We start from the raw sequence: 72,089 nt of genomic DNA, 5'->3' as shown, positions 1-72,089 counted from the left end.
GTTAACAGAAAATGAAACCTTTCGTCAATTCGTGGCTGTGAAATGAATCGAACCGGAAGTTCAGTTTTATCAACAGAACAGATTCGCAGAAACGATTAAATAAATATATTTATTTTATTTAATATTTTAATTTTAATTAGGTAAATTTATTTTAATAACATAAAAACATACCTCGACTCTAAAAATGGGTTGTCTGAAAATTTCAAATAAATTGGTAACGTATAAACATGGTTTTATTTGTTTAGAACGAACCAACTTTACATTTTTATATATATAGATATATGTATATATATATATATATATATACATATACATATATATATACATATATATATATATATACATATATATATACATGTATATATATATGTATATATATATATGTATATATATATATATACATATATATATATATATAAATATTCTTTATAAAGCCGGAGATTACATCAACCGAAACATTGCGAAATAATACTCAAGATGAAAACTAGTCTTAAGAATCCAAATGATTCGAATAATTGTCATCTAAAAATTCACAAACACAAAAGCGATTTCATTTAAATTTTATTTTGTTTTGTCGGAAGAAGTTTTTCCAAATAAAGAAAGTCCTGAGATTGAACAAAGATATATTTATAGGGGTCAATTAGTTTCTAAGAGTCCCAGAAAAGAAACAAATTGATAAGAAACGTTAGTTAGTACAATCAGTCAAGCAGGAAAATGCAAAGAATTACAAAATCTTGTAGTTCACGAGAAGAAACTATTAGAGTAGAAGGCTTTCTGATATCTAGAAACCTCAACAGTGAAGAGGTGGGATTTTGCTGCCCGTTGGGTTAGTCGGAAGTATGTACGTCGATAGCGTCACAAGTGCTATGAGTTCATCAGAGCACATACCAGTTACTTGTAAAACAGGAATAGGTTTGTGACTATCGTGGCGATGAGACAGAGGTTGAAGCATGAGCGATAGTGCAGGACCTACTCGGTTTGAGACTCTTTTTGCTCCTGCGAGTGAAGGACTAGTAGAAAATACACAAGCACGGATGTGGCAACAATACCCCAGCATAAGCGAATATTTTACAGTAAAAGAAAACACTTCTTACCTTACAGCTTTTACTTTGGTATTGTTCATTGCAACGGCATCTATATTCCCCCGATGAAACGGTAATACATTCGACAGTGTTTTCTGTGCTACATATACTGCAATCGTCTACTGTCGAGAGACACGCACCTGGTATTTAAAGAGAAACAAAAAACAATGTCTGTATTCCGCTCAAACATTATTATAGACAACGAGTAATAGCATCAAAGTTCATGAAATGAAAGCTGCTACCGGGACAGTATCAGAAACTCGTTATGAAACAAGCGGACAACAGAAGATATTGTGTTTTGAAAGAAACAGCTTACCTTGTAGGCTTATATATAATCATCTTTACGGGTTGTTTTTACACTTGAAGTATTCGTATATCATTGCAGCTTCCAGAAAATGTCGGGTCATCAGAAGAGAATACATACGATTTGTAGGCCTTCTTCTCTCTCTTGTTCACACATGTTCGGCATTTATCAAATTTCCAATAATACTTTACTATCTACTATTTTGCTTTGAATTGTAATTGTTTCCAATTCAAAACAGTTCAAAATTGCCCCATAGACTTTTTTTTTACACAGTGATCACCACTTATCAAGGCCCGGAGGCCACTCAGGGATAAGGGTTATTGCAAGTACATTACGTTAGTGTGGAGATTTGATGAAGTGTTTAATTAAGGGGGCGGTTCATTAGGAATTTGTTAACATTGGACTTGAAGACATCCAAGTTGTAGTCCGGAGGGAAGCAGGCAGACGGAACAGAGTTCCACAGGCGTGCAGTTCTAAGAAAGAAGCTTTGTTCATGGAATCCGCGTTTTGATTTAGGCACAGATATAGAGTGGGGGAAATTTTTCACAGTGGATTCAGCTAGACGGGTGTTTTTCGTGAAAGATTGACGAGGGGGGGACCAGAGATTGGAGTTCAGACGAGCACCTGCCATGAAAATAACGATAAAACAAGGATAGGCTTGCAACGTCTCTTCTGTGTGAGAGAGGTTGCAGGGTAGAGAAAAGGGCATCCCCCACTAAGCCACGAAGTCTATTTTGAACTCTGTCAAGGCATGATAGGCTGTTTTTGGCCGCTCCTGCCCAGATATGGCAACAGTATTCCATCCTTGGACGTACTTGGCTTGTACATAATTAGGTTTCTTTGGCTGTTTTCAATTGTGAAGCATTTCATTTCAATTCTCAGATAATGTCGAATTATAATGAGAGAATACACGCAGTTATGTGGCCTTCTTTTCGACAAATTTTCTGTCTATCGCCCCTTTATTTAAATGAACTATTCAATACAATACAACAAAAATATAGACCTTTTACAATTTGGTGTCTCTTATATCGTTCAACATATATTATAAACTACGAGCAATAACATCAAAGTTCATAGCATTTATATTTTTCCACATGTTTTACTGTTTTATTTTGTGTATGATACTGGCAAGAACCAATGATTTATAAATCTGTCTGTCTCTCTCTCTCTCTTTCTCTCTCTCTCTCTCTCTCTCTCTCTCTCTATATATATATATATATATATATATATATATATTGTAAGTAGACTGATCAATAACTCAAGTGATGAAAACGCATTCAACATCTACGACACAGCTTTAAAAAATAGTGGGTACAAAAGTATTGGTATTAAATATAAGCAACAAAACATCAACAACTAAATAAAATTAAAAATAGAAGAAAAAGAAATATCGTCTGGTATACGGTGCCATACAATGAAATGTTAAAAACAAAACTTGGTAAGAAATTTCTAGACCTCATCGAAAAGCACTTTCACTACACAAAATCTTCAGTTATCCTACAGCTGCTGCAAAAATTTAGAGATAATAATTAAAGCACATAATAACAAAATAATGAATAAGAGCAATGAAAACAATAATAACAAAATAAATAATAAAGTGAACATAACAAAAATAAAACGAACACAAAGAACCAAAATGTAACTATTAGAAATAATAATAATAATAATAATAATAATAATAATAATAATAATAATAATAATAATAATAACTAGCGGGAGCTGTGGAAATTCCACAGCAGCATTTTTCATATGTAATATATTGTTGCTGGGCATGCTGTGAGCGTTCAGTTCAGCATGAATGAAGGCACAATCATATTATTCTACTTTTTTATTAAAATTGTATCGCCCCCTTACTAAAATAATAACTTTGATATATTTCTTGGGCTGATTATTTCATTACAAACACACCGGTCAATTAACTCACAGTTTATCATTTTTCATAATTATTGAATATGTTACTATGTTCGAAAATAATTTTTCATAATTTCACCCCACATTATCGCCCCTCCCTTTACTAAAATATATACTTTGATATATTGTATTTGCTGATTATCTTATAAAATAAAACACAACTATCAGTTAACTCACATTTCATCATTTTTAATAATTCTTGGATATGGTACTAATTTTGACAATTTTCCATAATTTAAACTCACCATATCGCACACCTTACTAAAATAACTTTGTATATATTGTCTAGGCTGATTATTTCATTACAAACACACACATCAATCAACTCACATTTCATTCTTGGATATGTTACTAATTTCGACAATATTTTTTTATAATTTAAATCAACGTTGTCGCCCAACTTTACTAAAATAATAACTTTGATACATTTGCTGGGCTGATTATTTCATTACAAACACTAATCAATTAACCTCCATTTCATCATTTTTCATAATTCTTGGGTATGTTACTAATTTCGACAATTATTTTTAATAATTTATACCCACATTATCGCCCCCTCCTTAATAAAATAATAACTTTGAAATATTGTCTGAGCTTATTATTTTATTACAACCACACTAATGCATGAAATCACATTTAATCATTTTTCATAATTCTTGGATATGTTATCTCCGACACTCATTTTTCATAATCTTAACCCACATTTTTGCCCTTTCCCCTTTACTAAATAATAACTTTGATATATTGTCTTGGCTGATTATTTCCTTACAAACACACCAATCAATTATCTAATTTTTCATCATTTTTTCGTTCTTCTTGGATATGTTACTAATTTCGACAATAATTTTTCATAATTTAAGTCCTCCTTATCTCCTTCCCTTTTACTTATATAATAATTTTGATATATTATCTAGGCTGATTATTTTATTATAAACACACCAATCAATTAAATAACATTTTGTCATTTTTCGTAATTCTTGGATAAGTTACTAATTTAGACAATAATTTTTTTGTAATTTAAACCATCCTTGTCGCCCTCTTTTACTAAAAAATTACTATATTGTCTGGGATGATTATTTCATAAAAAACACAATTATCAATTAATTCACACTTAATCATTTTTCTTAATTCTTGGATATGTTACTCATTTTCACAATTATTCTTAATATTTTTAACCCACATTATCAACCCCCTACTACTAAAATAAGTTTGATATATTATCTGAGATGATTATTTCATTTCAAACACACCAATCAATTAACTCACATTTTGTCATTTTTCATAATTCTTGGATATATTACTAATGTCGACAATCATTTTTCATCATTTTAACCCACATCATCGCCCCACTTACTAAAATAATAACTTTGCTGTATTGTCTGGTCTGATTATTTCATTGCAAACACACTAATGCATCAAATAACATATTACATTTTTCATAATTCTTGGATATGTTACTAATTTCGGCAATTATTTTTATAATTTAAACCATCCTTATCGCCCTCTCTTACTAAAATAATTTCTTTGATATATTTCCTGGGCTGATTATGTTACATGATAAGGGCTGTCCCTGTTCATGTAAGTATAAAAATAGAGAGATTAGTTAAAATGAAAATAAGAGAAAGCAGAAATCGAACCCTGGACATAAGTTTTAAAGAACAATAGGTTTAAATGGAATGTCTAGTAAATTGTTAATTCGGATGAAATAAATAATAAATAAACTATTCAATTGTTAAAAGAATGTGGATAATAAAATATGGTTAAATAAATTAGATATGTAGGTTAAATTCCTTTGTGGAAACAACACAAGAAAAATAGGTTATTGGGAAATCAATGTCGGAAACGTGCAAAGTCGCGCATGTTGAAACACGTGAATTTTGCTCACGTGGCCGGGATGCATGGATTTCTCAATATAGGAGGTGGGAGTTAGTTGGTCGTGAAGAGAGTCAGATACAGTCAGAGAGACAGTCAGAGGGACAATCAGGGGAGACGGTCAGTGAGAAAACTCAGAGACAGGCGGACGTCTGAAGCGAGACGTCACTTCAGAAACTAAAATGTGAAACTTTGAGTTCTTAATGAGGAAATCCCGACCGGTCGTAAGAAAATAAATTCATCATGTGTTTTGGATAAAGCTCATCTTTGTGTTTGTGATTTCTACAAAAAGGTAAATTGTATTGTTATTATATGTCTGTGTTATAAAATGTCATTACATACACATCTCTCTCTAAGATACAACATCATATGTAATAAGACAAGAACTCTCACTAAGACTCATATCATTACTAATAAGAACTCACGTAACATACGTGCACAAGTGGTATAGTCTAATACTACTAATAATAACCATATCACCCAGTATATAACAATTATTTTATTATACACACAATCGATTAACTCACATTTAATCGTTGTTCATAATCCTGGATATGTTACTAATTTCGACAATAATTTTTATAATTAAAAACCCACATTATGCCTCTCCCTCCTACTTGTATAATATATTTGATATATTGTCTGGGCTTATTATATCATTACAAACACACCAATCAAGTAACTCACATTTAATCATTTTTCATAATTCTTGGATATGTTACTAACTTTGACAATAATTTTCATAACTTTAACCCATTATGTCACTTCCCCTTACTTAAATAATAACTTTGATATATTGCCTGGGTTGGTTATTTAATTACAAACAAATCAATCAATTCTGGGTATTCTCATAGTATATATGTTTCACCTATCTTATCCAATCCCGGGTGATGCCGCATATTCTGCTATAATATATATCATTCACCTATCTCATTCGATCCCACGCAACACTAGGTATTTTGCTACTATATGTTTTCCACTTACCTCATTCAATACTGGGCGACGCTTTCTGATAGTATATATTTGCATATCTCATTCAATCCCGGGACTGACTTCATATCCGCCACCCCACTGTTGAAAATATACATTAAATAAAGTAATGTTTTAATCGTAAACTGTTTCAGCCATTTCCGGGACTGACTTTATATCCCCAACCCACTGCTAAAAATATACATGAAATAATGTAATGTCTAAATAGTAAACTGTTTCAGCCATTTCTGGAACTGACTTATAATCCCCAACCCACTGTTGAAGATATACATGAAATAAAGTAATGTATAAATCGTAAACTTTTTCAGCCATTTCCGGGACCGACTTCTTATCTCCCATCCTACTGTTAAAAATATACATTAAATAAAGTAATGTTCAAAACGTAAATGGTTACAGCCATTTCCGGAACCGACTTCATATTTCCCACCCCAATGTTAAAAATATACATTAAATAAAGTAATGTGTAATGCGTTAATGGTTTCACACGTTTTTGGGACTGATTTAATATCCCCCCACCCCACTGTTAAAAATATACATGAAATAAAGTAATGTTTGAATTGTAAACGGTTTGACTGACTTCATATCGCGTAACCCACTGCTTAAAATATACCTGAAATAAAGTAATGTTTAAATCTTAAACTGTTTCAGCAGCTTTTCAAAAGTAATACATAAAAACATTAACACGGTTAGAGATTAGGCAACCATTACTTCAACATGAATTTCTGAGTGTAGTATCAGTTTCAGCATTCCAGTGACTTAAATCCCTCCTTTCTTGGTCTTGGTTAATGGAGGAGAAATCCTTCATTACTGACACAATTTTTATTTTTGTTATTGCCCAGAGAGACCCTTTTGGGGAGCTGGTTTCCCATTAAATTTATAACCGACCTCATGTCCAATTCCGCCTTTGTGGGGAGGCAAGTAAACAAAAAAAATAATCGGAATGGACATTTTCGAGGGCATTTTATAATTAATCAGAAGTGACATTTCCAGGGCATTTTGTAATTAAATCAGAAATAACTTTTTCCAGTTGCTTTTTTAATATTAAAACTTTGTTACATTAAACATAGTACCATGCCTCCCCACGGGACAGATTTAGACACCGTGGTCGTTTTTAACGTGGAGAAAGAAATTGTCTTAGTTGTAAAGGATTTCTCTTCCACTGAGAGAAAAGAAATTGAAATGTAGCACCTTAAGAGAAGATACTACACTTTGATCTTAGCCAAAAGGCCAAGAAAGACTAATCATTTTTATTAGCTTTGCCTCAACAGCGACACCAATTTTTTAAAAATATTTTCAAGGGTGACAAGGTTTATTTGGATTCCACTTTTTGGAATATTCCACTTTCCTTTTTAAGGGATGCACAGCACGATAACGGACGGAGCGATAAGCGTAATAATAATAATAATAATAATAATAATAATAATAATAATAATAATAAACCAAATCCACAGAACATCAACCCTAATAGAAAAAAATAGTAATAATGGACAACTGTAGATCCAGCACACTCTGCCCACTTCAAAATAAATGTCTAACAAAAAGCATAGTATACCAGGCCACAATATTTGCCAAAGAAAACCCGAATAGCAAGAAGTATTACGTACATATGACTTCCTTAGATTTTAAAACCAGATATCATGACCATAAAAGTACGTTCAATAACAAAGAAAGACACCGAATGAAAACAGCACTAGCAAACCAATACTGGGAACACAAAGAGAGTGGCCGTCCGTCGATAGTCGAAGGGAAAATAGTAAGACAAGCAAGTACATGTAGGGACCTAAACGATCCATGTAGATTATGCCTAAATGAAAAATTCGCTATCCTATTCTTTAAAGAACCCCAACATTTATTGAACTGTAGGAGAAAAATAGTGAACAACTGTGTACACAGGATAAACTTTACTGTAGGATAGCGATACAACATAATTTTAAATTAACAATAACAAAAATAAATACAGAAAGAAACAAATAAAATAATAAAAATAAAATAAAATAAACACATATAATAAATCTTGACACTTCCAAAGCATGCGGACCTGATCTCATCCCAGCTGTGCTATTAAAAAAGTGCTCAGCCGAAGTAGCTCCAGTTCTCTCCAAACTCTTCAACAAATGCCTTAATGAATCATGCTTTCCGGGCTGTTGGAAAACCGCTTCAGTGGTACCAATATTCAAGAATTCTGGCGAAAGAACTGACCCATCAAATTATCGCCCCATTAGCCTCCTCCCACTTTTTGCTAAAATATTTGAGACCTTAATTAACCATGCTCTAGTCCGGCACCTTACAGACGCTAAACTTCTGACTAACAAACAATATGGATTTAGACAAGCCCGTTCCACAGCTGACATTCTCACTGTAATCTCTGAACGTATATACCATTCACTGGACAAAGCGGGGGAGGGCAGAGCGGTAGCTCTAGATATATCTAAGGCTTTTGACAGGGTATGGCACAAGGGTCTCCTCAGGAAAATTAAATCATACAGTATCACTGGTAGAATACTTAGCATAATTGAATCCTTCTTAGAAAAGAGAAAAATCCAGGTTGTCCTCGACGGTCGAACATCTAAACAGTGTGATATAAATGCGGGAGTGCCTCAGGGGTCTATTCTTGGACCTCTATTGTTGCTGATATTTATTAATGACCTCCCCGACAAAACTGCCTCTGAGATGGGTATATATGCTGATGACAATCTGTAGTGGAATGGGGACATAAATGGATGGTCACATTCAATGCTGCCAAAACCAAACTGGTTTCCTTCAATAACTACAAGAAACCTTCTCTGCCACCAATAGCAATGGCCAGTGACTCCCTGTCTGAGAGTACATCTTTCAAACTGCTTGGCCTAAGGTTCACAGGAAACATGAGCTGGAACAATTATATTGAAAACATTGCCAGGGCCGCTGAAAAAATGGTAGGCTCTCTCTACCGTGCTAGAAAACTACTGACACCTGAAAGTATCCTGTATCTCTATAAGGCCACCATTCGCCCATGTATGGAGTATTGTTATCACATCTGGGCTGGTGCGTCTACTACTAGTCTCTCGCTCCTAGACAAGGTTCAAAAAAGAGTCACCAATCTAATAGGCCCTTAATTGGCATCTAAGCTTCAGCCCCTGTCCCATCGACGAAACGTTGCATCCCACTGCTCGTTCTACAAGTATTTTAATGGTGAATGCTCTGACGAACTGCAGACACTTGTGCCCCCACGACGCAGACACCCTCGACAAACCCGACAGGCAGCTTAATCCCACCCCCACACAGTAGAGATCCCTAGATGTAAAAGATCTTTCTACTCCAGTAGTTTCTTCCCCAGAACCGCTAGACTCTGGAATTCCATTCCAGGATCATGCTTCCCTAACTGTACTGACATGCAGAAGTTCAAGTGCAACGTGAACCGACATCTTGCTGCCCAAATCCCTACATAGTGCCCCTGTAGTTGCTGACCCTGATAGTAGCCCCCTACACTTGAGTGGCAATGTGCCTTGTTTGGGGTGAAAATGTAATTAAAAAAATTTTTTTTAAAAATACATATTCATAAATTGTTTTATATATTCAAAACAACTGACATAAAATCCGAAGTATAAACCAAAACATAAAATAATATATCTAAAACTACACCTAGGTTGAAAGTAGGTCAACTCATCTACCGCCCCCCCCAAAAAAACACACACACAAAGGGAAAACTGTACTAGTACAATTGCTCTTGACATATCAAAGGCCCTTGATAGAGTATGGCATAAAGGTGTACTTCACAAGATCTCCAGATACGGTATAGCTGAAAATGTTTTTTCAATTATTAAATCATTTCTCTCTGATAGGTTCATAAAAGTAGTGGTTGATGGGCAGAAATCAGAAGCTCACAGTATTAATGCTGGAGTCCCTCAGGGGTTCATCCTAGGCCCAACTCTCTTTGTGATCTACATTAATGATCTTTCAAATCACATCTTTACATCATTCATAGACATTTATGCTGATGACACTACTATCTATGGTAGCACATCTAAGACCGTAAACGACCAAGTTCTCTCCGATTCTCTCTCCTCTGATCTTGAGCAAGTGGTACAATGGGGAAAGAGGTGGCTGGTTACTTTTAATGCATCTAAAACCAAGCTTCTATCTTTACATCATCAACGTTCTATTCCTATCTGGCATCAATTGAAATGAATGGCTCTCACCTTAGGGAGGCTCAATGTTTTGACAAGCTTCTGGTCTTGAGCTTTACTCCTGGTCTAAAATGGAATATGTACATCAAATCCGTTTCCAAAGTCGCCGGAAAAATGATGGGATCCAGGTACGTCCAAGGATGGAGTATTGCTGTCATATCTGCGCATGAGCTGCTAGGACAATCTTATCCTGCCTTGACAGAGTTCAAATAGACTTGGTAGTCTAGTGCGAGATGCTCTATTCTCTTCCCTGCAACCTCTTTCTCACAGAAGAGACGTTGCAAGCCTGTCTCGGTTTTATCGTTATTTTCATGGCAAGTGTTCGTCTGAGCTCCAATCTAGGGTTCCCTACTCGCCAAATATTCACAATAAACACTCGTTTGGCTGTAAACGCTATAAATAATTTGCCCCACTCTTTATCTGTGCCTAAACCTAAATGTAGATTCCATGAACAAAGATTCCTTCTAAGAACTGCACACCTGTGGAACTCCCTTCAGTTTATCTGCTTCCAGCTGACTACAATATGGTCGTCTTCAAGTCCAATGTAAACAAGTTCTTGATTAGCCGTTTCCCTTAAGTAATCCAATTTACCAAATTTACACGTCTAACGATTACTATAATATTGTCCTATTGACCACTGTACATTCTTTAACCCTCATCCTCGAGTGGCCTCTGCGCCCTTTTAAGTGGTGATTTTTTTGTAGAAATTTTAAAAAAATGAACCTTTATCCTGTAAGTGGCCGCCCATTGGCTGATTAGGATGGGCGCAATTTCAACTAAGAAGCTAGAAAATTCAATACTATGTGTGTATATATAAATGCACTATAACCACAACATTTTGCATAAGCCTGACGAATCCTCATGAGGATAAAACGTGAAATATTCTGTGTAGCTTAATTGCCATATATATTTTCATATCTTATTATATATATATAATCAGAAAGACACAACGTTGTCCAGAATCGAATGAGGATCAACAAATATTCAGCACTTCTATTGTTATTGAATTCGATGAAATCACCCATCACCCATTTTCTAATCAAATTGATTGATTGTCGGCTCTAGTAAGAGACGCACTGCATTGTACTAAGAGGAAGCTTTATATGTCTCCCCAAAGTGAATAAGTCCACAATACATTGTAGTCTACGTTGCACTGTAGAAAAGCTACCGTTGATTTTATAAAATTATTTTTATAATGCAAAAGTCAAGTATCATGTTTCATTTGTGCTTTAAATAGAAAAATTCATTATGGACACGCCCTTAGCTTATCAAGGTACCTACTGTTGATTTTAGACGGAATACCCTTCTTCTTGTGCAGTGATAAAGCTTTTCAAACACATTGTGATGTTAGTCTGTATAAGGGTGTTAACTTTGATCAAAATTGGACTGTTCCTTCTTTATTCAGATTGTTACGATTATCGATTTTGATATTATTGAAGTCATTTCGATGCAAAACCTATCTAAGAACACTCCTGGTCACATAAAGTGCAATTGTGTAAAATTTAAAGTTCATAGAGAACAAACTCACAGAGAGAGAGAAAGAGAGAGAGAGAGAGAGAGAGAGAGAGAGAGAGAGAGAGACGCAAAGTGCCTTTATCTATATACTAGTAGTTAAGTCTGGCTTTACTCAGGCCTTATGAACTGTTCATAATTTTATGTGCATATGTATATATATATTAAAAACATTGACTCATGTCCAAGTAACCTACATCTAAAATTTCAAGTGTTTAAGGCCCAAAATTGGCGGAGGAGTTTGGTAGAGTCTGCAAAGCTAAACTCTTTCAGCTTTGACCTTTTAGCAGTCAAATTTTAGCTCAAAACTAGTTTGAAAAGCTTGTTGCATCTCTGAGTACCCCAATATTAAATTTCAAATGTTTAAACCTAAAAATAGGCTGAACAGTTTGCTAGAGCCCGCAAAAGTCAAATCTTTTGAACTTTGACACCTTGGCAACGAAATTTTCGGCCAAAAACCGATTAAAAAGCTAGCCCTATGACTGATTATACTTTATATAAAATTTCAAATGTTTATACCAAACATTGGCAGAGTAACTTTGTAGAGACCTCAGAGAGCAAATTTTTTAAAACTTTGACCCCAATTTTGACGTCTTAAAATTTATTATATTGGACTAAAATTTAGTAAAAAGCTTGTTCCATGTACAAGTAACCTACATCTAAAATTTCAAGTGTTTTAACCCAAAATTGGCAGCGGAGTTTGGTGAAGTTCTCAAAAGTCAAATCGTTGAACTTTGACCTCTTGACAGCAAAATTTCTGCGCATAAACCAATAAACAAGATTTTTCTAAATCTCAATACCCCTTATGTAAAATCTGAAGTCTAAACTAAAAATTGATAAAGTAATTTGGCAGGGAATGTACACAGGCTGAGACACAGACAGACAATTTCATTTATATATATATATATATATATATATATATATATATATATATATATATATATTAAAAAGTTTTACTCATGTCCAGAAAACCTGCATCTAAAAATTCAAGTGTTTTAACCCAAAATTGGTAGAGGAGTTTGGTAGAGTCTTCAAAGGTTTACTCTTTCAACTTTGACCTCTTGGCAGCCAAATGTTTCCCTAAACACTGATTAAAAGCTTGATGCATGTCTGAATACCCCATATGTAAAATTTCAAATGTGTAGACCCAGAATTGGCTGAATAATTTGCCAGAGACGCCAAGGTCCAATCTTTCGCACTTTGACCCCTTGGCAGCCAAAGTTTCAGCCAAAAAACGAGTAAAAAGCTTGCCTTATGATTAAATACACTTTATATAAAATTTCAAATGTTTAGACAAAAATTAGCTGAGAGGTCAATTTTTTTAAACTTTGACCCCAATTTTTAACCCCTTAACATTTATTGTTTTGGGCTCAAAATCAAATTGAAACGTTTGATTCATGCCCAAGTAACCTACATCTAAATTTTTAAGTGTTTAGTCCCAAAATTGGTGGAGTTTTTAAATATCAAATCGTTGAACTTTGATCCCTTGTCAGCCAAATTTCTGGCCGAAAACCGATGAAAAAGATTTTCCCAAATTTCAATACCCCTTATGTCAAATCTCGAGTCTGCAGACTAAAATTGACAGAGGAATTTAGGAGGGAAATGTACAAAAACACACAGACACTGGGACCATTTCCCTTATATATATATATATATATATATATATATATATATATATATATATATATATATATATATATATATACTAGCAGTTCAGCTCGGCCTTGCTCTATGTGTGAATACACTTTATGTAAGATTTCAAATGTTTAGACCAAAATGTCTGAGTAATTTCGTAGAGACCGCAGAGGTAATATTTTTTTAATTTTTACCTCAATTTTGACCCCTTAACATTTATTATTTTGGTCTCAAATCAAAATACAAAGTTTTACTCATTTAGACATAAAATTGGCGAAGAAATTTAGTAGAATCTTTAAAGGTCAACTCTTTAAACTTTGACCTTTATGCTGCGAAATTTTTGCCCCAAAACTGATTAAAATGCTTGCCGCATGTCTGAATACCACTTATGTATAAATTTCAAAAGTTTAGACCCCAAATTGGCTGAGTAGTTTGCCAAACACCACAAATGTATATTTTTTTAAACTATGACCCCTTGGCAGTTCAAATTTTTGATCTAAACCGATTAAAAAGCTTGTCCTTTCTCTGAATACCCTTTATGTAAAATTTCAAATGTTTAGACCAGCAATTGCCTGACTAATTTAGTAGAGAATACAGAGGTCAATTTTTTTAACTTCCAGTAAGACTAAAATCTGTACATCCACCCTTACTAGTGTCTTTTTAAGTTTGAGAAAAAAGTAATCGCATCAAAATAACTTTATAGTAAAATATTTAGAAATTTATAAAAATATCCGAATCGGTAATTGTATCGGAATCGGGAAAATATTGGGATCGTCCCATCATTAGTTGTGAAGGAAGAGGATATGACGTGGGGTGAAGGTGGAAGTACGATCTATGCAGTCTAGCTGTTGCAGCGGAAGGTATTGTTTTTAACTTGGTGGTTGTTTATTGGCCTAAGATTCTGCTTTGATCTGAAGTAATACTATACCCAAATCGCTGTTACTTCACTATCTCAAGTCTTTATGGTTGTTGTTTCTTTTCTGATGGTGACTTTATTGCCCCATCTATTTTATTGATGAGCTCTATTCATTTATTTATTTATTTATTTTATTTCTTGTTTTTTCATCCCTCCACTTGTTTCTTGTTTTTAAGTTATTTATTTAAGTTAAAATAAATAAATAAATGTGAACTTCCCTTGATCACTTGGGATGGTACTCCCCCTCTCTTTTTTCACCCTACTCCCTTCCTTCACCACTCCTCCCTCCAAAACGTCTACTGCTCACATTTATGAAGTATACACCCTACTTTCTTTCAAAGCGTAAACCACACCCAAATATATTTTATAAAATACGAATGTAATCTTGACACTCGTTTCAATATAGCCCCCTTTTTAGTGTGTAAAAGTTGTCTGAGACAGGTATGCACATATGTAACCAATAATGTTTGTATAATAAACAGACTATATACAGCTCTGTTCTCCATTGAGCACTCTTTAATAATCATGCAGTGTTGGTTGGTGGAAGTGTGCCCTCTCCCGAAAAAGTTCAAGTACGGTTGTTGTTGTTGTTGTTGTTGTTGTTGTTGTTGTTGTCCAGCCCCTAACCTCCTCATGTTACGAACGGCTTTCAGAATAGACAGCCCCCAACTTGTCATGGTAAGAACGGCTATCGGAATGTCAAAACAAGTAGAGAGATTATTGATTAATCTCCACCCGTAAAAATAAATAAATAGCAGCGAAGAGAAAAAGATAAAAAATTGACGTAGTAGGCCTGCCGGGCGGAGAGAGAGGGGAGAAACATCCATTTAGTAGTTGAAGTTGTGATAATGATTACTGGTTAATTACCAGTCTCTATCTCTGACCCGGAACCACACTGTCTGGAACGGCCACAATGTCTCATTCACTCGCACTTGCAAATAAGCCTTCCGCAAGTCTACTATAGACACATTAGAGCTCTTCTGGCGCCATTCTCTCAGCTTGCGGGCGCACACGTCAGTATCGGCAGTGTACGTTTCAATGTATCTATTGAGTTCACGATAGTCCAGCACCGGACGAACTTTTGATTTGTTATGCTGGACTACAGCCATTAAGGGAATCAGACCCTTGGGTGGTCCCAGCTTGTTGGGGTAGGGGATCAGCCATCCATCCTGGATCCATGCCTCAAGTTCCTTCTCGTATTCATTACGGGCCTTGTCGGGTATCGAGTACTCTGCAATGCTATTCTTGAGTTCGGTTGGTGCTCTTCCTTCTGTCCACTTCCACGATGCAGTCCATGCTTTTTGGTGAGGGTCGTAGTCCACCTCAAAATCAGGCCGAGCAATGTAAACTGCAGCTCACACTAAGGTTTCCAAAAAATCGCACAGTCCCATCTCTTCCGATAACAACTCCCCCCAGTGCCTTAATAGCATCATATCCCAACAGTACATCGAATCCCAGCAAATCCCTTCGCATCACCAGCACATTAATGTCTGCGGCCACACCAGATTCTGTGTGGACTTTGACAGTTCCGGCTCCACAGCAAGCTTGTGTATTGCCACCTATTGTGGTTACTTTGATGTTCTGCTTTGTCCAGTTTCGACACAACTTGGCACTCATGATGGTGTGTGAGCACCCGGAGTTGAGAAGAGCTGAACAAGGCACTTGGTCCACATACACATTTATTGTCGGTTTCGCCTCAATTAAATCTTTCCGGGGAACAGGGCGGCACTGCCATCCTGCCCCCTGATGCATTTCCCGCACAATTTTGGGATAAATGTCCATAACTACCACATTGGAAACAGCGCGGGCGCCCCCGCCCCTTGTTAGTACAACTTCTTGCGAAATGGCCTCCTCATCTCTGATAATGGCTTGAGCGCGTTCTAACAAATGTTCCATGGGCCTTACAGATAGGCTGGTGGAAGCCCTCAATAGTTGCTTAACATGAGTGGGAAGGTCGGCCACAAACGCATACACCAGTGTTTGCTCTGACACTCCATTGCCAAATAGAACTGCAAGTTTCTTCAGCTCCACGAAGAAGACGTCCATGGTTTCTCCTGGCATGAGCTCCCTAGAGGCAAATGTTTCGTAGGCCGTGCAGGGATCCATGGCAAATGTCTTTTCTAAAGCATTTTTTATACAGGTAACATCAGCCTTCTCCATGGCACTAAGTTGTTGATATACACTTAGGGCGCCTCCAGCCAATCTCAGGGGAATCACGGTATGCACCCCCTTTACTTCACAGAGGTTGCAGGTCAGCTCAACCCTTTCGATCCAGTCGACAACAGAAGTGGATCCATTGAATTCGGGTATCAATTTTAAATCAAACTTTGCCCCAGCCATAGTTGTCCAGGAAAAGAGACAAAACGAAATAGCCAAAATAGCTTATGACCTTCACCTTCACCGAGGTGCGCGACTTGACACAAAAAAACCAGCCTCTTAATCACCTGCTAACGCACGTGTCGCTGTAACGTCTAATGACAACAACAGCAACAACCTTCTCACTCGACCTGCCTTTTATACCACTATCTCAATCCCTCCTCTTGCGCATGCGCCCGGAGATTCCTGACAACCTCGAGACTTCCGCTTATAAAAACCCAAGTTTTGTTGTCGCGCATGCCTACACAAGGCACAAACACGTGGGCGTTTGTTTTGTTGGTAAGTACTACAGGTTAATAAGTTTACAGTGGTTAAGGGAAACATGTTAGCCATCGTTAGTAGTGGAAATTTGGTAAATTGAATAACTTAACGGTTTGGCTCATCAAGAATTTGTTCACAAAGACAACCATATTTTAGTCAGTTGAAAAACAGGAATATGGAACAGAGTTCTACAGACGTGCAGTTCTAAGAAAGAAGCTTTGTTTAGGTTTAGGCACAGATAAAGATTGGGGAAATTATTGATAGTGGTTTCAGCTAGACGAGTGTTTTTCGTGAAAGTTAGGCCAGGGTTGACCATAGATTGGAGCTTAAACGAGCACTTGCTATGAAAATAATGATAAAGCAGAGATAAACTTGCGATGTGTCTTCTGTGGGAAAGAGGTTCCAGTGAAGAGAAAAGAGCATCCCCCATTATGCTACGAAGTCTATTTTGAACTCTGAGGACGGAGTTTGACTCCAAAATAGATTTAAACTAACAAGACCCATTTACCGGCGTTTGAAGCATGCCCTCTCCTTACAAAAAATTAAACTACGGTTTTGTTGGTTGCCAATCCCTAACGTCCTAATGTTAAGAACGGTTTTCTGATTAGACACCCTTAACCGCCTAATGTTAAGAACGTCGTATGGAATAGACATAACCAACCTCGACATGTTAAACACGGTTTTCAGATTAGACACCCCATTTTATGACGGGGGACTGTCCAAGTATTTGCCCCAAGTTCAACCTTGATATGTGTTATCAGCATATCCACTCGCAAAGAGTATAAACCAAAAATAAAATTGGGGGTGGGTGGCTGTGTCATGCAGAGAGAAGTACACTTTTTATCGCACGTGCATAGAACAGTGAATTACAGTGCATAATGCATTTTATTATATCTCGAAAATTAGTTGTCTACTAGTTAAAATAGAATGTCTTATTCTGCATAGTCTAAAACCTTTAGAAGTCGCCAGTTTAAAGGAAATAGTGTAGTTGGCGGTAAGGTAAAATAAAAAACGTATCTAAAAAAAGCTAATGTCTGAGCATTGTGGAAAAGAAGTCCTGAAAAAAGAACTAAATAAAAAAACAACTATATTAAGTATAATATATGACAAGTAAGTATATCCATAGGCAATGTAGTAAAGGAGAAGTTGTACTTTAGCGACATAAATTATTTCACAGACAAAGGAAGGGAGAAAAATGGCGTAAATGTAGTCAAATACAAACTGAATGAAAATGAATAAAAATGATAATTTATCTGGACGTAATTCAGGCTTAGAGTGTGAAAATGTATTTTATATAAAAAGAAATAATTTTTATGATTTCGAAAGTGCAAAATAATAATTTTTTTGCTTAATAACTCCAAATTAGGCTCGGTGCCAGTTTTATGTAAGGGGCTACTATAACTCTCTTTTATTAAGAGATTCGGCGGACGTTTATGTAAATACCCCCACCCCCGGAAATCTCACAATTTACATTTTTTTTTTTCGTTTTTCACATTAATCTACTCAATAACAAATTTAACTTTCAGATGAAAAAAATAATTTTTTTATGACTTTTATCATTGGGGATCAGTTTTCATGTTCTACTGAATTGAACACCCACTTTGTGACCATTACCGGGAAAATATTGTCGCAATATTTTTCTTGATGACGATAACAAAGTATGTGTTCAATCTAGTCGAACGTTAATATGTAAATAATGTTAATCAAAGTAATGCGTACTGGCATGTGTAACTTTTAACTAAATTTTATAGTTAATTTTTGTGAACATCAGTCTGTAAAATACAGGAAAAGCGACGATTATAAAGTATAAATAATTTAAAAAGGGATCAGTTCATTGTAGCATTGGTTAATTTAGGACGGCCAAACAGAATATGATGTAAAGATAGCTGCGTTTCACATCCTCTTCACAAGATGCCTTTAATAAGTTTCCAGACATTTTGTACGGGTATTTAAAATTGTCATGGACTCTGAAAATTCAGTATCTTATTTCTATACATATTATCAGCTGACTGACCAATTTTTATTATTTCAAGTTCAAATAAACACCTACAACAGGAATTGGGATGCACCTTACTAAAGACTAATTGTCACAGTTGGTGAATTTCCAAAGTGCAAACTGGACGTGAGGACACTTTAGAAGAACGACATTCACTAAAATTCTGTTTTAACCTTTAAAAAATGCCATAGAAACGTATGGGATTCTTCAGTCTGCTTTTGGACCATCTTGCATGAATCGAGCATTTGTTTTTGAACGGCATAAGAGATTTAAGGAAGGCAGAGAATCTGTTAGGGATGATAAGAGATGTGGGAGGCGTAAAGAAGTTAGAACAGCAGATTTGATTGGCCAAATAAAGAATTTCATGCATAAAGACCGTCGTGTGTCTTTAGAGACAATAAGTGCAAAGGTTGATGTCAGTGTGGGAACTGTACACACAATTATTTGCAAGGAACTGAAGATGTAGAAGATTTGCATAAAGTTTGTCCAAGAGTGCTCACAGAAGATAAGGGAGAAAAACGTTGTCATGACAACAGGGAGATGGTCGAGCTGATTAATTCAGATCCTACAGTTCTTGATGCTCTGGTGACCTGCGATGAAAGTTGTATCTACTGTTATGACCCAGAAACCGAGTTCCCAGTGGGAGTATGTTGGCTCTACCAGATCCAAGAAGCCAAGACAGAGCAAATCACCCAAAACCGTTTTTGACAGCATGGGCATGATCTACATGCACTGAGTTCTCACTGGACAGTCAAGAAAAATTTGAGGTTTTAAGGGAATTCAGGAAAAGATTCTGTCGGGAGAGGCTAGCACTTTTCAAATCAAGTCAGTGGCATTTCCACCGGGACAATGCTCCAGTTGGGTAACATTGTAAAAATTAAAAAAATAAAAACAACAAAAATAAAACAGAAAGGACTTGCCTCTCATCCGCCGTATTCTATTTAATTATCAATAAATAATTGTTTTAGCTTTTTGTTTTTTTCAATGAATATAGTATTCTTATAATCAATGGTTTTAACTTAATTTTTCACACTTAAAATACACTTTTACTTTTGGTTTGAAAAGGATTAATTTAATTTATTGTTACACGTTTAAGAATAAATTGATCAATCATGTAAAACAAGTAAAAACATATTCCAAGTAAATCAGCCTTTCCTTCTTATTACAACAACATGAGATTACCTTAATTAATGGATATTTTTATAATCTTAAAAAATACAGAAATTAACGAATTTAAAAATAAATTTAAAGTTTGGATATTTTCAGCTGCCATAGAAAATCTGCACATCACCTTTTTGTTTGTTTTTATAAAGCAGTGATAGGTTCCTGTTACTAAGCTCGTTTTTTTAGGATAATTAAGCATTAAACAAAAACCTTTTTTGTTTAATTTAATATCTTAAGACATTACTTTACTAATTATCTTTGAAATAGTTCCAGAAAATTAATTACCTTTGAAATAGTTCCAGAAAAATAATTATCTTTGAAATAGTTCCAGAAAAATAATTATCTTTGAAATAGTTCCAGAAAATAATTATCTTCGAAATAGTTCCAGAAAACTAATTATATTTGAAATAGTTCAAGAAAACTAATAATATTTTAAGTAGTTCCAGAAAACTAATTATCTTTGAAATAGTTTCAGAAAACTAATTATATTTGAAATATAATTGAAATTATAATTGAAAAAAAAGAAGGAAAAAAGAAAGAAGAATGAAAAAAAATGGGTTCCTAGTGCCGCTTCTAAGGGAAAACTTGAAAAAAGAAAAAATAAACAAATTAAAAAAAAGAAATAAACGATGAAATTCGGGAGATAGGCATCGAACAAAACCAAACGTAGTGGAAATGATGAATGATATGTTTTTATAACAAAAAAATGAAATAAAAGAGATTGGAAGGACAGCGAACAAAGTGCAAATAAACGGAAGAAGAAGGAACGAATCCATGTAATTTATTTTATTTTGTTTTTTTTAGTGTTAAAAAAATCCGGCTGTATTACAAAGAAAGAAACGATGTTAAACTTGCCGAAGGAAGAGGAAAAACGGAAAGAGAGAAGAAATAAATAAACAAAATGTAAAGTTCGTAGAAACAGAAACAGAGGAAAGTTTATAAAAATAAAAAAATAAATAAATAAAAATGAAAAGAAACGATGGTAAACTTGCCGAAAAAAAGAGGAAACACGGAAAGGGAGAAGAAATAAATTTGAGAAAGGGAAAGATCGGGAAAACGAAAAACAGAGGGAAGATACATGACATTACCCCCAAAGCAAAGAAAACGATGTTGTAATCGGTGAAGAATGCGAAATAAAGCGGAATTGAAGTATCATAAGTTTTAATGCACTGTAAGAAAATGTAAAGTTGTTGGTTTGTGTTTGTTTTTATTTTTAACAAACGTAAAAGTTAGCGTGATGCGTTTCACCTAAATTACTGTTCAGTTTTTATGAAAACCGAAACTGGCGTTCGTCCTTATTTGTCTCCTGTGAATGGTCATAAACGGTGTAAATGAGTGACGGTGGAAGTATGCATTTTTTAGAGAGAGATGACTTTACTACCGGTTTTGGCAGTGAACTCTCACCAGATATAATATAGGAAGCTCCGATCTGCGAGTTAGTGGATAGTTAATATGCCTATAACACACCTCAGATATTGTGATGATATTTGTGCATAGTACATCTTCATAAACTGTCTAGATTTTTAATCCTATTAAGGTCAAAGTCAAACGGGAAAATGAGTTTATTTTATTTATATAGAGAAGAGAAGAAGAGAAGAAGAGAAGAGATCAATGGTTTCTATATTGTATTCAATTCTATACTACGTGATCATAGCCAGACATATGTGCTGTTTCTTTGAGTCGTCTTACACTTCGCTGTTCTTCTGGCTATGCTTTTTATTTTGTCTCATAATGAACTGTTACTTATGAATAATAGAGAAAAGTTAATATATATATGCATTTATATACATATATGATGAAAATAATGGAAATAGTATTCCGACAAAATAGAGAAAATAAAAAGGAACAAACCGTATTATGTGTTCATCAACGTTTCGTCTTTATTTGATTTATCCAGAGGAAGTCTCGAAATAAAGACGAAACGTTGATGAACACATAATACGGTTTGTTCCTTTTTATGTTCTCTATATACATATATACATACATATATATAAATATATACATATATATATATATATATATATATATATATATATATAATCTATAACAAATAGTCATGTATAGTAATAACTAGTAAGATTGTACACCTAAAAACATATATACATACATATATATAAATATATACATATATATATATATATATATATACATATATATAAATATATACATACATACATACATATATATATATATATATAAATATAATCTATAACAAATAGTCATGTATAGTAATAACTAGTAAGGTTGTACACCTAAAAACTAAAATATGTTTAAAACTCCCAAACTTCATACTTGAACTTTCCCCATAACAGATAAAGTATTTGGTAAAATTCTGTTCTGACACTGAACGTTGCTTCTATCCTCAGTATGAGTGATATTCACCGTGAATTGCTTAGGACTTTTACCCGGTCGTAGTTGTAAAGGGTTCTATTCGAGATTCCGAGCATATTCTTGAGTTCAACAGAAAGATTCCTGAGTTTTACAAGATATATCTAAAGAAGATCGGAGGTTATATTGGCCAGAACGTTTTGAAAATGACAGTCAAGCTGAGAACAGTAATCCATTAATCCAAATAATACATATAATGTTTTATATACAAATGGTGTTTAGTCAAGATAGCTAAAAAATCGGATTCATTGTTAGTCCATTCTAGAAATTCATGTCTTCATTATCTAATCTCAATGCTTTTCTCCAAAAAAATTTCTGCTAACTTTTACTTCCTATCTTTTGTTCTGTTTTATGCAAGAGTGACCCACTCCTTTTTGTGAATGTGTGAATTAAAAGGTGACGTCATTTTTATATCAATGTGCTTGGTGTATGTTTTCTATTTCTATTTTAGGTGTTGGTTTAGTTTACCTGTTTATTTCATGATTATTTTTTTTCTTATGAATACATTCTTAAGTTTATTTTGTATATACAATTGTTTGCTATTTTACTTCTGTATTTTAATAGGTTTTGGTGGCCTTAGAATTTCTAATTTATCATTCAGATATAATCGGCATAGCTTGTTTAAATTTCTACATATACTGGCCTATCATACTATTTTCTATTCAAATATTGGTGAGTGTTTGCTTTCTTGAAGCTCCCAGTAATGGGTCACTAATGTTGCTTTTATGCAGCAATTTTTTTATTATTGAATGCACTTTTTATGGTTGTAATGTCTGGTTTAAAAATGTACAGAAATTTCACCTATATAGTACTTCTCGTTGTTTTGGTCTGTGGCAATTATTGTGACTTGCTAAACAATGTTTTTCGTAAGGCATTTATTTTATAGTGGAAAAAATGTACAATTTCTACAGTTACAACTTTTCTATTCATTATTAGCTTTCTTGTTTCTATTTGGATGATTGCTATCAGGATTCCAATTATTGCTGTTTCTAGTGGTTATATTTTGTTCTCCTTAGTGTTATTTTTATTGTTACTATATTGGTCACCTTTTAATGCATTTGGTTATTATTTGTTCTCTACTGGTTTCATTTAGTGCTTTGTTATAGTGTCCTTTAATTATCGTTTCTAAGTTTCTGCAGCAACTGAACTCATCGTGAGCCAGGTAGTCTTTGATATTAGGAAAATGATTACCTTCGCATTTATTCAGAACTGTGAATATGTCACCATTTGGCATTGTTAGATTCCCATCTGTGCAAGTCAGCAAACTAGTACTTTGATTTGTTCCCTCGACATTGCAGCCGGGCTTACAAGCGTAATTAAAAGTACCGCCTTCTGTCACTGTTGATCCTGTATTTTCGGCCTCATTATCCAATGGAACAAAACAAGTTATCGCTGCAAAATAGAATAAAATAAAGAGATAATTCGACATCTATACACTGTGAGTTGTTCTAATTAATAAACAAACACCTTTCTTTAAAAGTCATGCCAATTGTTTAATTTAATTTTAATTCTCTTTAAAAACTGTGTTTTTCTCCAATCGTTTATTCACATTATTTGAATTTATGGTACTTATGCAGTATAAGGGCTGTGGATTTCAGAATCGTCCAGGCGGTTTACGGAAAACGCCAGAAGTTCCCAAACAAAAGTCTTGTGGGTTTTTCTTTTTTTTTCACAAAATGAAATGAAAAATATATTATTTCTGTCAGTATGAAGTTTATTCAATGGAAAATTAATTGAAAAATTAAAATAATTTCGATGAAAAATCAATTGAAAAAGTAAATCAATATTGAATAATTATTTGACAAATTTGACGAAACATTTAGAAAATTATAATTCAAATCAAACAAACATTCATTGTAAAGTAAGTTCCATGGATAAATATTCATTTTTGAATAACGAACAACAGATAGCAAACAAAAACCCAGATTTTGCTATTTCCTAGGAATGACAACATAGTTTCCTGCGCACTGACATCCACATTCAAATCTACATGCATTTCATTCACTGTTATCTGCTGATCAGCATGGATAAGTTAGTCAAAGCACACAGTGTTTTCTGGGATGCTGGCTATGCATGGGCATCCGGAGTGTACATTGTCACCACTCGGAAATCGACGAACCCATCTGCTGACATCTACTGCATCAGTTTCATAAACGTTTAACAAACCCCAGTGAATGTTTATTGGTTCAATTTTTTCTGAACGGATAAAAAGGGGTTGCAAATTGCATTGTTATGATGACTGAACTTATGCATTCATGACCTGAAAATTCCATCTTTCTGGTGTAGATATTAAGGGCGTGATATTTTAAGAAAGTATCTCTTGTCATGGATGTGCATCAGAAGCAGAGATGCATCATTGAATACCTCCACACAGATAAAAATTGAACATATCAACATTTATTAGCGCCTGTTGACCGTTTAGAAAGCCGATTGGGTTGATATTAACACAATTACGAAATGGGTTTGTCGATAACAGAGATGTAGGTGACAACGCACGTTCCGGACTTTTACAATCGAGACATTGTTCAGTGCTGGTAAAAGTGAATTGAGAATACTGACGAATATGTAGAAAGCTAGATTCTGAAGCTCAAAAGGTCGCTCGCTTTAATGGTACCACTCCCGTCTTCATAGCTCTTCAACGTTTCAGATTTTGAATTAAAAAATAGGAGTTCTTACTTTTGGAACTATTCTCATAACTTAGAAAATATAACTTAGAAAATATAACTTGGAAAATATAACTTGGAAAATATAACTTAGAAAATATAACTTAGAAAATATAACTTGGAAAATATAACTTGGAAAATATAACTTGGAAAATATAACTTGGAAAATATAACTTAGAAAATATAACTTAGAAAATATAACTTGGAAAATATAACTTGGAAAATATAACTTAGAAAATATAACTTAGAAAATATAACTTAAAAAATATAGCTTAGAAAATATAACTTAGAAAATATAACTTGGAAAATAAAACTTAGAAAATATAACTTAGAAAATATAACTTAGAAAATATAACTTAGAAAATATAGCTTAGAAAATATAACTTAGAAAATATAACTTAGAAAATATAACTTGGAAAATATAACTTAGAAAATATAACTTAGAAAATATAACTTAGAAAATATAGCTTAGAAAATATAACTTAGAAAATATAACTTGGAAAATATAACTTAGAAAATATAACTTAGAAAATATAGCTTAGAAAATATAACTTAGAAAATATAACTTGGAAAATATAACTTAGAAAATAAAACTTAGAAAATATAACTTAGAAAATATAACTTAGAAAATATAGCTAAGAAAATATAACTTAGAAAATATAACTTAGAAAATATAGCTTAGAAAATATAACTTAGAAAATATAACTTGGAAAATATAACTTAGAAAATACAACTTAGAAAATATAACTTAAAATGCAAAATAAAAATATATATCACTTAGAATATATAACTTGAATAATGTGCAATCAACAATTCCCTCTCTATCCAACTACAATGATGTTCTTTGTACAGCAACTGATACGGTTGAACTACTTGCACAGTGCTTTGGCTTGAACTCCACCTTGGACTCTGCAAGCCACTTCCTCCCAAATTTCCCTGAAGCCACAGTTGACAACCTGATCAACTTTTCTGTGTTCGAGACCTGGTCTTGTCTTTGTTATAGTTATAAATAAATACTCTACTGAGCTAGGCCCTATCCTATCCAAATTATATAACAAATGTTTTGCTGAATCTTTTTTGCATGAAAGCTGGAAAATTGCCTTTGTTCGAAAGAACTGACCCTCAAAATTATTACACCATTAGTCTACTCCTATTCTTCTCAAAATATTTGAATTTTTAATCCGTCTAGCGATAGTCCGCCACATCATTAATGCTAAACTTCTTTTTGACAATCAGTAAGTAAGCACGTTCTACTGTGGATATTCAAATGATCATCAATCAATGCATGTACCACATAAGGGACAAGGCAAGTAAAGTTACACCCGCATCTTTATCTATTCTATTTGTTAAACAAAAATATAATAATTATCAAAGTTTTTTAAAAAGAAATTATTCACTCCAAAGAATAAGATACTGGTAGATGATGTAAAGAAAGTGGGCTCTCTGTACGATGCTAGAAAACTTTTCACACCTGTACTAGCAGTATCAGAATTTTTGTAGGAATTTTTGACACCCCTAACACGAAACTGCGAATACAATATAAAAATCTCGTAATTTCTCTGTTAAAAGTGGGTTATTTATTTTCTTTATGGATTATACTTCCAAAATAAACTATTACAGTTGTTTTAAAAGTAATAAAAATATTTTTTTTTTTTAAAACAGTAATGAATTTTCCGAACTCAATATTTTTCAATTTTTAAACTCAATATTTTTAAATTTTAAAAATCTATCAAAATTTTTCTATTGATTCTATTTTTACGATATTTTCAGGGTCAATGTGAAATTTTATGTTCTTTCCAATAAACCGAATATAATATTTTAGACAAACGTTTTTTTTTAAATTCACGCCCCCCCAAGTGTCACCCATTTTCAACTTTCTCTTAAAAAGTAAATAATTAATTTATGGTTAATAGTTTTATATATCACAAATTGAAGAGAAAAGGTCAATAAATAATATATTCAAATTTAAAACAAAAAAAAAAATCGCTTTTTTAGAAATTTACCTGTAAAGTCCGAAGTTTAAAACCTTATTTTATAAGAACACATTGTTTCTTTTTGTCTTTTTTTTTTTTTTAATGAAACCTTGGTCCTTGCTCCTTTAATTGAAAAAAAAATTAGGGCTTGAATTACATTTTTCGAGGAGTTATAAGCTTAGAAAGATAGGGGGTCGAATAATTTACGCCTCTCATTTTGAAATGTCTATTAAAAAGTAAATAATTAATTTATGGTTAATAGTTTTATATATCACAAATTGAAGAGAAAAGGTCAATAAATAATATATTCAAATTTAAAACAAAAAAAAAATCGCTTTTTTAGAAATTTACCTGTAAAGTCCGAAGTTTAAAACCTTTTAAAAAAAAAAAAAACACATTGTTTTGTTTGTTTGTTTTTTTTAAATAAAACCTTGGTCCTTACTCCTTTAATTGAAAAAAAAAATTAGGGCTTGAATTACATTTTTCGAGGAGTTATAAGCTTGGAAAGATTGGGTGGAATTATTCACTATTTTCACGAAATTTCTGACACTGCTACACCTGTACATATCCCTTATCTCTACAAAAGCACTATTCACCTATGCATGGAGTTTTGTTGTCATATCTGGATTGGTACATCAACTATTGATCTCTCCCTTCTTGAAGGACCTAAGAACGAGCCTCTAATTTAATATGGCTCACACTGTCTACCAAGCTCTATCGCATGACTCATCACCACAATGTGGCCTCTCTGTGTTTGTTTTTCAAGCACTTCAATGAGATGTGCTCTGACAAGTTTGGTGCTCTGGGTGTAAATATACTCAATAATAAACTAAACTCCATGTAACATAGTCGTTAATCTTCTTCAACTGTGTCATTACATTTTAAGACTTCGAACCAACATGTTGACCAAGTGCAATTTCCATGGACAATGTAACATAGTCGTTAATCTTCTTCAACTGTGTCATTACATTTTGAGGGTTAGAACCAACATGTTGACCAAGTGCAATTTCCATGGACAATGTAACATAGTCGTTAATCTTCTTACACTGTGTCATTACATTTTGAGAGTTGGAACCAACATGTAAACCAAGTGCAATTTCCATGGACAATGTAACATAGTCGGTAATCTTCTTCAACTGTGTCATTACATTTTAAGAATTGGAACCAACATGTAAACCAAGTGCAATGTCCATGGACAATGTAACATAGTCGTTAATCTTCTTCAACTGTGTCATTACATTTTAAGACTTCGAACCAACATGTTGACCAAGTGCAATTTCCATGGACAATGTAACATAGTCGTTAATCTTCTTCAACTGTGTCATTACATTTTGAGGGTTAGAACCAACATGTTGACCAAGTGCAATTTCCATGGACAATGTAACATAGTCGTTAATCTTCTTACACTGTGTCATTACATTTTGAGAGTTGGAACCAACATGTAAACCAAGTACAATTTCCATGGACAATGTAACATAGTCGTTAATCTTCTTCAACTGTGTCATTACATTTTGAGAATTGGAACCAACATGTAAACCAAGTGCAATGTCCATGGACAATGTAACATAGTCGTTAATCTTCTTCAACTGTGTCATTACATTTTGAGGGTTGGAACCAACATGCTAACCAAGTGCAATTTCCATGGACAATGTAACATAGTCGTTAATCTTCTTTAACTCTGTCCTTACATTTTGAGAGTTGGAACCAACATGTTGACCAAGTGCAATTTCCATGGACAATGTAACATAGTCGTTAATCTTCTTCAACTGCGTCATTAAATTTTGAGAATGGGAACCAACATGTTAACCAAGTGCAATATCCATGGACAATGTAACATAGTCGTTAATCTTCTTCAATTGTGTCATTACATTTTGAGAGTTTGAAACAACATGTTGACCAAGTACAATTTCCATGGACAATGTAACATAGTCGTTAATCTTCTTCAACTGCGTCATTATATTTTGAGAGTTGGAACAACATGTTAACCAAGTACAATTTTCATGGACAATGTAACATAGTCGTTAATCTTCTTCAACTGTGTCATTAAATTTTGAAAATTGGAACCAACATGTTGACCAAGTGCAATTTCCATGGACAATGTAACATAGTCGTTAATCTTCTTCAACTGTGTCATTAAATTTTGAAAATTGGAACCAACATGTTGACCAAGTGCAATTTCCATGGACAATGTAACATAGTCGTTAATCTTCTTCAACTGTGTCATTACATTTTAAGAATTGGAACCAATATGTTAACCAAGTACAATTTCCATGGACAATGTAACATAGTCGTTAAACATAGTAGTTAATATTCTTCAACTGTGTCATTACATTTTGAGAATTGGAACCAACATGTAAACCAAGTGCAATTTCCATGGATAATGTAACATAGTCGTTAATCTTCTTCAACTGTGTCATTACATTTTGAGAGTTGGAACCAGCATGTTGACCAAGTACCATATCTATGGACAATGTAACATAGTCGTTAATCTTCTTCAACTGTGTCATTACATTTTGAGAATTGGAACCAACATGTTAACCAAGTACAATTTCCATGGACAATGTAACATAGTCGTTAATCTGCTTCAACTGTGTCATTACATTTTGAGAGTTGGAACCAACATGTTGACCAAGTGCAATTTCCATGAACAATGTAATATAGTTGTTAATCTTCTTCAACTGTGTCATTACATTTTAACACTCGGACCCAATACTTTTTTCTGAGACAGTCGCAACAAAAAAAACAAGTCAAAAGAAGTTTGACTCAGCCTTTTTTGCCAGTTTTAACAAAAAGGCATTTATTTTTCTCTCTTTTTTCTTTTCCTTCACTGTGACGAAATAACACTGGTCAAAAGGTTTCTAAGTTGATTTAGACTAATTTGGTTGTGCTGATTAAACAAAATCATATTAATTCTTTCTCATCAGGTCAGGTTGTTGAGATATTTGCTATTTTATATCTCTTTTACCTAAAAATTTTGTGTTGTGCCTTCCTGTTTCGGACCCATTATCTTTAAGTTATTTTTAACTTAGAGTTACGTTCTTCCTAACTTCCTCTTCTGGTTGGTCTTTACTTTCTTTTTGCAACCACTGGTTACATAGCAGCCTCTTTCTTCTGTCTCCGGTCCCATTTCTTCTTCTGGGCAATGTGGGAATCAACAGGAAGAACAAGAATTCGTTGGTTTATCCAAACCTTAAGTCTGCAATTAGGCCAACTCCACACTATAATAAAATTCCTGTCCGAGTGTTTAAAGGCTTGTCCAAATTGAAATTACCTGGTTCTGAAGAAGATCAAGCCTCTGTATTTTGCACTGAAACTAGTGAACCAATTGTTTTAGATGTCGGGTTTCCTTCTTTACTACCACAGCTTTTTTCTCAAGGAGAACTTCATGCTCTGACTAGAGATCTCAACTTTTCCAAAGAATTTTCTGAAAAAAACCTTCTTCAACTTGGAACTCTCATAACCATTCTATAGAAAACGCTATATTGAATTCTTGCCATATTTCAGTCAGGAAAACGACATAGATGTCGTTAAATAGTTTCTGTTTAGTTTTGTGCAAAACGGACAAAGAGTGAACAGAAGCCCTTCGTAAAATTTACTTCTGACGTTGGCAGCCACAATATTGGAGCCTTTTTATAGACAACTCAAGAAGAAGTTTAACACGTGTTTTTATTCACAATGACAACTTATATGGATCGGTGTCTCTCGGCAATTCAACGACCCACAAAGAAAAATATGATGAAATTAAAATTGTTCTGAAAAAGATTTCATACAGACAGCACCAATCAATCATATGCGTCGATTTGAAAATTGTTGGATTTTTCCTCAGGCTGCAAGGTGACTACACAAAATTTCCTTGCTTCTTGTGTTTGTGTGATGGCAGAGCAAGAATGGACAACTGGATAAAAAAGATTCACCTGTGCGCAGTGAACTGATTCCTGGCTCTCTCAATGTTCTGGCTTCTTCTTTGCTTGAGCGTTTCAAATTATGTTTCCTTCTCTTTACATATAGCTTGGCATCATAAAACAGTCTATGAAGGCTCTTGAGAAAGATGGCGACTGTTTCAAATATATTTGCATGAAATTTCCAGGCCTTACCATAGAGAAATAAAAAGCTGGAATTTTTTTTATAGATCTCATATTCGGAATTAAATGAATGATGTAAATTTCTGTAATTTTATGAATCCCGCATAATTGAGTGCCTGCATGGCGTTTACAAATGTAGTAAAAGTCTTTGGAAAAATAAAGGCGCCCAACTACAAAAAGCTTGTTGAAACTTTACTCATCAACTGGGTACAAATATGAGCATCAAGTTACATTTTTGGCACAGCCATCTTGACCGTTTTCCAGAAAATTGGAGTGATGTGAGTGACGAGCAAGGAGAGCACTTTCATCAAGACATCAGCGACATGGATGTTTGTTATCAAGGTTCGTTGGGATGCCACCATGCTTGCAGATTACTGTTGGTCTAGCAAGCGCGATGATGTCGGATCCCCCTCCCCCCCCATTCTAGAAAATCAGTAAAACGTCAATTTATGGATGATGATGTCTATGCTTAGCATTTTTTTTTACAAATTCAAGCTTTAATTGTGAATATTTTGGTATGATTTGATTAATATGTGTCTTAGTTACAAAAAAATATTTTTTTTCTATTTGCCTGTTTTTATTGTAGGAATCGGCTTCCTACACCAGAAAAACAAGACATGATCGAAAAAAAACTGACAGCATTTCTGGAATCAGCACCCGAAAATAAGGTCAAAACAGTTGAAACATCTTAGGCACTATGAAAGTTTTTTTGTTGGTCAGTGTAATCAATCCTCATTTCAAAATTTCAGAAACGTAAAAGCAACATGTAAGAATAAGGGAGAAAGATCCCCTCTAACTATTTTAACATGCCTGGATATCTCCCACTCTGCCGTAAGGACTCTGACAGACATATGCACGGGCTTGGAGTATATATTCGGAACACCCTCACCTTGACTAGAGAAACTAAACTAGAATCGGACGATCAAGCCTTTATGTGCTTTAGACTTAAAATACAACATAACATTAGCTACTTTTATTTTCTCTACCGCTCTGCCTCGACTCAGGACTGTACCCTAATAAACAAAGTCTCCGACAGCATAGATACAGCACTTTCCCTCGACACTAGCACACACGTGCATGTATTTGGTGACTTCAATATCCACCACAGCAACTGGCTTGGATTTTCTACTCACACAGACGCAGCTGGTACCACAACACATAACTTCTCTATATCTCATTCCCTATCACAGATGGTTACGTTTCCAACCTTTTTCCCAGACTAGCATGAACAACACACATCACTTCTAGATCTGTTTCTGACCACAGTTCCCGATGACTGTTTAACTAATACCCACAGCCCACTTGGGAACGCCGATAATGCAGTGGTAATGGTTGAAATAGCCCTAAACTTTAGAGCCAAACTGAAGAGCCACTGCTCAAAAGAATGAGATATTATAAAAAGGCTGACTGGGAAGCCATCAGGGATCTCATCAGGGACGCCTCATGGCAAAATATCTTTTCACTTCCTGCTGAACATTGCGCAAATGAGGCCACTGAATGGTTCAAAACGGCAATTGGAGCACATGTTCACATGTTTTATAGCAAGCCCCACTATCCCCAATGGTTTACTTCTACTTGTGCAGCTGCAATAGCGCAAAGGCAGCATGCGTACCACAAATTTAACCGACATAAGTCCAGTTCAAGCAGGCAGACTGTATATAGTATGAAGTAACTGTAGTATAGTATGAAGTAACTGTAAGAAAGAATGGTGACAGCTAAGAGAGAATTTACTGAAACCACTAAAAAACGCATCGAAGCACAGAAATTAGGAACCCGCACCTTCTGGAAAATCTACAACAGTAAATAATGGGCAATCAACAATTCCCCCACTGTCCAACAATCATGAGGTTGTTTGCTTTGCAACTGAGAAGGCTAACATGCTTGCCAGTAAGTTTGCATCCAACTCCACACTGGACCCTACTAATCACCCTCTCCCTGACTTTCCTTTGCGGACAGACGCCACACTAGATGATCTGAAAATCACCCCTTCTCAGGTGCATGCTATCATAAAAAATGTTGACACTGCAAAAGCATTTGGACCTGATCTCATCCTGGCTGTGCTATTAAAAAAGTGCTCCAGTTCTCTCCAAACTTTACAACAAATGCCTTAATGAATCTTGCTTTCCTGCCTGCTGGAAAACTGCTTCTGTAGTACAAGTTTTCAAGAATTCTGGCGAAAGAACCGACCCAGTAAATTATCGCCCCATTAGCCTCCTCCCACTTTTCGCCAAAATATTTGAGACCATAATTAACCAAACTCTAGTCTATCAGCATGCATAACATAATTAAATCCTTCTTAGATAAGAAAAAAATCCAGGTTGTCCTCAACGGTCGTACATCTAAACAATATGATATAAATGCAGGAGTGCCTCAGGGGTCTATCCTTGGACCTCTGTTATCTCTATATAAATAAAATGAACTCATTTTTCCCGTCTGATTTTGACATTAATAGGATTAAAAATCAAGATATTTCATGCAAATATAATATGCACAAACGGCAGAACAATATCTGAGGTGTGTTATAGGCTTATTATTTCTCAAATTCCTCGATAATCTTAGATTTCTATACTTTTTCTGCTGAGAAGTCACGGCCAAAATCGGTTAAGATCAATGGAAGTGGTAAAATATTTTCTCTCTAATAAATTCCTCCTCCCCCTGCCACCACTTAACACCGTTTGGGGATCGTTCACAAGGAACAGTTGAGAAGAGAACACCGGTTTAGCTTCGTAGTTCTTTCATGTGAAGTTATTTAAAATCACTAAACTAAGCTGCAGTGCTCTGTGGCATAGTGGTTAGCGTGCTGGACAATTCACATTACATTTTCACGTTCGCGCCGACCTACCGTAGTTGTTTTTTTTGTTTTTTTTTCCTAAACAACTGGAATGGACTTTTCTTGGTGGCCGAACTGTTAACGTTGCAGATGTTTTTTTTTTGTTTTTTTTTTTCACACTTTATTTTCCTACTTTTACTCATGACTCCGGGTTTGATCCTTCCTACTTACCTACCATAACATTTTTTAAAACTCCCCTCCCGTCCTGGAAACAAACACTCGGGCAACGCCGGGTACCCCGGCTAGTTCCTAATATTCATAAATGACCTCCCTGAGAAAATTGTCTGTGAGATGGGTATATATGCTGACGACACTATGCTCTATAACAGACACGACAAGAAAACAAATGAACACATATCTAAAGAAATTGCAGAAACACTAGAGGATGACCTCCGATCTGTAGTAGAATGGGGACATAAATGGATGGTCACATTCAATGCTGCCAAGACTAAAATGGTTTCCTTCAATAATTACAAGAAACCTTCTCTACCACCAATAGCAATGGCCAATGACTCTTTATCTGAAAGTATATCTTTTAAACTCCTCGGCCTAACGCTCACAGGAAACATGAGTTGGAACAATTACATTGAGAGTATCGCCAGGACCGCCGCGAAGAAGGTGGGTTCTCTCTACCGTGCTAGAAAGATACTAACGCCTGAAAGTATCCTATACCTCTATAAGGTCACCATTCGCCCATGTATGGAGTATTGTTGTCATATTTGGGCTGGTGCATCTGCCACTAGTCTCTCACTCCTAGATAAGGTTCAAAAGAGAGTCACCAATCTGATAGGTCCTGAACTGTCATCTAAACTTCAGTCTCTGTCCCATCGACGAAACGTTGCATCCCTCTGCCTGTTCTACAAGTACTTTAACAGTGAATGCTCTGACGAACTGCAAGCACTTGTGCCCCAAATGTCTCATTCAAATCAATGGTGATTTGTCAGACACATTGTTTTGGGATTCAACGTTGAAAATCTGGCAAGAAAAAAATTTTATGATCAAAGCAGATTCCGTTTTGCACTTATTTCTAATTATTTAACAACTACAAGAATACTTGATCCACGATGAGTAATATTAATTGTTAGGACAGAACTAGTTTACACCACTTTTATGTCCCTTTATACAGATTATAATCAAAATACTATGAAACTAAACCTTATATCTAAAACCATTCCAAATCTAAATCCATTACATAATTTTGATTCTAGGCTTTTAAAGGGCTTTAAGATGAAATGGAAATTTAGTGAATCTTACTTAATTTGTGTATAATGACAATAGATTATATTCAATGCAGATCTGAAGTACTGAGTTTTCGAATGAGAGGTTGTGACGGCATTTTTTCCCTAAAAGCATTTTAAAATATTCCCAAGAAACAGAAATTGTTAGAATATTTATTAATCGATGCTTAATACCTGTTATTAGAATTTTACAAAATTCAGAGGATATTTATGAAGAACTTTTGCTCACTTTTTATCCTTTTTGCATGAAACAAAACAAAACCCACTTAACAACTCCTGTCACACAGCAATTGTATTCCAAAATATATAATGATTAGTTAATTAGTTTAGACATGAACACTATACATACAAATATATAAATATATACACATAGCTAACTTCATATAAGCAGAGATTAGACTAGCTAAGACAATTTTGGCCAAAATACATTACATGATTTTGATTCTAGAAAAATGTTTAAATCGAACGCTTAAGCTTAAGACAATTTGAAAATAAATTAAAATTCATGGAATTTTGTTTACTTTGTGTCTAATGAATATATTTTTCAATTAATGTAAGAGAAAAATAAAATAAAGAATAAAAGAAAAAATAAAAAAAGTAAAATTACCATACACATGTGCGCACTATAAACTATAAATAGATATAAAATCCGGGGAAAGGAAGTGAAGCCGACACACTAAGCAGGGTTCGCTCGCTGACAGACGCGAAAATTTTGTAAAATGGGCAACAATATAAGCTAAGTAATTTAACAAATCCTAATATTACCAAAATGGCAACTGCTTTTTTTTTTTTTTTTTCTCTAAATTTTGACTAATGTATTTTAACTATATGCGCATATATTGTCTTTAACTCTTTGCTTCCATGCGAGTCGTTTCTTATTACTTTATTTTTTCTTTATTTATTCACTTTGTTTATTTATTTCTCTTTTTGCTTTTACCAACTGTGTATACCTTCTCTTTAAATGTATTTATTTAATGCATTTTAATTACATATGCGTAAAAATGGTCTCTAACACTTAGTCCCACGCGAGCCGTTTTTAAGATCAGAAGAACTCTACTCGAAAACGAATAGCCTATGCAAGAATATAGAACAGAGCTAGGACCACCTTTCTTTCTACTATAGAAGACAGAAGATTAACCTAATTAAAAAAAAAAAAAAAATAAAGAATAAAATAAAAAATAAAAAAAGTAAAATTACCATACACATGTGCGCACTATAAACTATAAATAGATATAAAATCCGGGGAAAGGAAGTGAAGCCGACACACTAAGCAGGGTTCGCTCGCTGACAGACGCGAAAATTTTGTAAAATGGGCAACAATATAAGCTAAGTAATTTAACAAATCCTAATATTACCAAAATGGCAACTGCTTTTTTTTTTTTTTCTCTAAATTTTGACTAATGTATTTTAACTATATGCGCATATATTGTCTTTAACTCTTTGCTTCCATGCGAGTCGTTTCTTATTACTTTATTTTTTATTTATTTATTCACTTTGTTTATTTATTTCTCTTTTTGCTTTTACCAACTGTGTATACCTTCTCTTTAAATGTATTTATTTAATGCATTTTAATTACATATGCGTAAAAATGGTCTCTAACACTTAGTCCCACGCGAGCCGTTTTTAAGGTCAGAAGAACTCTACTCGAAAACGAATAGCCTATGCAAGAATATAGAACAGAGCTAGGACCACCTTTCTTTCTACTATAGAAGACAGAAGATAAACCTAATTAAAAAAAAAAAAAAAAAATAAAGAATAAAAGAAAAAATAAAAAAAGTAAAATTACCATACACATGTGCGCACTATAAACTATAAATAGATATAAAATCCGGGGAAAGGAAGTGAAGCCGACACACTAAGCAGGGTTCGCTCGCTGACAGACGCGAAAATTTTGTAAAATGGGCAACAATATAAGCTAAGTAATTTAACAAATCCTAATATTACCAAAATGGCAACTGCTTTTTTTTTTTTTCTCTAAATTTTGACTAATGTATTTTAACTATATGCGCATATATTGTCTTTAACTCTTTGCTTCCATGCGAGTCGTTTCTTATTACTTTATTTTTTATTTATTTATTCACTTTGTTTATTTATTTCTCTTTTTGCTTTTACCAACTGTGTATACCTTCTCTTTAAATGTATTTATTTAATGCATTTTAATTACATATGCGTAAAAATGGTCTCTAACACTTAGTCCCACGCGAGCCGTTTTTAAGGTCAGAAGAACTCTACTCGAAAACGAATAGCCTATGCAAGAATATAGAACAGAGCTAGGACCACCTTTCTTTCTACTATAGAAGACAGAAGATTAACCTAATTAAAAAAAAAAAATAAAAATAAAGAATAAAAGAAAAAATAAAAAAAGTAAAATTACCATACACATGTGCGCACTATAAACTATAAATAGATATAAAATCCGGGGAAAGGAAGTGAAGCCGACACACTAAGCAGGGTTCGCTCGCTGACAGACGCGAAAATTTTGTAAAATGGGCAACAATATAAGCTAAGTAATTTAACAAATCCTAATATTACCAAAATGGCAACTGCTTTTTTTTTTTTTTTTTTTCTCTAAATTTTGACTAATGTATTTTAACTATATGCGCATATATTGTCTTTAACTCTTTGCTTCCATGCGAGTCGTTTCTTATTACTTTATTTTTTCTTTATTTATTCACTTTGTTTATTTATTTCTCTTTTTGCTTTTACCAACTGTGTATACCTTCTCTTTAAATGTATTTATTTAATGCATTTTAATTACATATGCGTAAAAATGGTCTCTAACACTTAGTCCCACGCGAGCCGTTTTTAAGGTCAGAAGAACTCTACTCGAAAACGAATAGCCTATGCAAGAATATAGAACAGAGCTAGGACCACCTTTCTTTCTACTATAGAAGACAGAAGATTAACCTAATTAAAAAAAAAAAATAAAAAAAAAGAATAAAAGAAAAAAGAAAAAAAGTAAAATTACCATACACATGTGCGCACTATAAACTATAAATAGATATAAAATCCGGGGAAAGGAAGTGAAGCCGACACACTAAGCAGGGTTCGCTCGCTGACAGACGCGAAAATTTTGTAAAATGGGCAACAATATAAGCTAAGTAATTTAACAAATCCTAATATTACCAAAATGGCAACTGCTTTTTTTTTTTTTTCTCTAAATTTTGACTAATGTATTTTAACTATATGCGCATATATTGTCTTTAACTCTTTGCTTCCATGCGAGTCGTTTCTTATTACTTTATTTTTTCTTTATTTATTCACTTTGTTTATTTATTTCTCTTTTTGCTTTTACCAACTGTGTATACCTTCTCTTTAAATGTATTTATTTAATGCATTTTAATTACATATGCGTAAAAATGGTCTCTAACACTTAGTCCCACGCGAGCCGTTTTTAAGGTCAGAAGAACTCTACTCGAAAACGAATAGCCTATGCAAGAATATAGAACAGAGCTAGGACCACCTTTCTTTCTACTATAGAAGACAGAAGATTAACCTAATTAAAAAAAAAAAAAAAGAAAGAATAAAAGAAAAAAGGAAAAAGTAAAATTACCATACACATGTGCGCACTATAAACTATAAATAGATATAAAATCCGGGGAAAGGAAGTGAAGCCGACACACTAAGCAGGGTTCGCTCGCTGACAGACGCGAAAATTTTGTAAAATGGGCAACAATATAAGCTAAGTAATTTAACAAATCCTAATATTACCAAAATGGCAACTGCTTTTTTTTTTTTCTCTAAATTTTGACTAATGTATTTTAACTATATGCGCATATATTGTCTTTAACTCTTTGCTTCCATGCGAGTCGTTTCTTATTACTTTATTTTTTCTTTATTTATTCACTTTGTTTATTTATTTCTCTTTTTGCTTTTACCAACTGTGTATACCTTCTCTTTAAATGTATTTATTTAATGCATTTTAATTACATATGCGTAAAAATGGTCTCTAACACTTAGTCCCACGCGAGCCGTTTTTAAGGTCAGAAGAACTCTACTCGAAAACGAATAGCCTATGCAAGAATATAGAACAGAGCTAGGACCACCTTTCTTTCTACTATAGAAGACAGAAGATTAACCTAATTAAAAAAAAAAAAAAAGAAAGAATAAAAGAAAAAATAAAAAAAGTAAAATTACCATACACATGTGCGCACTATAAACTATAAATAGATATAAAATCCGGGGAAAGGAAGTGAAGCCGACACACTAAGCAGGGTTCGCTCGCTGACAGACGCGAAAATTTTGTAAAATGGGCAACAATATAAGCTAAGTAATTTAACAAATCCTAATATTACCAAAATGGCAACTGCTTTTTTTTTTTTTTTCTCTAAATTTTGACTAATGTATTTTAACTATATGCGCATATATTGTCTTTCACTCTTTGCTTCCATGCGAGTCGTTTCTTATTACTTTATTTTTTCTTTATTTATTCACTTTGTTTATTTATTTCTCTTTTTGCTTTTACCAACTGTGTATACCTTCTCTTTAAATGTATTTATTTAATGCATTTTAATTACATATGCGTAAAAATGGTCTCTAACACTTAGTCCCACGCGAGCCGTTTTTAAGGTCAGAAGAACTCTACTCGAAAACGAATAGCCTATGCAAGAATATAGAACAGAGCTAGGACCACCTTTCTTTCTACTATAGAAGACAGAAGATTAACCTAATTAAAAAAAAAAAAAAGAAAGAATAAAAGAAAAAATAAAAAAAGTAAAATTACCATACACATGTGCGCACTATAAACTATAAATAGATATAAAATCCGGGGAAAGGAAGTGAAGCCGACACACTAAGCAGGGTTCGCTCGCTGACAGACGCGAAAATTTTGTAAAATGGGCAACAATATAAGCTAAGTAATTTAACAAATCCTAATATTACCAAAATGGCAACTGCTTTTTTTTTTTTTTCTCTAAATTTTGACTAATGTATTTTAACTATATGCGCATATATTGTCTTTAACTCTTTGCTTCCATGCGAGTCGTTTCTTATTACTTTATTTTTTCTTTATTTATTCACTTTGTTTATTTATTTCTCTTTTTGCTTTTACCAACTGTGTATACCTTCTCTTTAAATGTATTTATTTAATGCATTTTAATTACATATGCGTAAAAATGGTCTCTAACACTTAGTCCCACGCGAGCCGTTTTTAAGGTCAGAAGAACTCTACTCGAAAACGAATAGCCTATGCAAGAATATAGAACAGAGCTAGGACCACCTTTCTTTCTACTATAGAAGACAGAAGATTAACCTTATTAAAAAAAAAAAAAGAAAGAATAAAAGAAAAAATAAAAAAAGTAAAATTACCATACACATGTGCGCACTATAAACTATAAATAGATATAAAATCCGGGGAAAGGAAGTGAAGCCGACACACTAAGCAGGGTTCGCTCGCTGACAGACGCGAAAATTTTGTAAAATGGGCAACAATATAAGCTAAGTAATTTAACAAATCCTAATATTACCAAAATGGCAACTGCTTTTTTTTTTTTTTTTTTCTCTAAATTTTGACTAATGTATTTTAACTATATGCGCATATATTGTCTTTAACTCTTTGCTTCCATGCGAGTCGTTTCTTATTACTTTATTTTTTATTTATTTATTCACTTTGTTTATTTATTTCTCTTTTTGCTTTTACCAACTGTGTATAACTTCTCTTTAAATGTATTTATTTAATGCATTTTAATTACATATGCGTAAAAATGGTCTCTAACACTTAGTCCCACGCGAGCCGTTTTTAAGGTCAGAAGATCTACTCGAAACGAATAGCCTATGCAAGAATATAGAACAGAGCTAGGACCACCTTTCTTTCTACTATAGAAGACAGAAGATTAACCTAATTAAAAAAAAATAATAATAAAGAATAAAATAAAAAATAAAAAAAGTAAAATTACCATACACATGTGCGCACTATAAACTATAAATAGATATAAAATCCGGGGAAAGGAAGTGAAGCCGACACACTAAGCAGGGTTCGCTCGCTGACAGACGCGAAAATTTTGTAAAATGGGCAACAATATAAGCTAAGTAATTTAACAAATCCTAATATTACCAAAATGGCAACTGCTTTTTTTTTTTTTTTCTCTAAATTTTGACTAATGTATTTTAACTATATGCGCATATATTGTCTTTAACTCTTTGCTTCCATGCGAGTCGTTTCTTATTACTTTATTTTTTCTTTATTTATTCACTTTGTTTATTTATTTCTCTTTTTGCTTTTACCAACTGTGTATACCTTCTCTTTAAATGTATTTATTTAATGCATTTTAATTACATATGCGTAAAAATGGTCTCTAACACTTAGTCCCACGCGAGCCGTTTTTAAGGTCAGAAGAACTCTACTCGAAAACGAATAGCCTATGCAAGAATATAGAACAGAGCTAGGACCACCTTTCTTTCTACTATAGAAGACAGAAGATTAACCTAATTAAAAAAAAAAAAATAAAAATAAAGAATAAAAGAAAAAATAAAAAAAGTAAAATTACCATACACATGTGCGCACTATAAACTATAAATAGATATAAAATCCGGGGAAAGGAAGTGAAGCCGACACACTAAGCAGGGTTCGCTCGCTGACAGACGCGAAAATTTTGTAAAATGGGCAACAATATAAGCTAAGTAATTTAACAAATCCTAATATTACCAAAATGGCAACTGCTTTTTTTTTTTTTTTTTTTTCTAAATTTTGACTAATGTATTTTAACTATATGCGCATATATTGTCTTTAACTCTTTGCTTCCATGCGAGTCGTTTCTTATTACTTTATTTTTTCTTTATTTATTCACTTTGTTTATTTATTTCTCTTTTTGCTTTTACCAACTGTGTATACCTTCTCTTTAAATGTATTTATTTAATGCATTTTAATTACATATGCGTAAAAATGGTCTCTAACACTTAGTCCCACGCGAGCCGTTTTTAAGGTCAGAAGAACTCTACTCGAAAACGAATAGCCTATGCAAGAATATAGAACAGAGCTAGGACCACCTTTCTTTCTACTATAGAAGACAGAAGATTAACCTAATTAAAAAAAAAAAATAAAAATAAAGAATAAAAGAAAAAATAAAAAAAGTAAAATTACCATACACATGTGCGCACTATAAACTATAAATAGATATAAAATCCGGGGAAAGGAAGTGAAGCCGACACACTAAGCAGGGTTCGCTCGCTGACAGACGCGAAAATTTTGTAAAATGGGCAACAATATAAGCTAAGTAATTTAACAAATCCTAATATTACCAAAATGGCAACTGCTTTTTTTTTTTTTTTTTCTCTAAATTTTGACTAATGTATTTTAACTATATGCGCATATATTGTCTTTAACTCTTTGCTTCCATGCGAGTCGTTTCTTATTACTTTATTTTTTCTTTATTTATTCACTTTGTTTATTTATTTCTCTTTTTGCTTTTACCAACTGTGTATACCTTCTCTTTAAATGTATTTATTTAATGCATTTTAATTACATATGCGTAAAAATGGTCTCTAACACTTAGTCCCACGCGAGCCGTTTTTAAGGTCAGAAGAACTCTACTCGAAAACGAATAGCCTATGCAAGAATATAGAACAGAGCTAGGACCACCTTTCTTTCTACTATAGAAGACAGAAGATTAACCTAATTAAAAAAAAAAAATAAAAATAAAGAATAAAAGAAAAAATAAAAAAAGTAAAATTACCATACACATGTGCGCACTATAAACTATAAATAGATATAAAATCCGGGGAAAGGAAGTGAAGCCGACACACTAAGCAGGGTTCGCTCGCTGACAGACGCGAAAATTTTGTAAAATGGGCAACAATATAAGCTAAGTAATTTAACAAATCCTAATATTACCAAAATGGCAACTGCTTTTTTTTTTTTTCTCTAAATTTTGACTAATGTATTTTAACTATATGCGCATATATTGTCTTTAACTCTTTGCTTCCATGCGAGTCGTTTCTTATTACTTTATTTTTTCTTTATTTATTCACTTTGTTTATTTATTTCTCTTTTTGCTTTTACCAACTGTGTATACCTTCTCTTTAAATGTATTTATTTAATGCATTTTAATTACATATGCGTAAAAATGGTCTCTAACACTTAGTCCCACGCGAGCCGTTTTTAAGGTCAGAAGAACTCTACTCGAAAACGAATAGCCTATGCAAGAATATAGAACAGAGCTAGGACCACCTTTCTTTCTACTATAGAAGACAGAAGATTAACCTAATTAAAAAAAAAAAAATAAAAATAAAGAATAAAAGAAAAAATAAAAAAAGTAAAATTACCATACACATGTGCGCACTATAAACTATAAATAGATATAAAATCCGGGGAAAGGAAGTGAAGCCGACACACTAAGCAGGGTTCGCTCGCTGACAGACGCGAAAATTTTGTAAAATGGGCAACAATATAAGCTAAGTAATTTAACAAATCCTAATATTACCAAAATGGCAACTGCTTTTTTTTTTTTTTCTCTAAATTTTGACTAATGTATTTTAACTATATGCGCATATATTGTCTTTAACTCTTTGCTTCCATGCGAGTCGTTTCTTATTACTTTATTTTTTCTTTATTTATTCACTTTGTTTATTTATTTCTCTTTTTGCTTTTACCAACTGTGTATACCTTCTCTTTAAATGTATTTATTTAATGCATTTTAATTACATATGCGTAAAAATGGTCTCTAACACTTAGTCCCACGCGAGCCGTTTTTAAGGTCAGAAGAACTCTACTCGAAAACGAATAGCCTATGCAAGAATATAGAACAGAGCTAGGACCACCTTTCTTTCTACTATAGAAGACAGAAGATTAACCTAATTAAAAAAAAAAAAAAAATAAAGAATAAAAGAAAAAATAAAAAAAGTAAAATTACCATACACATGTGCGCACTATAAACTATAAATAGATATAAAATCCGGGGAAAGGAAGTGAAGCCGACACACTAAGCAGGGTTCGCTCGCTGACAGACGCGAAAATTTTGTAAAATGGGCAACAATATAAGCTAAGTAATTTAACAAATCCTAATATTACCAAAATGGCAACTGCTTTTTTTTTTTTTTCTCTAAATTTTGACTAATGTATTTTAACTATATGCGCATATATTGTCTTTAACTCTTTGCTTCCATGCGAGTCGTTTCTTATTACTTTATTTTTTCTTTATTTATTCACTTTGTTTATTTATTTCTCTTTTTGCTTTTACCAACTGTGTATACCTTCTCTTTAAATGTATTTATTTAATGCATTTTAATTACATATGCGTAAAAATGGTCTCTAACACTTAGTCCCACGCGAGCCGTTTTTAAGGTCAGAAGAACTCTACTCGAAAACGAATAGCCTATGCAAGAATATAGAACAGAGCTAGGACCACCTTTCTTTCTACTATAGAAGACAGAAGATTAACCTAATTAAAAAAAAAAAAAAAATAAAGAATAAAAGAAAAAATAAAAAAAGTAAAATTACCATACACATGTGCGCACTATAAACTATAAATAGATATAAAATCCGGGGAAAGGAAGTGAAGCCGACACACTAAGCAGGGTTCGCTCGCTGACAGACGCGAAAATTTTGTAAAATGGGCAACAATATAAGCTAAGTAATTTAACAAATCCTAATATTACCAAAATGGCAACTGCTTTTTTTTTTTTTTTTTCTCTAAATTTTGACTAATGTATTTTAACTATATGCGCATATATTGTCTTTAACTCTTTGCTTCCATGCGAGTCGTTTCTTATTACTTTATTTTTTATTTATTTATTCACTTTGTTTATTTATTTCTCTTTTTGCTTTTACCAACTGTGTATACCTTCTCTTTAAATGTATTTATTTAATGCATTTTAATTACATATGCGTAAAAATGGTCTCTAACACTTAGTCCCACGCGAGCCGTTTTTAAGGTCAGAAGAACTCTACTCGAAAACGAATAGCCTATGCAAGAATATAGAACAGAGCTAGGACCACCTTTCTTTCTACTATAGAAGACAGAAGATTAACCTAATTAAAAAAAAAAAAAAATAAAGAATAAAAGAAAAAATAAAAAAAGTAAAATTACCATACACATGTGCGCACTATAAACTATAAATAGATATAAAATCCGGGGAAAGGAAGTGAAGCCGACACACTAAGCAGGGTTCGCTCGCTGACAGACGCGAAAATTTTGTAAAATGGGCAACAATATAAGCTAAGTAATTTAACAAATCCTAATATTACCAAAATGGCAACTGCTTTTTTTTTTTTTTCTCTAAATTTTGACTAATGTATTTTAACTATATGCGCATATATTGTCTTTAATTCTTTGCTTCCATGCGAGTCGTTTCTTATTACTTTATTTTTTATTTATTTATTCACTTTGTTTATTTATTTCTCTTTTTGCTTTTACCAACTGTGTATACCTTCTCTTTAAATGTATTTATTTAATGCATTTTAATTACATATGCGTAAAAATGGTCTCTAACACTTAGTCCCACGCGAGCCGTTTTTAAGGTCAGAAGAACTCTACTCGAAAACGAATAGCCTATGCAAGAATATAGAACAGAGCTAGGACCACCTTTCTTTCTACTATAGAAGACAGAAGATTAACCTAATTAAAAAAAAAAAAAAATAAAGAATAAAAGAAAAAAGAAAAAAAGTAAAATTACCATACACATGTGCGCACTATAAACTATAAATAGATATAAAATCCGGGGAAAGGAAGTGAAGCCGACACACTAAGCAGGGTTCGCTCGCTGACAGACGCGAAAATTTTGTAAAATGGGCAACAATATAAGCTAAGTAATTTAACAAATCCTAATATTACCAAAATGGCAACTGCTTTTTTTTTTTTTTCTCTAAATTTTGACTAATGTATTTTAACTATATGCGCATATATTGTCTTTAACTCTTTGCTTCCATGCGAGTCGTTTCTTATTACTTTATTTTTTATTTATTTATTCACTTTGTTTATTTATTTCTCTTTTTGCTTTTACCAACTGTGTATACCTTCTCTTTAAATGTATTTATTTAATGCATTTTAATTACATATGCGTAAAAATGGTCTCTAACACTTAGTCCCACGCGAGCCGTTTTTAAGGTCAGAAGAACTCTACTCGAAAACGAATAGCCTATGCAAGAATATAGAACAGAGCTAGGACCACCTTTCTTTCTACTATAGAAGACAGAAGATTAACCTAATTAAAAAAAAAAAAAGAAAGAATAAAAGAAAAAATAAAAAAAGTAAAATTACCATACACATGTGCGCACTATAAACTATAAATAGATATAAAATCCGGGGAAAGGAAGTGAAGCCGACACACTAAGCAGGGTTCGCTCGCTGACAGACGCGAAAATTTTGTAAAATGGGCAACAATATAAGCTAAGTAATTTAACAAATCCTAATATTACCAAAATGGCAACTGCTTTTTTTTTTTTTTCTCTAAATTTTGACTAATGTATTTTAACTATATGCGCATATATTGTCTTTAACTCTTTGCTTCCATGCGAGTCGTTTCTTATTACTTTATTTTTTATTTATTTATTCACTTTGTTTATTTATTTCTCTTTTTGCTTTTACCAACTGTGTATACCTTCTCTTTAAATGTATTTATTTAATGCATTTTAATTACATATGCGTAAAAATGGTCTCTAACACTTAGTCCCACGCGAGCCGTTTTTAAGGTCAGAAGAACTCTACTCGAAAACGAATAGCCTATGCAAGAATATAGAACAGAGCTAGGACCACCTTTCTTTCTACTATAGAAGACAGAAGATTAACCTTATTAAAAAAAAAAAAAAGAAAGAATAAAAGAAAAAATAAAAAAAGTAAAATTACCATACACATGTGCGCACTATAAACTATAAATAGATATAAAATCCGGGGAAAGGAAGTGAAGCCGACACACTAAGCAGGGTTCGCTCGCTGACAGACGCGAAAATTTTGTAAAATGGGCAACAATATAAGCTAAGTAATTTAACAAATCCTAATATTACCAAAATGGCAACTGCTTTTTTTTTTTTTTCTCTAAATTTTGACTAATGTATTTTAACTATATGCGCATATATTGTCTTTAACTCTTTGCTTCCATGCGAGTCGTTTCTTATTACTTTATTTTTTATTTATTTATTCACTTTGTTTATTTATTTCTCTTTTTGCTTTTACCAACTGTGTATACCTTCTCTTTAAATGTATTTATTTAATGCATTTTAATTACATATGCGTAAAAATGGTCTCTAACACTTAGTCCCACGCGAGCCGTTTTTAAGGTCAGAAGAACTCTACTCGAAAACGAATAGCCTATGCAAGAATATAGAACAGAGCTAGGACCACCTTTCTTTCTACTATAGAAGACAGAAGATTAACCTAATTAAAAAAAAAAAAAAAGAAAGAATAAAAGAAAAAATAAAAAAAGTAAAATTACCATACACATGTGCGCACTATAAACTATAAATAGATATAAAATCCGGGGAAAGGAAGTGAAGCCGACACACTAAGCAGGGTTCGCTCGCTGACAGACGCGAAAATTTTGTAAAATGGGCAACAATATAAGCTAAGTAATTTAACAAATCCTAATATTACCAAAATGGCAACTGCTTTTTTTTTTTTTTCTCTAAATTTTGACTAATGTATTTTAACTATATGCGCATATATTGTCTTTAACTCTTTGCTTCCATGCGAGTCGTTTCTTATTACTTTATTTTTTCTTTATTTATTCACTTTGTTTATTTATTTCTCTTTTTGCTTTTACCAACTGTGTATACCTTCTCTTTAAATGTATTTATTTAATGCATTTTAATTACATATGCGTAAAAATGGTCTCTAACACTTAGTCCCACGCGAGCCGTTTTTAAGGTCAGAAGAACTCTACTCGAAAACGAATAGCCTATGCAAGAATATAGAACAGAGCTAGGACCACCTTTCTTTCTACTATAGAAGACAGAAGATTAACCTAATTAAAAAAAAAAAAAAAAAGAAAGAATAAAAGAAAAAATAAAAAAAGTAAAATTACCATACACATGTGCGCACTATAAACTATAAATAGATATAAAATCCGGGGAAAGGAAGTGAAGCCGACACACTAAGCAGGGTTCGCTCGCTGACAGACGCGAAAATTTTGTAAAATGGGCAACAATATAAGCTAAGTAATTTAACAAATCCTAATATTACCAAAATGGCAACTGCTTTTTTTTTTTTTTTCTCTAAATTTTGACTAATGTATTTTAACTATATGCGCATATATTGTCTTTAACTCTTTGCTTCCATGCGAGTCGTTTCTTATTACTTTATTTTTTATTTATTTATTCACTTTGTTTATTTATTTCTCTTTTTGCTTTTACCAACTGTGTATACCTTCTCTTTAAATGTATTTATTTAATGCATTTTAATTACATATGCGTAAAAATGGTCTCTAACACTTAGTCCCACGCGAGCCGTTTTTAAGGTCAGAAGAACTCTACTCGAAAACGAATAGCCTATGCAAGAATATAGAACAGAGCTAGGACCACCTTTCTTTCTACTATAGAAGACAGAAGATTAACCTTATTAAAAAAAAAAAAAAAAGAAAGAATAAAAGAAAAAATAAAAAAAGTAAAATTACCATACACATGTGCGCACTATAAACTATAAATAGATATAAAATCCGGGGAAAGGAAGTGAAGCCGACACACTAAGCAGGGTTCGCTCGCTGACAGACGCGAAAATTTTGTAAAATGGGCAACAATATAAGCTAAGTAATTTAACAAATCCTAATATTACCAAAATGGCAACTGCTTTTTTTTTTTTTTTCTCTAAATTTTGACTAATGTATTTTAACTATATGCGCATATATTGTCTTTAACTCTTTGCTTCCATGCGAGTCGTTTCTTATTACTTTATTTTTTATTTATTTATTCACTTTGTTTATTTATTTCTCTTTTTGCTTTTACCAACTGTGTATACCTTCTCTTTAAATGTATTTATTTAATGCATTTTAATTACATATGCGTAAAAATGGTCTCTAACACTTAGTCCCACGCGAGCCGTTTTTAAGGTCAGAAGAACTCTACTCGAAAACGAATAGCCTATGCAAGAATATAGAACAGAGCTAGGACCACCTTTCTTTCTACTATAGAAGACAGAAGATTAACCTAATTAAAAAAAAAAAAAAGAAAGAATAAAAGAAAAAATAAAAAAAGTAAAATTACCATACACATGTGCGCACTATAAACTATAAATAGATATAAAATCCGGGGAAAGGAAGTGAAGCCGACACACTAAGCAGGGTTCGCTCGCTGACAGACGCGAAAATTTTGTAAAATGGGCAACAATATAAGCTAAGTAATTTAACAAATCCTAATATTACCAAAATGGCAACTGCTTTTTTTTTTTTTTCTCTAAATTTTGACTAATGTATTTTAACTATATGCGCATATATTGTCTTTAACTCTTTGCTTCCATGCGAGTCGTTTCTTATTACTTTATTTTTTATTTATTTATTCACTTTGTTTATTTATTTCTCTTTTTGCTTTTACCAACTGTGTATACCTTCTCTTTAAATGTATTTATTTAATGCATTTTAATTACATATGCGTAAAAATGGTCTCTAACACTTAGTCCCACGCGAGCCGTTTTTAAGGTCAGAAGAACTCTACTCGAAAACGAATAGCCTATGCAAGAATATAGAACAGAGCTAGGACCACCTTTCTTTCTACTATAGAAGACAGAAGATTAACCTAATTAAAAAAAAAAAAAAGAAAGAATAAAAGAAAAAATAAAAAAAGTAAAATTACCATACACATGTGCGCACTATAAACTATAAATAGATATAAAATCCGGGGAAAGGAAGTGAAGCCGACACACTAAGCAGGGTTCGCTCGCTGACAGACGCGAAAATTTTGTAAAATGGGCAACAATATAAGCTAAGTAATTTAACAAATCCTAATATTACCAAAATGGCAACTGCTTTTTTTTTTTTTTCTCTAAATTTTGACTAATGTATTTTAACTATATGCGCATATATTGTCTTTAACTCTTTGCTTCCATGCGAGTCGTTTCTTATTACTTTATTTTTTATTTATTTATTCACTTTGTTTATTTATTTCTCTTTTTGCTTTTACCAACTGTGTATACCTTCTCTTTAAATGTATTTATTTAATGCATTTTAATTACATATGCGTAAAAATGGTCTCTAACACTTAGTCCCACGCGAGCCGTTTTTAAGGTCAGAAGAACTCTACTCGAAAACGAATAGCCTATGCAAGAATATAGAACAGAGCTAGGACCACCTTTCTTTCTACTATAGAAGACAGAAGATTAACCTAATTAAAAAAAAAAAAAGAAAGAATAAAAGAAAAAATAAAAAAAGTAAAATTACCATACACATGTGCGCACTATAAACTATAAATAGATATAAAATCCGGGGAAAGGAAGTGAAGCCGACACACTAAGCAGGGTTCGCTCGCTGACAGACGCGAAAATTTTGTAAAATGGGCAACAATATAAGCTAAGTAATTTAACAAATCCTAATATTACCAAAATGGCAACTGCTTTTTTTTTTTTTTTCTCTAAATTTTGACTAATGTATTTTAACTATATGCGCATATATTGTCTTTAACTCTTTGCTTCCATGCGAGTCGTTTCTTATTACTTTATTTTTTATTTATTTATTCACTTTGTTTATTTATTTCTCTTTTTGCTTTTACCAACTGTGTATACCTTCTCTTTAAATGTATTTATTTAATGCATTTTAATTACATATGCGTAAAAATGGTCTCTAACACTTAGTCCCACGCGAGCCGTTTTTAAGGTCAGAAGAACTCTACTCGAAAACGAATAGCCTATGCAAGAATATAGAACAGAGCTAGGACCACCTTTCTTTCTACTATAGAAGACAGAAGATTAACCTAATTAAAAAAAAATAAATAAAAATAAAGAATAAAAGAAAAAATAAAAAAAGTAAAATTACCATACACATGTGCGCACTATAAACTATAAATAGATATAAAATCCGGGGAAAGGAAGTGAAGCCGACACACTAAGCAGGGTTCGCTCGCTGACAGACGCGAAAATTTTGTAAAATGGGCAACAATATAAGCTAAGTAATTTAACAAATCCTAATATTACCAAAATGGCAACTGCTTTTTTTTTTTTTTTTTCTCTAAATTTTGACTAATGTATTTTAACTATATGCGCATATATTGTCTTTAACTCTTTGCTTCCATGCGAGTCGTTTCTTATTACTTTATTTTTTCTTTATTTATTCACTTTGTTTATTTATTTCTCTTTTTGCTTTTACCAACTGTGTATACCTTCTCTTTAAATGTATTTATTTAATGCATTTTAATTACATATGCGTAAAAATGGTCTCTAACACTTAGTCCCACGCGAGCCGTTTTTAAGGTCAGAAGAACTCTACTCGAAAACGAATAGCCTATGCAAGAATATAGAACAGAGCTAGGACCACCTTTCTTTCTACTATAGAAGACAGAAGATTAACCTAATTAAAAAAAAAAAAAAAAAGAAAGAATAAAAGAAAAAATAAAAAAAGTAAAATTACCATACACATGTGCGCACTATAAACTATAAATAGATATAAAATCCGGGGAAAGGAAGTGAAGCCGACACACTAAGCAGGGTTCGCTCGCTGACAGACGCGAAAATTTTGTAAAATGGGCAACAATATAAGCTAAGTAATTTAACAAATCCTAATATTACCAAAATGGCAACTGCTTTTTTTTTTTTTTCTCTAAATTTTGACTAATGTATTTTAACTATATGCGCATATATTGTCTTTAACTCTTTGCTTCCATGCGAGTCGTTTCTTATTACTTTATTTTTTCTTTATTTATTCACTTTGTTTATTTATTTCTCTTTTTGCTTTTACCAACTGTGTATACCTTCTCTTTAAATGTATTTATTTAATGCATTTTAATTACATATGCGTAAAAATGGTCTCTAACACTTAGTCCCACGCGAGCCGTTTTTAAGGTCAGAAGAACTCTACTCGAAAACGAATAGCCTATGCAAGAATATAGAACAGAGCTAGGACCACCTTTCTTTCTACTATAGAAGACAGAAGATTAACCTTATTAAAAAAAAAAAAAAGAAAGAATAAAAGAAAAAATAAAAAAAGTAAAATTACCATACACATGTGCGCACTATAAACTATAAATAGATATAAAATCCGGGGAAAGGAAGTGAAGCCGACACACTAAGCAGGGTTCGCTCGCTGACAGACGCGAAAATTTTGTAAAATGGGCAACAATATAAGCTAAGTAATTTAACAAATCCTAATATTACCAAAATGGCAACTGCTTTTTTTTTTTTTTTCTCTAAATTTTGACTAATGTATTTTAACTATATGCGCATATATTGTCTTTAACTCTTTGCTTCCATGCGAGTCGTTTCTTATTACTTTATTTTTTATTTATTTATTCACTTTGTTTATTTATTTCTCTTTTTGCTTTTACCAACTGTGTATACCTTCTCTTTAAATGTATTTATTTAATGCATTTTAATTACATATGCGTAAAAATGGTCTCTAACACTTAGTCCCACGCGAGCCGTTTTTAAGGTCAGAAGAACTCTACTCGAAAACGAATAGCCTATGCAAGAATATAGAACAGAGCTAGGACCACCTTTCTTTCTACTATAGAAGACAGAAGATTAACCTAATTAAAAAAAAAAAAAAAGAAAGAATAAAAGAAAAAATAAAAAAAGTAAAATTACCATACACATGTGCGCACTATAAACTATAAATAGATATAAAATCCGGGGAAAGGAAGTGAAGCCGACACACTAAGCAGGGTTCGCTCGCTGACAGACGCGAAAATTTTGTAAAATGGGCAACAATATAAGCTAAGTAATTTAACAAATCCTAATATTACCAAAATGGCAACTGCTTTTTTTTTTTTTTCTCTAAATTTTGACTAATGTATTTTAACTATATGCGCATATATTGTCTTTAACTCTTTGCTTCCATGCGAGTCGTTTCTTATTACTTTATTTTTTCTTTATTTATTCACTTTGTTTATTTATTTCTCTTTTTGCTTTTACCAACTGTGTATACCTTCTCTTTAAATGTATTTATTTAATGCATTTTAATTACATATGCGTAAAAATGGTCTCTAACACTTAGTCCCACGCGAGCCGTTTTTAAGGTCAGAAGAACTCTACTCGAAAACGAATAGCCTATGCAAGAATATAGAACAGAGCTAGGACCACCTTTCTTTCTACTATAGAAGACAGAAGATTAACCTAATTAAAAAAAAAAAAAAAAGAAAGAATAAAAGAAAAAATAAAAAAAGTAAAATTACCATACACATGTGCGCACTATAAACTATAAATAGATATAAAATCCGGGGAAAGGAAGTGAAGCCGACACACTAAGCAGGGTTCGCTCGCTGACAGACGCGAAAATTTTGTAAAATGGGCAACAATATAAGCTAAGTAATTTAACAAATCCTAATATTACCAAAATGGCAACTGCTTTTTTTTTTTTTTTCTCTAAATTTTGACTAATGTATTTTAACTATATGCGCATATATTGTCTTTAACTCTTTGCTTCCATGCGAGTCGTTTCTTATTACTTTATTTTTTATTTATTTATTCACTTTGTTTATTTATTTCTCTTTTTGCTTTTACCAACTGTGTATACCTTCTCTTTAAATGTATTTATTTAATGCATTTTAATTACATATGCGTAAAAATGGTCTCTAACACTTAGTCCCACGCGAGCCGTTTTTAAGGTCAGAAGAACTCTACTCGAAAACGAATAGCCTATGCAAGAATATAGAACAGAGCTAGGACCACCTTTCTTTCTACTATAGAAGACAGAAGATTAACCTTATTAAAAAAAAAAAAAAAAGAAAGAATAAAAGAAAAAATAAAAAAAGTAAAATTACCATACACATGTGCGCACTATAAACTATAAATAGATATAAAATCCGGGGAAAGGAAGTGAAGCCGACACACTAAGCAGGGTTCGCTCGCTGACAGACGCGAAAATTTTGTAAAATGGGCAACAATATAAGCTAAGTAATTTAACAAATCCTAATATTACCAAAATGGCAACTGCTTTTTTTTTTTTTTTCTCTAAATTTTGACTAATGTATTTTAACTATATGCGCATATATTGTCTTTAACTCTTTGCTTCCATGCGAGTCGTTTCTTATTACTTTATTTTTTATTTATTTATTCACTTTGTTTATTTATTTCTCTTTTTGCTTTTACCAACTGTGTATACCTTCTCTTTAAATGTATTTATTTAATGCATTTTAATTACATATGCGTAAAAATGGTCTCTAACACTTAGTCCCACGCGAGCCGTTTTTAAGGTCAGAAGAACTCTACTCGAAAACGAATAGCCTATGCAAGAATATAGAACAGAGCTAGGACCACCTTTCTTTCTACTATAGAAGACAGAAGATTAACCTAATTAAAAAAAAAAAAAAAGAAAGAATAAAATAAAAAATAAAAAAAGTAAAATTACCATACACATGTGCGCACTATAAACTATAAATAGATATAAAATCCGGGGAAAGGAAGTGAAGCCGACACACTAAGCAGGGTTCGCTCGCTGACAGACGCGAAAATTTTGTAAAATGGGCAACAATATAAGCTAAGTAATTTAACAAATCCTAATATTACCAAAATGGCAACTGCTTTTTTTTTTTTTTCTCTAAATTTTGACTAATGTATTTTAACTATATGCGCATATATTGTCTTTAACTCTTTGCTTCCATGCGAGTCGTTTCTTATTACTTTATTTTTTATTTATTTATTCACTTTGTTTATTTATTTCTCTTTTTGCTTTTACCAACTGTGTATACCTTCTCTTTAAATGTATTTATTTAATGCATTTTAATTACATATGCGTAAAAATGGTCTCTAACACTTAGTCCCACGCGAGCCGTTTTTAAGGTCAGAAGAACTCTACTCGAAAACGAATAGCCTATGCAAGAATATAGAACAGAGCTAGGACCACCTTTCTTTCTACTATAGAAGACAGAAGATTAACCTAATTAAAAAAAAAAAAAAGAAAGAATAAAAGAAAAAATAAAAAAAGTAAAATTACCATACACATGTGCGCACTATAAACTATAAATAGATATAAAATCCGGGGAAAGGAAGTGAAGCCGACACACTAAGCAGGGTTCGCTCGCTGACAGACGCGAAAATTTTGTAAAATGGGCAACAATATAAGCTAAGTAATTTAACAAATCCTAATATTACCAAAATGGCAACTGCTTTTTTTTTTTTTTTTCTCTAAATTTTGACTAATGTATTTTAACTATATGCGCATATATTGTCTTTAACTCTTTGCTTCCATGCGAGTCGTTTCTTATTACTTTATTTTTTATTTATTTATTCACTTTGTTTATTTATTTCTCTTTTTGCTTTTACCAACTGTGTATACCTTCTCTTTAAATGTATTTATTTAATGCATTTTAATTACATATGCGTAAAAATGGTCTCTAACACTTAGTCCCACGCGAGCCGTTTTTAAGGTCAGAAGAACTCTACTCGAAAACGAATAGCCTATGCAAGAATATAGAACAGAGCTAGGACCACCTTTCTTTCTACTATAGAAGACAGAAGATTAACCTAATTAAAAAAAAAAAATAAAAATAAAGAATAAAAGAAAAAATAAAAAAAGTAAAATTACCATACACATGTGCGCACTATAAACTATAAATAGATATAAAATCCGGGGAAAGGAAGTGAAGCCGACACACTAAGCAGGGTTCGCTCGCTGACAGACGCGAAAATTTTGTAAAATGGGCAACAATATAAGCTAAGTAATTTAACAAATCCTAATATTACCAAAATGGCAACTGCTTTTTTTTTTTTTTTTTTCTCTAAATTTTGACTAATGTATTTTAACTATATGCGCATATATTGTCTTTAACTCTTTGCTTCCATGCGAGTCGTTTCTTATTACTTTATTTTTTCTTTATTTATTCACTTTGTTTATTTATTTCTCTTTTTGCTTTTACCAACTGTGTATACCTTCTCTTTAAATGTATTTATTTAATGCATTTTAATTACATATGCGTAAAAATGGTCTCTAACACTTAGTCCCACGCGAGCCGTTTTTAAGGTCAGAAGAACTCTACTCGAAAACGAATAGCCTATGCAAGAATATAGAACAGAGCTAGGACCACCTTTCTTTCTACTATAGAAGACAGAAGATTAACCTAATTAAAAAAAAAAAAAAAGAAAGAATAAAAGAAAAAATAAAAAAAGTAAAATTACCATACACATGTGCGCACTATAAACTATAAATAGATATAAAATCCGGGGAAAGGAAGTGAAGCCGACACACTAAGCAGGGTTCGCTCGCTGACAGACGCGAAAATTTTGTAAAATGGGCAACAATATAAGCTAAGTAATTTAACAAATCCTAATATTACCAAAATGGCAACTGCTTTTTTTTTTTTCTCTCTAAATTTTGACTAATGTATTTTAACTATATGCGCATATATTGTCTTTAACTCTTTGCTTCCATGCGAGTCGTTTCTTATTACTTTATTTTTTCTTTATTTATTCACTTTGTTTATTTATTTCTCTTTTTGCTTTTACCAACTGTGTATACCTTCTCTTTAAATGTATTTATTTAATGCATTTTAATTACATATGCGTAAAAATGGTCTCTAACACTTAGTCCCACGCGAGCCGTTTTTAAGGTCAGAAGAACTCTACTCGAAAACGAATAGCCTATGCAAGAATATAGAACAGAGCTAGGACCACCTTTCTTTCTACTATAGAAGACAGAAGATTAACCTAATTAAAAAAAAAAAAAAAATAAAGAATAAAAGAAAAAATAAAAAAAGTAAAATTACCATACACATGTGCGCACTATAAACTATAAATAGATATAAAATCCGGGGAAAGGAAGTGAAGCCGACACACTAAGCAGGGTTCGCTCGCTGACAGACGCGAAAATTTTGTAAAATGGGCAACAATATAAGCTAAGTAATTTAACAAATCCTAATATTACCAAAATGGCAACTGCTTTTTTTTTTTTTTTTTCTCTAAATTTTGACTAATGTATTTTAACTATATGCGCATATATTGTCTTTAACTCTTTGCTTCCATGCGAGTCGTTTCTTATTACTTTATTTTTTATTTATTTATTCACTTTGTTTATTTATTTCTCTTTTTGCTTTTACCAACTGTGTATACCTTCTCTTTAAATGTATTTATTTAATGCATTTTAATTACATATGCGTAAAAATGGTCTCTAACACTTAGTCCCACGCGAGCCGTTTTTAAGGTCAGAAGAACTCTACTCGAAAACGAATAGCCTATGCAAGAATATAGAACAGAGCTAGGACCACCTTTCTTTCTACTATAGAAGACAGAAGATTAACCTAATTAAAAAAAAAAATAAATAAAGAATAAAAGAAAAAAGAAAAAAAGTAAAATTACCATACACATGTGCGCACTATAAACTATAAATAGATATAAAATCCGGGGAAAGGAAGTGAAGCCGACACACTAAGCAGGGTTCGCTCGCTGACAGACGCGAAAATTTTGTAAAATGGGCAACAATATAAGCTAAGTAATTTAACAAATCCTAATATTACCAAAATGGCAACTGCTTTTTTTTTTTTTTTTTCTCTAAATTTTGACTAATGTATTTTAACTATATGCGCATATATTGTCTTTAACTCTTTGCTTCCATGCGAGTCGTTTCTTATTACTTTATTTTTTATTTATTTATTCACTTTGTTTATTTATTTCTCTTTTTGCTTTTACCAACTGTGTATACCTTCTCTTTAAATGTATTTATTTAATGCATTTTAATTACATATGCGTAAAAATGGTCTCTAACACTTAGTCCCACGCGAGCCGTTTTTAAGGTCAGAAGAACTCTACTCGAAAACGAATAGCCTATGCAAGAATATAGAACAGAGCTAGGACCACCTTTCTTTCTACTATAGAAGACAGAAGATTAACCTAATTAAAAAAAAAAAATAAATAAAGAATAAAAGAAAAAATAAAAAAAGTAAAATTACCATACACATGTGCGCACTATAAACTATAAATAGATATAAAATCCGGGGAAAGGAAGTGAAGCCGACACACTAAGCAGGGTTCGCTCGCTGACAGACGCGAAAATTTTGTAAAATGGGCAACAATATAAGCTAAGTAATTTAACAAATCCTAATATTACCAAAATGGCAACTGCTTTTTTTTTTTTTTTCTCTAAATTTTGACTAATGTATTTTAACTATATGCGCATATATTGTCTTTAACTCTTTGCTTCCATGCGAGTCGTTTCTTATTACTTTATTTTTTCTTTATTTATTCACTTTGTTTATTTATTTCTCTTTTTGCTTTTACCAACTGTGTATACCTTCTCTTTAAATGTATTTATTTAATGCATTTTAATTACATATGCGTAAAAATGGTCTCTAACACTTAGTCCCACGCGAGCCGTTTTTAAGGTCAGAAGAACTCTACTCGAAAACGAATAGCCTATGCAAGAATATAGAACAGAGCTAGGACCACCTTTCTTTCTACTATAGAAGACAGAAGATTAACCTAATTAAAAAAAAAAAAAAAGAAAGAATAAAAGAAAAAAGAAAAAAAGTAAAATTACCATACACATGTGCGCACTATAAACTATAAATAGATATAAAATCCGGGGAAAGGAAGTGAAGCCGACACACTAAGCAGGGTTCGCTCGCTGACAGACGCGAAAATTTTGTAAAATGGGCAACAATATAAGCTAAGTAATTTAACAAATCCTAATATTACCAAAATGGCAACTGCTTTTTTTTTTTTTTCTCTAAATTTTGACTAATGTATTTTAACTATATGCGCATATATTGTCTTTAACTCTTTGCTTCCATGCGAGTCGTTTCTTATTACTTTATTTTTTATTTATTTATTCACTTTGTTTATTTATTTCTCTTTTTGCTTTTACCAACTGTGTATACCTTCTCTTTAAATGTATTTATTTAATGCATTTTAATTACATATGCGTAAAAATGGTCTCTAACACTTAGTCCCACGCGAGCCGTTTTTAAGGTCAGAAGAACTCTACTCGAAAACGAATAGCCTATGCAAGAATATAGAACAGAGCTAGGACCACCTTTCTTTCTACTATAGAAGACAGAAGATTAACCTAATTAAAAAAAAAAAATAAATAAAGAATAAAAGAAAAAATAAAAAAAGTAAAATTACCATACACATGTGCGCACTATAAACTATAAATAGATATAAAATCCGGGGAAAGGAAGTGAAGCCGACACACTAAGCAGGGTTCGCTCGCTGACAGACGCGAAAATTTTGTAAAATGGGCAACAATATAAGCTAAGTAATTTAACAAATCCTAATATTACCAAAATGGCAACTGCTTTTTTTTTTTTTTTTCTCTAAATTTTGACTAATGTATTTTAACTATATGCGCATATATTGTCTTTAACTCTTTGCTTCCATGCGAGTCGTTTCTTATTACTTTATTTTTTCTTTATTTATTCACTTTGTTTATTTATTTCTCTTTTTGCTTTTACCAACTGTGTATACCTTCTCTTTAAATGTATTTATTTAATGCATTTTAATTACATATGCGTAAAAATGGTCTCTAACACTTAGTCCCACGCGAGCCGTTTTTAAGGTCAGAAGAACTCTACTCGAAAACGAATAGCCTATGCAAGAATATAGAACAGAGCTAGGACCACCTTTCTTTCTACTATAGAAGACAGAAGATTAACCTAATTAAAAAAAAAAAAAAAGAAAGAATAAAAGAAAAAATAAAAAAAGTAAAATTACCATACACATGTGCGCACTATAAACTATAAATAGATATAAAATCCGGGGAAAGGAAGTGAAGCCGACACACTAAGCAGGGTTCGCTCGCTGACAGACGCGAAAATTTTGTAAAATGGGCAACAATATAAGCTAAGTAATTTAACAAATCCTAATATTACCAAAATGGCAACTGCTTTTTTTTTTTTCTCTCTAAATTTTGACTAATGTATTTTAACTATATGCGCATATATTGTCTTTAACTCTTTGCTTCCATGCGAGTCGTTTCTTATTACTTTATTTTTTCTTTATTTATTCACTTTGTTTATTTATTTCTCTTTTTGCTTTTACCAACTGTGTATACCTTCTCTTTAAATGTATTTATTTAATGCATTTTAATTACATATGCGTAAAAATGGTCTCTAACACTTAGTCCCACGCGAGCCGTTTTTAAGGTCAGAAGAACTCTACTCGAAAACGAATAGCCTATGCAAGAATATAGAACAGAGCTAGGACCACCTTTCTTTCTACTATAGAAGACAGAAGATTAACCTAATTAAAAAAAAAAAAAAAATAAAGAATAAAAGAAAAAATGAAAAAAGTAAAATTACCATACACATGTGCGCACTATAAACTATAAATAGATATAAAATCCGGGGAAAGGAAGTGAAGCCGACACACTAAGCAGGGTTCGCTCGCTGACAGACGCGAAAATTTTGTAAAATGGGCAACAATATAAGCTAAGTAATTTAACAAATCCTAATATTACCAAAATGGCAACTGCTTTTTTTTTTTTTTTTCTCTAAATTTTGACTAATGTATTTTAACTATATGCGCATATATTGTCTTTAACTCTTTGCTTCCATGCGAGTCGTTTCTTATTACTTTATTTTTTATTTATTTATTCACTTTGTTTATTTATTTCTCTTTTTGCTTTTACCAACTGTGTATACCTTCTCTTTAAATGTATTTATTTAATGCATTTTAATTACATATGCGTAAAAATGGTCTCTAACACTTAGTCCCACGCGAGCCGTTTTTAAGGTCAGAAGAACTCTACTCGAAAACGAATAGCCTATGCAAGAATATAGAACAGAGCTAGGACCACCTTTCTTTCTACTATAGAAGACAGAAGATTAACCTAATTAAAAAAAAAAATAAATAAAGAATAAAAGAAAAAAGAAAAAAAGTAAAATTACCATACACATGTGCGCACTATAAACTATAAATAGATATAAAATCCGGGGAAAGGAAGTGAAGCCGACACACTAAGCAGGGTTCGCTCGCTGACAGACGCGAAAATTTTGTAAAATGGGCAACAATATAAGCTAAGTAATTTAACAAATCCTAATATTACCAAAATGGCAACTGCTTTTTTTTTTTTTTCTCTAAATTTTGACTAATGTATTTTAACTATATGCGCATATATTGTCTTTAACTCTTTGCTTCCATGCGAGTCGTTTCTTATTACTTTATTTTTTATTTATTTATTCACTTTGTTTATTTATTTCTCTTTTTGCTTTTACCAACTGTGTATACCTTCTCTTTAAATGTATTTATTTAATGCATTTTAATTACATATGCGTAAAAATGGTCTCTAACACTTAGTCCCACGCGAGCCGTTTTTAAGGTCAGAAGAACTCTACTCGAAAACGAATAGCCTATGCAAGAATATAGAACAGAGCTAGGACCACCTTTCTTTCTACTATAGAAGACAGAAGATTAACCTAATTAAAAAAAAAAAATAAATAAAGAATAAAAGAAAAAATAAAAAAAGTAAAATTACCATACACATGTGCGCACTATAAACTATAAATAGATATAAAATCCGGGGAAAGGAAGTGAAGCCGACACACTAAGCAGGGTTCGCTCGCTGACAGACGCGAAAATTTTGTAAAATGGGCAACAATATAAGCTAAGTAATTTAACAAATCCTAATATTACCAAAATGGCAACTGCTTTTTTTTTTTTTTTTCTCTAAATTTTGACTAATGTATTTTAACTATATGCGCATATATTGTCTTTAACTCTTTGCTTCCATGCGAGTCGTTTCTTATTACTTTATTTTTTCTTTATTTATTCACTTTGTTTATTTATTTCTCTTTTTGCTTTTACCAACTGTGTATACCTTCTCTTTAAATGTATTTATTTAATGCATTTTAATTACATATGCGTAAAAATGGTCTCTAACACTTAGTCCCACGCGAGCCGTTTTTAAGGTCAGAAGAACTCTACTCGAAAACGAATAGCCTATGCAAGAATATAGAACAGAGCTAGGACCACCTTTCTTTCTACTATAGAAGACAGAAGATTAACCTAATTAAAAAAAAAAAAAAAGAAAGAATAAAAGAAAAAAGAAAAAAAGTAAAATTACCATACACATGTGCGCACTATAAACTATAAATAGATATAAAATCCGGGGAAAGGAAGTGAAGCCGACACACTAAGCAGGGTTCGCTCGCTGACAGACGCGAAAATTTTGTAAAATGGGCAACAATATAAGCTAAGTAATTTAACAAATCCTAATATTACCAAAATGGCAACTGCTTTTTTTTTTTTCTCTCTAAATTTTGACTAATGTATTTTAACTATATGCGCATATATTGTCTTTAACTCTTTGCTTCCATGCGAGTCGTTTCTTATTACTTTATTTTTTCTTTATTTATTCACTTTGTTTATTTATTTCTCTTTTTGCTTTTACCAACTGTGTATACCTTCTCTTTAAATGTATTTATTTAATGCATTTTAATTACATATGCGTAAAAATGGTCTCTAACACTTAGTCCCACGCGAGCCGTTTTTAAGGTCAGAAGAACTCTACTCGAAAACGAATAGCCTATGCAAGAATATAGAACAGAGCTAGGACCACCTTTCTTTCTACTATAGAAGACAGAAGAACTTTATTTAAGTAGTATACTTAATATATGCAATCACCGTACGCTTGCTTGTATGTAAGTGTCCTCCATGATACTTATACCATACCAAACCACTGCACGTGGCTCATAATTTAACTGTCACTATATTTGTAACTGCAATATACATAATCCCAGCTGTGATACTAGGGCTAATTTTCTGAGTAGATGCAACACTCTGCGCCCGACCTTAATGACTACAATTCCAAATCCCAACGAATTAGCTGTCCCTATAACTGGGAGGGAAAAACCTAATAGCTAGCTACGAAATCCTATACATGTTACCTCCAAGACGATTGCGTTTGTCTTACCTGCATGCATTAAAAAAAAAAAAAAAAAAAAAAAAAAATTTCCTCCCTTCTTCAGACTAAACCTTACCTGTAACTCAAAAATCCTAATGGAAATCCATCTGTAAATAAATAACCCCTCCTCTCTTGAACGCTAACAATCTACTCCTTCCAACCTATCCGCCACTAAACTCCCACATTGCTCCGCATCTGTAGTTGAATCGCTAACTTCCAGCACCTAATCCCTCACATGCAAACTGTTTTAATAACCATCACTAAACATCTATACATTTCTACCTCTAAGGCATGCATTACAGCTCATTCCTATCCAGTAAGGAACTTAACAGCCTATGCACACAAAGGCAGGTACTTAACAGCCAAAGTACCCAGAAACAAAGCGATATGCACTACACAACTGTCTCGAGTTTTGCAACGATTAATTACGTTATTGAAACGACACTCCTTGTTATGCAAAACGCCCCATGACTCTTACTAAAAAATACCTACAACTCCAACTCTATTCGCACCTACTGAAAACCTGCCCATATATATCTATTCACCTAATTACGCATGACTCAATACTTGCTGTCTTATCCATGCTATATTGCACTTACATCTTAACCCTCCTATCATCTAAAATAGCTCGGGCACAACTCGTAGCTCAATTCTTAATACCTACTCATACTGTAACACTATACTAGACCTAAGCTAACATTAATAAAATAAAAAAAAAAGGGTACGACTAAAATCACATTATCTCCTCCCTAACAAGCCCTCTTACAAACATAGACGCTTACACTGCATGAACTTCACCCACCCCTTTTATCCATTAACAAGTAAATAGCATGTCCCTAAATCACTTTGAGGAGTGTAACTAATCAGTAGATATAATCCCCAACAAACTAACCCAGTAACACTAACAACGCGGGGTCGCAGAAATACCTGGATTAGAACCTAGGCGCGGAGAAAACCCTCTCAGGGCTGACGGACCCAGTAGGTCTTCCCAGATCATCCGTCTAGGAGAAGGAAAACTCTGAAACTAAACCAAAGGGGAGAGAGGCCTCTTCAGTCTTGGATAACAACCTTCCTAGAGCTGGTGACTCAAACAAATTCACCGGTTTGCAAACCTAAATTGCTTAAGGAGTAGATCGGCTCTGTCTATCGCCCGGCTTCCATACTCCTTCTTTGCCTATTAGTCAAGCGCAGAGACACTATCTCAGTGATTCGACAGAAACACCCAGCGGTAGATCTTGTTTCCTGGCTAGGGCAATGAACGCCGTTCTTCCCCACTCCCAGCATGCCCCACCCCTAAAACTGAACATTTGGGAGTGCTTGAGTATAAGATATGCCTGAGCGGTTAGATTGGGTTGACCTTCTTCTAAAGGGTCGAGGGTACCGGATTGACAGTTCCTGGCTGCTGTTCCCGACTGGTAGTACAGGAGCCCTAACTCTTTGGTAGCGCTTAGAGCGGCTGCTCCATCAACAGTTGAATAATATCGGGTTGTTTGCAGTGCCATGACGCGCATGGAAAGGGACCCTGCACTCATCCCCGGTGGGCTTTCCTGAGGCCACAATCCTAATTGGAGAAAGGTCAGCTGATGGTCTACTTGTGATGCATGTCTGAAGCTCCGCATAACCTCTTGCTTAGCTCCCCCTTACCGAAACTCTTAAAAAAAATATGACGACAGTACAATCTAAAAATAAGCTTAAACCAGGATTAGGGACAAACAAATTCAACTTGCCTCCTCCCTTGAGGCTCTCATTCACAAATATCCGTGGGCTTAGAACTAACTTAGCTGATGTTGAAGCATTTCTCTTAACAAATACCCCGGATATCTTAGCACTAAGTGAGACTAACCTACACTCCTCCATTCCCTCTAACCACTTTAACATGCCTGGATATCTCCCACTCTGCCGTAAGGACTCTGACAGACATATGCACGGACTTGGAGTTTACATTCGTAATACCCTTCCCTTGACTAGAGAAACAAACCTAGAAACAGATGATCAAGCCTTTATGTGCTTTAGACTAAACGTGCAACACAGTATTAGCTACTATTATTTTCTCTACCGCTCTCCCTCGACTCAGGACTGCTCCATAATAAACAAAGTATCTGACAGCATAGACACGGCACTGTCCCTCGACACTAGCGCACAAATACATGTGTTTGGTGACTTTAATGTCCACCACAAAAACTGGCTTGGATTCTCTACTCACACAGATGCAGCGGGCAGCACAACCCATAGCTTCGCTATATCTCACTCCCTATCACAAATTGTTACGTTTCCAACCCGTTTCCCTGACCAGGAAGAACAACACGCATCACTTCTAGATCTGTTTTTGACCACAGTTCCCGATGACTGCATAGCGAAGGCCCACAGCCCACTCGGGAACGCTGATCATGCAGTGATAATGGTTGAAATCGCCCTAAACTCTAGTCCCAAAACTGAAGAGCCAGTGCTCAAAACAACGAGATATTATAATAAGGCTGACTGGGAAGCCATCAGGGAACTAATTAGAGATGCTCCATGGAAAAATATTTTCTCTCTCCCTGCTGAACAGTGTGCAAACGAGACCACTGACTGGTTCAAAACTGCAATCGAAGCGCATGTTCCCATGCGGAAATTTTATAGTAAGCCCCACTCTCCCCAATGGTTTACGTCGACTTGTGCAACTGCCATTACTCAAAAGCAGCATGCATACCGTAGGTTTAACCGACATAAGTCCAGTTCAAACAGAGTGAAGTATATAGAAGCTAGAAATAACGTTAAGAAAGAAATAGCGACAGCTAAGAGAGAATTTACGGAAACCACTAAAAAGCGCATCGAAGCACAAAAACTAGGAACTCGAGACTTCTGGAAAATCTACAACAGTGTAGTAAATAATGGGCAATCAACAATTCCCCCACTAACCAACAATCATGAGGTTGTCTCCTCAGCAACCGACAAGGCTAACATGCTTGCCAGTCGGTTTGCCTCAAACTCCACACTGGACCCTTCCAACCACCCCCTACCTGACTTTCCTATGCGGACAGACGCCACACTAGACGATCTGAAAACCACCCCTGCTCAGGTGCATGCTATCATAAAAAACCTTGACACCTCAAAAGCATGTGGACCCGATCTTATCCCAGCTGTGCTATTAAAAAAGTGCTCAGCCGAAGTAGCTCCAGTTCTCTCCAAACTCTACAACAAATGTCTTAATGAAGCTTGCTTTCCGGGCTGTTGGAAAACTGTTTCTGTTGTACCAGTATTCAAGAATTCTGGCGAAAGGACAGACCCATCAAATTATCGCCCCATTAGCCTCCTCCCACTTTTTGCCAAAATATTTGAGACCATAATTAACCATGCTCTAGTCCATCATCTTACAGATGCTAAACTACTAACTGACAAACAATATGGATTTAGACAAGCCCGTTCCACAGCAGACATCCTCACCGTGATCTCTGAACGTATATACCAATCACTGGACAAAGCGGGGGAAGGCAGAGCGGTAGCTCTAGATATATCTAAGGCTTTTGACAGGGTATGGCATGAGGGTCTCCTCAGGAAGATTAGATCTTACGGTATCACTGGTAGAATACTTAACATAATTAAATCCTTCTTAGATAAGAGAAAAATCCAGGTAGTCCTCGACGGTCGCACATCTAAACAATATGATATAAATGCGGGAGTGCCCCAGGGTTCTATCCTTGGACCTCTATTGTTCCTGATATTCATAAATGACCTCCCCGACAACATTGCCTCTGAGATGGGTATATATGCTGATGACACTACACTCTATGGCAGACACGACAGGAAGACGAATGAACACATTTCTAAAGAAATGGCAGAAACACTAGAGGAAGACCTCCAATCTGTAGTGGAATGGGGACAAAAGTGGTTGGTCGCGTTCAATGCTGCCAAGACTAAACTAGTTTCATTCAATAATTACAAGAAACCCTCTCTACCACCAATAGCAATGGCCAACGACTCTTTATCTGAGAGTCCATCTTTCAAACTCCTTGGCCTAACGTTCACAGGAAACAGGAGTTGGAACAATTACATTGAAGGCATTGCCAGGGCCGCTGCAAGAAAGGTAGGCTCTCTCTACCGTGCTAGAAAACTACTAACACCCGAAAGTATCCTGTACCTCTATAAGGCCACCATTCGCCCATGTATGGAGTATTGCTGCCACATCTGGGCTGGTGCATCTGCTACTAGTCTCTCGCTCCTTGACAAGGTTCAAAAGAGAGTCGCAAATCTGATAGGCCCTGAACTGGCATCTAAGCTTCAGCCTCTGTCCCATCGACGAAATGTTGCATCCCTCTGCCTGTTCTACAAGTATTTTAGTGGTGAATGCTCTGATGAACTGCAATCACTTGTGCCCCCACGACGCGAGCACCCTCGACAAACCCGACAGGCTACTAGATCCCACCCCCACACTGTAGAAGTCCCTAGATGTAAAAGATCTTTTTACTCCAATAGTTTCTTCCCCAGAACCGCAAGACTCTGGAATTCCATTCCAGGTCCCTGCTTCCCCAACAGTACTGACGTGCAGAAGTTCAAGTGTAACGTGAACCGACACCTTGCTGCCCAAATCCCTACATAGTACCCCAGTAGTTGTTGCCCCTGATAGTAGCCCCCTACACCAAAGTGGCAATTTGCCTTGTTTGGGGTGAAAATGTAATAAAAAAAAAAAAAAAAAAAAAAAAAAACTAAACAAAAGGGATTTCCATATAACTTGGATTTATGCTGACGACACTACCATCTATGGAAACACATCAAAGGCCGTAAATGACCAAGTTCCTTCTGATTCTCTCTCCTCTGATCTTGAGCACATGGTACAATGGATAAAGAGGTGGCTGGTTACTTTTAATGCATCTAAGACCAAGCTTCTATCTTTACATCATCAACTCTCTGATGCTCATCTGGTATCAATTGAAATGGATGGCTCTCGTCTTGGGGAGGCTTCATGTTTTGACAAGCATCTGGGCTTGACCTTTACTCCTGATTTGAAATGGAACACTGTGTTGTCAGGTCGCTGGAAAAATAGTGGGATCATTCTACAGTTCCAGTAGATATCTGACTGCTGATGCAGTTCTCTATCTATATAAAAACCAAGTATATCCAAGGATGGAGTTCTGTGGCCACATCTGCTAGAAGAGCTTATCCTGCCTTGACAGAGTTCAAACTTTTTTTTGGTTGTTAATTCAATTTTCACCACAAACAAGGCACAGTGCAACTTTGAAGTAGGGGACTACTATTGGGGACATAAGTTGCAGGGAAATTATGAAGAGCAGATGTTTGTTTGCATTACACTTGAACATCTTCATGTCAGTACAGTTGGGAATTTAATTCTACAAAATATAAAAATTTTCGTATTCTAATCGATTCCATAGATTATATATATATAATATATATATATTATAACTAATGTTTTATTGCCATCATTCGATTGTTACATTCGGTTTATTTATTAGGGTTATTCTGACTTTCAATTACCACTTTATTCTACCCTATTTATTCATCTTTTTTTATATATTTATTTCTTATTTAAAAAATTTTGAATAGTATTTTCTCTAAGTATATATATATATATATATATATATATATATATATATATATATATATATATATATTCGCATCGCACCTAATCAGGTTTTAATCGAGACAAGATATACTTAGATCTATGCAAACAATGAACACATGGATGGTTAGATTTATAATCAATATAAAATACAGGTTTATGGTATGGTTAATATGTATTGTTAATTAAGTTGAGGATGACATCTAACAAATTTACTGCGAACATTAGGCATTGATATACATGTAGTAATATTGGCAAATGAAAAAAAGAATAAAACAATAAATGTTATGAATGAGTCATTAGTTGGCAAGAAGTTTTGAATGAAAGTGTTCTTACTTCATTCCAAAAGTCTTGTTGTTGAACCGACAAGTATATATTAAAATAAATTAAAGTAAATATATTTATATCAAACAATTTTATAGAAATGTAACATATACTATGAAGAACCAAAGTTTGTTGAAGATTTAAAGTTCTTGAATAAGATGTAGACAAAATCGTCAGAAAGTTTGTTTCGAAGTATCCTTTTGAGTATTGTGTGTGTGAGTTTATCTTTTGGGTGGCTGTCTTCACAGAAGATATAACAATAGACTTAAAGGAATTTCAGCATAGGGTATACGATCTTTCTAGAATAAACTTTTTTAATATAAAGAGTTGAGGTGCATCCCGTCACAGGTGTCGCCCAGAAGAACTCTTATTGCAGTTTACTAAACCACTGTTTTATTAACAACTTAACAGCTTATAACTGCTTGGTTAATTTCACAGGTTTGTTTCTTTTAGCGTGTGAAATGATTTTTACTGGTTAAAAAATATTTTGAGTTCACACGTTTCTATGAAAACTAAATTGATGAAGAGAACAAATCTCAACAAAACGGAGAAAGAAAAAAGTGGAATTAAAGTCATTTGCTTTTTAGCATTCATCTAAATCGCATCTGATTTTTAAAATCCTATGATAAAAGAAATGAAAAGGAAAAAGGAGGAGAGAATAAGTCAACACCTGCCGTGGGTGTGCATTAAAAGTACAGATGCGTCATTGAATTCCTGGCAAAAGTGCATTGAGAATGGTGGTGACTATGGAGAAAAATAAATTCTGGAGCATAAAAGGTCATTCGTTTTAATGTTTCCCTTTCTGTCTTCGTAGCTCAAGGAGGCTTTACTTTTTAAACGACCCTTCTATATATATATATATATATATATATATATATATATATATATATATATATACATATATATATATATATATATATATATATATATATCACTAAACAGAAAAAAAATACAGTTTGCTAACAAACTCTGGGAAATAAGAGACACCCGGGATTACTTGGAAATAGTAACGGATTAACGGAGTCTGCCCACGGGACCGCTTCGGTCAGACTTTTCTTATTAAATGAACTTAAATGTAAATTCACGAATAGCGATTTACAAGGAAGTTTATATAAGGACGATGCTCTATTAGTAACTGGAGCAAGACCCAGGTTATATAATAGAACCATTATTAGATCAAAAGGATGTTTGGTAACTCAGGATCTGTTTCAAACAGAATCTTCAACCTTTCTGCTAGCATATTTGATGAAAATTCTAACTTTTACAACAATGCAATAGCAAATTCAGGATATATTGACAAAATAAAGTACACTCCAAATAATAGTAAAAAAACATCTTAACACCCCAAGCATAATTACTCATAACATGACCAAATGTAAAGTTAGTCAGGAAAGACAAAAATACTTATTCATAATAACCATAAGCAAAAAAAAATTGCAAATAATAACTTAGAAAAAGAGCAAATCCCCCCGCCCCCCAAAAAAATTAGAAGAAAGAACAACATTTGGTTCAACTCACCCTACAAATAAAACCAATATCCCGAAAGAATTTTTTAAAATAATGGAAAACTTATTTAAACAGCCTAACAAATACAGCTCGATACTAAATAAAAATTCTATCAAAAGCTCCTTCTCCACTATGCCTGACCTAGCACAGACAATTATAAACTCTAATAATAAAAATAAAATCTGCACAGCAAATTATAAAATCACCCCAAACACAACATACCCTAAGTGTAACTGCAACGCCTCTGAAAATTGCCTATTGGAGAATGACGGTATGCACTCAGACATTATATACTCATGTACAATGAGAGAATTGCTCCTCACGACAGGAGGCAACCCCATGTGTGGTCAAACCCAAATAACTAGAACTACCCACAAAGATGCACACAACTTAATACATAATGACATATTTACCGAACAACTAATCCCGTGGCCAGTAGGAATAGACTTAACTAAATTATTCATCGAACAATCTAGGAGCACACGAACTCAAGTAAACCCCCATAGGCAGAGAACCCCCTAATATACCATACTCCAACCCAAAAATACATACATGCATAGAACTATCATAATTCCCGATAAAAACTAGAATATCTAACCACTTGCAATCATTCTCTAGAGAGACAATGAAAACGAAAACGACCCTCTCTTAGTAAAAAACTTAAAAGAAAATAACATTAATTTCTCCCTAAAATGGAAAATATTAAGAAAGTCTTAAACATACAGGCCAGGCTCAAAGTACTGCCTCCTTTGCCACACAGAGGCCACAGGAATTATAACAGCACCGGAAAAATGAGATATTATCAATTCAGAATCAGAGGCACGAAAGAAAATTTAAATACGGAGGCTCCCTAAAGTCTGCCTATAAACCTCCTTCAAACCAGGACTAACATCAGTAACACCTTAGATAAACCCTTTGAGACATAATTCCACTAAAGCTCTCTCTAATGCTATAAACGCTTAACGCCCAATATCTGACAATCTGACCCCCCCTTTTTTTTCACTTCATTTGATTTTAACATCAGAATAGAACTATCACTAGTGCACTTTCAGACCACCCCTATCCGATTGAACGTATCCAGCAATTTATGTTGATATACATTAGTAACACTGTCATAGATCCAATTTAGATAGTTAAGAGTCTCATATCTAATAGAGCCCACACTAATAGCCAAACTCCAACCTCTATTCCAATGCTGCAATTTCTCATCCATGCACCTGCTTTACAAGCACTTAAATTGAATGTGTTTTGATAAACTCATAGCACTTGTGCCCCTCGGCATGCATATGCATACCCCTGACTTAAAAACAGCAGAATCCCCCTCTTTCACTGTTATTGCCGGAAAGCCTTCTACTCTAATAGTTTTTTCTCTCGGGCTGCTAGATTTTGGAATTTCCTCCCGGTTTCCTGCTTTCCTGACTGTACCAAACTGCAAAGGTTTAAATGTACTAT

Source organism: Euprymna scolopes, chromosome 41 (assembly GCF_053919585.1).
Source record: "Euprymna scolopes isolate OS-2025 chromosome 41, ASM5391958v1, whole genome shotgun sequence".
Taxonomy (NCBI): Eukaryota; Metazoa; Mollusca; class Cephalopoda; order Sepiida; family Sepiolidae; genus Euprymna; species Euprymna scolopes.
This window is presented reverse-complemented; position numbering follows the sequence as displayed.